Genomic DNA, 72,089 nt, shown 5'->3' with positions numbered 1-72,089 from the left:
TTCAGGTGGGCCAAAGGGGCCAAGTAGATGTTGAAAAACCATGGTGAGAGGATGGAGCGGAGAGAAAGGGACCAAGTTGGTCCTGGGAGGGGCTGTCCAAGAGGAAGGAGGTCAGCCACTCAAGGGCCTGATCCGTGATGTCCAGGTTCTCATGGAGTCGATTGATCAGGATTGATCAGGATGGCGTGGTTGACCGTTTCGAAAGCAGAGGAAAGATCAAGGAGGATAAGGACAGAAGGAATGCTGGAATCAAGGTTAGAGAGCAGATCTTTACAGGTGTTCGGGAGAGCAGTTTCCGTGCCTCTGGCAGCTCTGAAGCTAGATTGAAGGTCATGGAGACAACCAACAGATTCTGTGTGGAGAGTAAGCTGGGAGATGGCCAGCTTTTCCAACTGTTTATCCAGGAAAGGGGTGATGGAGATTGGGCGATAGTTTGCCGGGAAGGCAGTATCAGCAGATGGCTTCTTGAGGAGTGGGTGCATAAGGGAGTGGTTAAGGGGAGAGGGGAACATTCCAGTGGCAAAAGAGTGATTACAGAAATCAGCCAAGGCTAGAATGAGGGTGTCAATATGGTCCTTGATGATTTTGGAGGAGCAGGGGATCACCTGTTTGGATGACACTTTCATAGATCGGACTTGTCTAAAAACCTCTCTCAGGTGTTGTCAGAGAGAAAGAGGAGAAAGGAGGAAGAGAGGTAGAGATGGCCAAAGGGGGGCCGAGAGAGGGAGAGGGAGAGGAAGAAGGAGACGAAGGACAGAGTTTTAGCAGAGAAGTAAGATGACAGAGGGCCTGGGAGGGAACAGGAGAGGTAAAGACCGCAACAGGATTGATCAGTTCCTTGCAGATTTTACAGAGTTTGGCCGTGTTGTTAGAGGCCACAGGCTTGAATGTGTGTTCTCTTCTTGATGAGTGTTAATGCTTCCACTGACATTTTGGTGCAACCAGCCTAGGTATGTCTATTGATCAGGATTGATCAGGATGGCGTGGTTAACCGTTTCGAAAGCAGAGGAAAGATCAAGGAGGATAAGGACAGAAGGAATGCTGGAATCAAGGTTAGAGAGCAGATCTTTACAGGTGTTCAGGAGAGCAGTTTCCGTTCCTCTGGCAGCTCTGAAGCTAGATTGAAGGTCATGGAGACAACCAACAGATTCTGTGTGGAGAGTAAGCTGGGAGATGGCCAGCTTTTCCAACTGTTTATCCAGGAAAGGGGTGATGGAGATTGGGCGATAGTTTGCCGGGAAGGCAGTATCAGCAGATGGCTTCTTGAGGAGTGGGTGCATAAGGGAGTGGTTAAGGGGAGAGGGGATCATTCCAGTGGCAAAAGAGTGATTACAGAAATCAGCCAAGGCTAGAATGAGGGTGTCAATATGGTCCTTGATGGTTTTGGAGGAGCAGGGGATCACCTGTTTGGATGACACTTTCATAGATCGGACTTGTCTAAAAACCTCTCTCAGGTGTTGTCAGAGAGAAAGAGGAGAAAGGAGGAAGAGAGGTAGAGATGGCCAAAGGGGGGCCGAGAGAGGGTGAGGGAGAGGAAGAAGGAGACGAAGGACAGAGTTTTAGCAGAGAAGTGAGATGACAGAGGGCCTGGGAGGGAACAGGAGAGGTAAAGACCGCAACAGGATTGATCAGTTCCTTGCAGATTTTACAGAGTTTGGCCGTGTTGTTAGAGGCCACAGGCTTGAATGTGTGTTCTCTTCTAGATGAGTGTTAATGCTTCCACTGACATTTTGGTGCAACCAGCCTAGGTATGTCTAAATGTGGCCTGGCATGCTTTACTGTAACAATATTATGTGTCTACACTGGTCTACATTGTGTAGTCATTTGGACATGTTTTTATTGTGGCATGGCAATTTTAATAGCAAAGTATTAATGTTCCTGTGCACTGTTGGTGACTTGCATCTATGTGATTGGTGTTACCCTACAAAACAATTGCAAACACTCTGGCTTTTTAGGCAATTTTTCTCAGAAAGTGTGCTGTATACTGCATTAAAACACATATTTATATCTTTCTCCTAGTGCAGCGTGTGGCATATTCCTTCAGCAGCATGTTTGTACGTATTTCGCAAGCGTGATAATCTATGCCAGCCCAGAGTTTGGCGCGACCAGTGATTTGTTGCTGGGTTGGGGGGCCCTCAGCATGGCTTGCAGGAGGGCCCCACATTTTGTGTTACTCCACTGTCTCTACTCTCATATATTCCCGAGCCATTACCCAATGATCTTCCACAACAGGCAACACCAGCAGTAACTATGGGTTTCAGCCATTAAAAAGGCCGACAACCACACAGTGAACACAATTCTGCAAGTTCCCCACATGGCAACTGAACTTTCTCTTTCTCCTGCAACTCTCCCGCGGAATACAAAACTGTAAGCGCTACATGATTTCAATGACTTTCTAAGACACAACAATAACTAGACAGAAACACGAAATACAAGTAAGTGAACTGAGCAAACAAATGTATACATAAAAAGGTGTTTGTACACAAAGGAAACGGATTAGTGTAGAACTCAGACAGTATTCTTTGTTTACACATAAACACACATTTCAAGAGTTTTTAGTATTCACAAACAGGTTGGAACACTTGTATGCACTCCTTTTTGTATAGGTTGGGTTTAAAGCCAAGGTGACATAAAAAATGTAATTCGTCACACCAAGTACAGTAGGACTGATTTGCAGTCAAATGGGATTAGGAATGCAAAAGTACAACTTGTTTTGCTTTCTTGAAATTGTAGGGGTGCCATAAAGGGCAAAGCAACAGGTAAAAGGGCATACAACATCAATTTTGTGGCATGTTCTTACCCTGTTATGAGGAGAAATAAGGGTAACATTGAAAGATGACAAAGGGAACCTAATAAACACACAAAGAGAAAGGGGCAGATTGGGTTAAAAAAAAAAACACTAAAATCAAATACACTTAAACTAAACTCATCCCAACTCAATGAACACTCCTGTAAAGAACACGATCTGGGCCTGTCTTTGACGTACCTGCACTTACAGAGTAACACAACCCACAAACTGATATCAACCCACATAGTTCATCAAATCCTACTGGGAGATGTGGCAGCTTGGTTTGGCATGCTAAACAAAAGCATAAGTGAAGGAGAATGTTTGGGGTCTGCTATGGGCTGTCAACAAGTACCATCGGAACTTGGGGAATATCACCTCCCAACCATCGGAATTTGCGTTCAGCTAGGAGCAAAGATGGGGAGAGGTTGGCCGAAACAAGTTCTTGGGCATCCTCTTACTATTCCTTTTCTAAGACTGTATTAACAGCTATGTTGCGTCACCCGAACCACAAAACCTTTATTGGAGGGCATTCTCAAGATCATGATTAACCTCATTTGATTTTCTGTGAAGGATTTCCATTTGGCAATTATAGGGCAGCTCTGGTGTTTCTTATTTTGATTAATAAAACAATGATGAAGGCAATCCATTTCAGAAAGTGTGGTCTGTTACTCAGAGCCCCTTTTCATCAAACTCAAAGACAAAAGCATAACATACACCTGTACCCTGCTTCACTGTTCAAAAACCATGATAATCATGTTATACTGGCAACCTTGGGTTAGGATCATTTTAAAATATGAGCTATCCCTAGGTTTTGGTTTGGTGCTGGTAGTCTCTCATTACACATTTCGTGCTATCCTGCCGGTAATTCCAGTGGGATATCGGGGAAAAGACTTACCGTTACTGGTGCCTGATAGCCCGGTAATTCTGGGATATTCCAGATGCCGACATCAGTGGTCATTCTCCATGCCAGTGAGTCTCCATAGGACTCCATGGGCGAATTACCTGCTCTTTCTTGCCAGTGGGGTATTTGGGGGGCTGATTTACATCCAGCTCTTGGCAGGAGGTAAATCAGGCAACCCCACAGGCACATTTGTCATTTTGAGGTACGGGAAAAGTGGTGGTCACGTAATAACCGCCACTTTTACAGGCACTTTTCCCACACTGCAAAACTTAAAATGATGGCCTATGCTTCTCTTTGATGCTTTGTGGAGTCAGATAACATCTCTCCAGCACAGGAAGCTCTACACAGGACAGCTCCTTGGATGCAAACTTGAAAGACCAAAAGGACAAGCCTCACACTGGGCTGTTGAATACCAAAGGGTCTTTGAAGCTGTTGACCCGTGGAGGTGACAGAGTTAGAATAGCCATAAGAGCTGAGTGGATTTAGCAAAGTGTTACTGCAACTTGCTTTTTCTTGGAGTTCTTTTTCCTTCCTGACCACTACATTTCATGCAGCACAAAACTCTTTGTGTATGATACAATACGGCAAATACCACTTTGTCCCTTAACAGGGTTGGGCCCATTAGAGCAGGACTAGTATTATCCAAACCCAATATCCTTTGGCATTTAGCCTTAATAAGAAACCTGTCTACCCCTCGTTCTCTCATTCACTTTGGACTATTTTTCACAATTTTAGTCTGGTTTTGAACATTTAAAAAAAATGTGCTTATTTTTATGGCTGGAAAAATCATTCCTGGGAGGGTCAAGTAGAGAGGAGAGGAAATTGGAGGAGGTGTGAGGGGAACATGAGGAAGTGTGAGAGGAACATGAGAACATGAGAACATACGAGCATCATTGAAGATGAGAGAGAATGCAAAGGACTGTAGAGTGTGAGCAGTAGGCATGTTTTTTTTTGTGCAACAAGACTGTTGTTTGATTAGTAGTCAAAGAGTTGGAATTTGAAACGGGGGCATTTGTGCATAGAACCCCGTCCAGTCCAGTGTCAGCACATGGAGGAGTGGCTGAACCCGAGTTGTTTGTAAAGAGTGCATTTGGTGAAGCTTATGAGATTGGTTTGAGGGGAGATGGAGTATGGGGGAACACCAAACAGGAAGATCCAGCAGAAGTCCATTCTGCTGGGCACTAAGTCGGAGATTAGAGACTTGGCGGTGTGGTTCATGAGGTGGGCTGAATCTGCCTAAAAATTAAGTTGATTTTGGAGGCATTGGGCTTTGTAATGATGAACTGATGGTGTTTGTAGCTGCATTCAAAGAGGACCACCAGGTTGCAAGCCTGGTATGATTGAATGTACAGACCACAAGGAAAAGAGATGGAAGATAGGGTGATAAAATCGCCTGGTAAATGGCTGTTGGGTGGCGACAATTCCAAACAAATACACCCTCAATAAAATCAAACACTTTCCCCTAAATGTTCCATGATGGGTGTTTATAACATAACATTTTACAGCTCCTAGGATATTTGGGGAAAGTATTCCAGGGGTCAGGAAAATAAAGTCACGTCCCTGGCGACTTTTTGCAGGCGACATTATCACATGCAACCGAGATAGGTAGGTGACGCTGACATTGGATTCAATGAGGAAGATGACTTCCATCTAAGAGGAGTTTAAGATCAAGCAGAGTAGCACCATTCACTTGTGTATAGGCGCGTTATAAATGCCATATCATATCATACTTGCAGGCCGGGGCTCACCGTGTCCTATTCTCTTCTACTACACATTAGAAGGAAAAGTGAAGAATTATTCTCCATCTATTTCTCACCCTACTGTCTACCGCTCCCTAGCACATGAAGACGGGCAGCTGCTGATAAGTCTCATTTGGGCAGGTCCATTTACCAACCTTCTAAATGGTCATATATGTGTGATAGTTGCAAAGGCAATGGTTTCGGAAAGTGACGTGCACCTCTGCTAAATAATAATATTATTCTGAAGGATCCATATCGAGTTCACCTGTATTGTATGGACTAGGGAATGTGGTATCTGCAGCTGCAGCCCAAGGGCCTTGATCAGCCAAGCATTTGATTCGATCCATTCCCATAACATGCAGTTGAACTGGATTAAAATCTCCACTTTTAGAGCATTTGTTAAACATCACATGTTCAACACACACAATGGGCCTCATTATAATTTTGCCGGTCCGGTAGTAATGGAGCCAGTAAGCGACCAGCGTCGTTACTACCAGACCGGAAAACTACGAGTTTTGCTCGCGGGTGCATTTTTCGCCTGCCAGGTCTGACCTGGCGGGCGTACCGGCACCCGCGAGCAGAGCAGGTCGGATGCACCGGCACTATTCAGGAATGGTGCCGGTGCATCCAGCTTCCTCATTCCCATTGAGCCCTAGTGGGCTCAAATGGGAATGGGGAAGAATATTTTCTGGCTTCCGCGAATGGGCAATTACCGGGTCCAGCAAGGCCATAATGACCCAGTGATTCCCCATTTGTGGGTGCTGGAAAAAAATTGATACCGGCAGCAGCCGTGCCGGTTTTACTGGCATGGCTACCGCCAGTATCATAATGAGGCCCAATTTCTTTATAACAGAAGCACAGCTCTTCCTTACTCACAAGAATACTTCCAACCCTTACCCAACAGGGGTTTACACACAGGCAGCAGTGAACATGTTATGTACCTTGCCTTAATTCTCACAACTTGAATCCCTATGTCCTCTACTTGTAGTGAAAATGAAGATTCAATACACATAGGGCCTCATTACACGGTAGGCGCTAAGGGATTACCGATAAGGTCACTGGTGCCGGTAATCCCTTAGCGCCCTACTACGAGGTCCCTCAGCGGGTCCCGTCCTTAACGCCTGGTCTGACCAGGTGTTAAGGACGGGACCCGCTAAGGGACTTCAGAACTAATAACGGTACCGCAAATTGCGGTACCATTATTAGCTCCTTCCCCATTCCCATTGAGCCCTATGGGGGCTCGAATGGGAATGGGGAATGGTATTTGGCATGGGGACTTACCGGGTCCTCCAGGGTCAGAATGACCCGGTAAGTGCCCATACCGCCTACCCGGACCCGGTATGCGGTAAGGGAGTAGCCATGCCGCTAATAGCGGCATGGTTACCTCCTACCGTGTTATGAGGCCCCTAGTCACTGGTGGTGGCCAAGGGTACTCAACAATGTTCTTCTTGTGTCCTTTCTTGTATGCATTCAACATATCCCAAGTTGGCATGTCTATATTGACATTATGTTTTCTTTTCTCACTTTCTCAGATCTTCATAAAATGAAGGTGTGTTTAACTTTTTCATACTTTGAAGGCACTTCACTCAGTTATACGGATGGGTATACATCTAGGCACAGAGTCAAATGTGGAAAGAGTAAGGTGCAATGTATTGTAATGGGGTGAAGAACATTCCATTCGAAGCATTGTGTTGCAGGAGAATACTGTATCACAAACATGTGCATTGCATTGTAATACAAAACACAATTGCAAAACATGTTCAGCTTCACCAACTCGCTGGAAGAGACTGGGCCTCAATACGAGTTTGGAGGTAGCCATGGCGCTTTCAGAGACATGGCTACCCCCAAACTGGGTACCGGGTCCGGGTTCCAGGAATAGGGAATTACTGGGCCATTCTGACCTTGGAGGGCCCAGTAATTCCCTTTCCCGGGACCCGGAATGGGTACATCCCCATTCCCATTTGAGCCCCGATAGGGCTCAATGGGAATGGAGAGGATGCTAGCAGATCCCGCTAAGGACGCCTGGGATGACCAGACGTCCTCAGCGGGACCCGCTGCAGACCTCATAATGAGGCAGCCCGGAATGAACGGTGCCGGTCCCTTACCGGCACCGTTCATTCCGTGACTGCACTCGTCGTAATGAGCCCCACTATCTGGAAACCACCCCTCTTCCTCGAATTGATGCAAAACGAAACCTAAAGTAGTATAGAGATGATAAAAATCAAGAAAACACATTACAATGTGTGTTTTTTGTTCGTTTTACATCTTCAAACCTGAATGCCATCTCATCGCTATGCATCTGTTTAAAAACGATCATGTGGCTCACCAAGGACACTGGGGTGAAGTATGCTTACTCACTGTGCATGTCTATTCTTGCCACCTCATACATGACTGTCACGTGCTGATCTCACAATCCAGATAATCTTTGGAGACCACAAGCTGACTCACAACGTGCATTGCACAAGGTGCAAACTGCATTCAAATTATTTGAAGTACAAAGGCAGAGTCACGTGCTTGCTTCTCAGATGTTGCAGATGCAGTCCTTCACATAGTCGCCTAATTCATGTCCAACAATATCCGAAGTCCATTCGGGGAAGCAAGGGTAGAGCATAACAACACATTTCCTTTACTTGTGCGCACATAAGTCTCTCCAACTGCTGGCCCACAGGTGACCATTGTGTTCTTTAGAAGTCAGTTAAATCCTTGGACTATTACTTTTTGACACCGGTTATAAGTTGTTCAGAAGAGCAGACCAGTCCCACCCTCCAGTAAGTGTGGATGCAATGGTTTGTAATTTTTTCCGAATTGCACTTTGTAGCCCAAAAAGCTGTCCCACAAGGGAAGTATTGCCAGAGAATTGACCTACCAGAAAGCACTGCAGGGTGGGAAGTGAGTCATTATGACCATACTAGAAGACTCAGAAAATGAGGTTAGACCAAGGTCCTCATGTCCAATCTCTAACCCCAGTTTCTACAAGCTATCGCGGAAAGGTGATCTCATCTGCATACATATTAGGAAGATAGGCAACAGTTGTGGTTTAAGAGATCTGACAATCTCCTTAGGCATATGGTTCGTTATGTGTGAAGTCACTGGAATTTCAGAAGATGCGCTCGCTGATTTCCTAGTTGTGATGAAAAAACACCAATGGAATAAGCTACAAGAAAGGAGCAAGTCTTACGGATTCTGTGTGCCAAAGGAAATGACTGCAGAGACAGGAACGACCAGCAAGAGGCAGAAGCGCAGGAATGAAGAGCAACATAAGTTGCATGCTGCCGCAGGGTCCAACCGGTACCCGACAGTTGCAAGGGAATATCCAATCGGCAATGAGAGCCAGAGGGAGAACCGTGAAGCAGGGAACCCCTCAAAAATGGGGAGCTCTGCCCTCGAAGCTCATGGGCAGGACAAAAAGGCTGGGTCTTCCGACTGATGCAAAGATGGCTGCCAGGACTTTTGTAAGCTTGGATAGCAGTGGAACAGCAGCATCTAGTGCAAACACGAATATTAAGGAAATGCACTAATCCATAAGGCCCACACAATATCAGTCAAGCAAGAACCAGTGCTAGTTTCTCTTTTCCATGAAATTAATGAACTCAGAATAAGCATTGTTTACTCCAAATCAGACAGCTGCAATAAAAGAGGACCTTCCTCCCTTTGCAACTCAAGAGTTTAGGAATATTATATTTTCTTGACATTGATGGCTCCGATACAATGAATCCTTCCATGTCTCAGTGCTGATGATTCACAGGGTAACTTGCACATTGAACCCCTCCCAGCGCTGACCAATTTACTCCCCATGAAACTCAGGAGAGTTGAATATACTGGGCCTCGTTCCGAGTATGGAGGTAGTCATGGCGCTATTTGCGCCATGACTGCCTCCCATACCGGCACAGACTCCGGTTTGGTGAGATGGGGATTTACTGGTCCATTCCGACCATGGAAGGACTGGTAAATCCCCATTTACCAAACCATTCCCCATTCCCATTGAGCCCCCATAGGGCTCAATGGGAATGGGGAGGGTGCAAATAACGGCCCGGCGTATGCCAAGGCCGTTATTTGCGCCATGGTCCCCTAATGGGACCCGTAAGGTACGATTGGTCCGACCAAACGTACCTTACGGGTCCCGTTGGGGGACCTCGGAATAGGGCGCAAAGTGATTACCGGCACCGGTGTCCTTACTGGTGCCGGTAATCCCTTTGTGCCCACCTCGGTATGAGGCCCACTGTCTGCTAACCTTCACACGGCTACACAGAAATGCATGTCTCCACCACTCAGTCCTTTCTGCTTCCTCATGGAAATAAAAATGATTTCGGGAAAAAACAGACAGGGTCATTTTGTTAGAAATCTAAATTGCATTTAGGAGACCACCAACGTGTGCACTTAGCTGCTGTGCAGTCCCCTGCACACAATTGTAGATACTGACGAGGCGATGTACTCACTTTTGCGCTTTCATTTTCGGCTAGTGGAAGAGTGAACATTGCCTGAAATTGTGCTTTAAAGTCAGCATTTACTAATAATAGATTCTTACGCAAAACACCTGGTTTTGAGTAGGTGCAAAATGGAGGTAGATTCCGTAAAAATCTGTTTTATATCTGCATGGAAATCTCATGCAGGAGTAAAACAAAGTGCTCTCAGAAGGCGGAGGAGATCAGCACAGCACAGATATTATCACTGCTCTGAGCTCCTCCTTCACCCTCTGTCAGCATGAACATGGGGTGGGCAATCTGGCCGTAAAAATACTATGGGGGTCATTACAAGGTTGGAGGTAGCCATGGCGCTTTTAGCGCCATGGCTACCCCCTTACCACATACCGGGTCCGTGTTCCCTGAATGGGGAATTACCGGGCCATTCCAACCTTGGAGGACACAGTATTTCCCCATTCAGGGGACCCATCCCCATTCCCATTCGAGCCCCCATAGGGCTCAATGGGAATGGGGACCATGCTAACAACGGGCCCATTAATAACGGGCCCGTTGTTAACATGCTGGTCCTTTAGCGGCTCCCACTAAGGGCGGCTGGCAGGAGCCGCTAAAGGACCTCGTAATGCGGCAGTAAGGGGTTAATGGCACCAGCACCTTTACCGGCGCCGTTAACCCCTTACCTCCAACTTCGTAATGACCCCCTATGTCTTGGCTTCACACCCTGATGTACCACTTCACCCCATTGAAAACTAGGCTGAAAGTTCGCCTCATATCAGAAAGGAGAACTGCAATAAATACCTGTCAATGCAGCTCATGTTGATCTACATGAAAAAAAGAGCACAGCATAGGATGGTTGCTTGATGAATCTCCACACCTCACGACGCTGATTCCATTTCATGTCTTGTGCTGTGGGGTGCATTTCAGAACGTTTGCATGTTTACATTTCTGTGCTTCATTCATGTGTGTCTGCACTTGCGTGTATGTAAGCACTGCTGACTCCAGGTGCTTGTATACACCTTTGAGTACCCACCAGTACCATACTGGGAGGCTGTGTGGCAGCGAGGATGTAAGAACTTGGCGAACTCACAATGCCCAATCTCCCAATTTACAGAACCCCCCTGAAGCCACACACCCCTTATCCCTGGAAGGTTTTGGTTGTGGGCTGGTGAGCACCTCACGTGAGTGGGGAACTGGGTCCACCCGAGAAGTCCGTACTCTCCATCTGCAGCGTACATCTCATGCATGCATGCAGGCACTGCTAGTAGCTGTCTTCATTGTCATTCATGCAAGGGCTTGACAGTAGTAGCAATATCCTGGATGATGCAGAGTCTAAATCCACGAGACATGCAAGGGATTTGGTGATTATCTCACTCCTACATGTGGAGGGTAATGCTTACTATGCATGACCTACCGACTACTCGAATATTTCAGGAATGTTCGATCATAACTGCCAATAAAATGTATGACTTTGTAACCAAGTGGTCTTTATTTGCTACACCCACCCAATGAAGGCGGGTGTCAAGTATTTCTACGAGGCATGGGAAAAGTTACTGGATTTAGCCTTCACACATAAGGTAAAGTTTACGACAAAAGTTTGCAAAATTCATGAAGTTACAAAATGTTCTGCAGGCAACATTTAATAACACAAATTGGATGTTGTAGGTATTTAAGTGTGCATATGATATATTACTGCAATAAACGGTGGTCTGTATGCAATGCATATGTTTCCTCTTTGTAAACAGCTATATCCAAAGAACCACACCCAGCACTGCTTCATACCCACCACACAATGAAAGAGAGTGCAGAGAACAAATACTACAAAATCCTATTTGGTCAAAACGATGATAGAGAGGACCATGCCATGCACCGCGGCAAGCAAGATAGACCGTATAGCACTTCCACTTCCTGTTTTACACTCATGACAGTCCTTGCTGCATAAATACAAGAACAATGCTGGAGAAAATCCAAACAACTCGCAGGCATCATCAAACCGATAACCCTCCATTCTGCATGCCGTCCTCTCATCACTACACCATAAAACGACTACATAACAACCATTATAGAAACATTCAACAAGAAAAGAGTGGTTTGCCAATCAGTGTAGCACTACATCAACCCTATGCCAACACCTGCAATACCACCATTCAATGACAAATGCAACACCATGAACAAACTCTTCACAGACAAGATAAGCCAAAAGAATGACAACCCCAAACACACCACAGATGACCCACGCATACCAGCCCACCACATATCAATATAGATTAAATTCAGGGCAATTACTGAGAACATCTGACAATACTCTCACAGCCCTCAAACTAGCCATCTATAGAGACAATGTTCTCCCCTCAACCATTCTGAACAACTACACAAGTGAAGCACTCACACCATTTCTCAACATCATCAACACATACCTCACAAAGAGTACCTTCCCAGCACTGAAAATGGGACAGATCCTCCTGCGCTGAAGAAACCTATATGCAACCTGGACAGCCTTGCTAACTGTTGTCCCATCACGCATCTACTCTTCCTTATCAAAATTATTGAAAAGACCAGTGCAATTCAGTTGCATGACAGAATTACACAATCTTCTACAGGGCGTTCAATCTGATTTCTGACCATGATGATGCACGTAGACTGATAACATCTACATTATCAATGGTGTTCTACCAATCCTGGAAAAGGCAGACCCTGCTTACTCGTTCTACTTGATCTACATTTCTCTTTCCATACCATTGGCCATGAGACAAACATCAGCATCTTTGCCATGTGCAATGATAGTAATAGAATAATGGAACAATCCTGCACTCGGTCACTTCTCGCCTCTCCAACAGTGAGCAACTCATCCAGATGGGCCCATAAATGTCTTAGCATTGTTCAGTAACTTGAGATTTACAAGGCTCTATCCTGTTCCTGTAACTTTCAATCTTCACATGGAAAGATGACAGACAGCTTGCACTAAAGATCAATTACATCTACAACATCCAATGACCCTAACACTGTCTCTTCCTTATCCTAACATGGATACTAACTGACTACCTGAAGCTTAAACTGACAAAGACCAAATTAATTCTCCCAAGAAAACCCACCAAACATAGTCAAGTCCAGAGATGCCTGACTAACACGAAGCTTAACAGATTCATACCTAAACTCTAAGGGCCTCATTATAAGTTTGGTGGTGTGGTACAACATGGTAGTAAGGCAGTGGTAACAGAGCTATATATATATATATATATATAAATGCAAATGCTTATTATTATTATTATTATTATTATTATTATTATTATTATTATTATTATTAATATTATTATTATTATTACCACCTTACCAGACCACCAAATTATAGGTTTGTAGTAAGGCAGCTAACACACCTCTAGCAGAATGCTGGAGGTAATTACTCCACCTTACCACCAAAAAAATGGTCAAATAAGTAATATCACTGCCAGTGGTATTATTGCTGGTGGCAATAAAGCCGAAACCCCATGGAGTCCTATGGACTCCAATTAATGGGATATTAATGCTGCCTAACACCACTTGTAATCTGCTGGTAATACCGCCTGTAGTAATATGACCTGTGGTAATACTGCTGGACCAAGTGGTGGTAACGGTAATACCATTTGGTGATATCTGAGTGGTATTATCACTGAGAAACCACCAAACTCCTAATGAGGCTATAAGCCAGTATGACACCTCTCAGCTGTACCATCGACTGTGACCTCTCATCCGAAACACACATTTCCAAGAAGCCACAGACAGAATGGTACTAGCGTGCGATCCTGTCAGGACATTCTCCTTTGCAAAGAGTTTCAGAAGATTTGTTTAAGCCCTCATTATAACCCACTTGGTTTGTGCCAAAACTCAACTCGCAGGAATTACAGTTGTACCTTGACTCTCTTTAAAGATGTCCATTATGCCTCAGCATGTCTCATCAAAGGACTTAGACACTTTGGCATCGTCACCCCCATCCTCTAAGAGCTGAATTTGCTAATCTTGCAAGCATGCATCATGTTCAACGTAACCTGTGTCACCCACAAAAAAGTCACAATGAAAACAACAACCTGGCTGAGAAATTAACCAGCTCTGATGGTCAGCACAGCATCTCAAGTTGCAAAATCACAAGGCAGGAAAAGAAAATGCAAGAGGGAAAAAAAACAAAATAGGCATTTTCCTGCAATGCACCCTCTCTCCTGAACAATTTCTCAATGCAAAAAAGATTGGCCCCCTCCTTCCTAAACTTCAGGAAAGAACTGAAGATCTCACTCTTCAATGAACATCTCACCCATCGCTGATCATCTCACTGAACCCCAATTATTTTCCTATGTCAATCATCTATACATCCTATCTCTACTGCTTGCCCTGCACTGTTAATTGTAACTCCCTGGTTGTGCCCACTATGTACGATGCTCCATTACATCACAGCTGGGGTTGAGCTTTTTAATGCCCATACGTACATACATAAATGCATTTGTGTGTGGACTATCCCTAAATCGTGTGTGTCATGTGCATACTATACAAGTGAAAACATTTTGGCAAATATGATCATTATGCTTTTTGGATTTCTGAAAAATACGATTTAAACCAATTTCTGGCCCCCCAAAAATAATTTTCCCTTTAAAGTTTACCAGAGAATGTCCACTAGATGACAGCACTGACTGTTACTCCTATGCCGTTGATACCATGATCCTGGTCCATCTCGACCAGGCTGGGAACTCGGCCTGGCCTCTCTGAATGTCTTTCCGTCTATGTTATGGTCCTCCTCACTGTGGCCTACCTCTCTGGGTGATCTTCCTGTTCCTGTGATGACGGTCAAGAATCTAGGGGTGGATCTTTCAGCATCACTCTCTATGTCCCCTTAGGTGAGTGCAGTGTGTAAGACAGGTCATTTCAGGTTAAGAGTTCTCTGGAAGGTACTCAATTTTCTTGCACATGATATTAGGCCCCTGGTAGTGGCCTCATTGATTACCAGTCCAATAGACTATTGCAATGCACTGTACCTGGCGCAACCTTTGTGCTCAATCCATCACCTTCTGCAAAATGTTGCAGCTCGTGTTGCAATGCTCCCTATGAAGCTCATATCAGCCCTGTGCTAGGGGCCCTAAACAGGCTTCCTATTGTCTAGAGAATTACATCCAACTCTCTTTGTCTGGTCCACCAGGCCTTGTCAGGATGAGGGGCTGAATATTTGAGGGAAAAATATCATTGTTATGTTTTCGGGCCGATTGCTCCAATCTAGTGAGGCCAATCTCTTGGTCATTCCTAAAATTCATCTGTCTCACATGGGAGGTCGAGCTTTTTCTTTCATGGCTGCTAAACTGTGCAACAGCCTAGCCACAGGGTTGAGGGGGATGGACAACCACATCCTCTTTAGGCAGCCCCTGAAAACTTTTTTGTAAAAGCTGCTGGTCTTGACCTTGAATTCCTTGCACTAAGATGTCCTTGGGTGAATGTGCATGCCATAAATGTCCCTAACATAACATAACATAACATAACATAACATAACATAACATAACATAACATAACATAACAGTGAAATCATCCTATGTCCCACAATCCTTTGTGTTTATTATTTTCATTTTTCTTTAGCAGACTTTGGTTAGGAAAAGCCCTTTCCCTAGTGGTACTGGGCCAAACTTGCTCATTATGAACGAATAGCACTTGGGCACCAAAACCACTGAGTGGAACTTTCTGCCTGTCTGAGGGCACTAGAGCATGGCCATTGAACTGAGGACAATGCATTATGCCAACTCAGACCAGCTCGGAAAATGAGCCCTACATCAGCGATGGAAGTCGTAAAGGAGGGTTGAAGTCAACACTGCCCTCGCCTGAGGGGTAAGAGACCGGAACTGAACTTTACCATCTAAACCCTGATCGATTCATGGAAATAATGTGTGCCGAAAATTCCTGCGCAGAGGTGCCAAAACGTGCGAATCCCAGGAAAAGTGCGAAAATCGCAGTGCAAGTGCGAAAATCGCAGGGAAACCAGCGCACAGCGATTCATGGAAGTCCGTGCGCGAGAAAAACATTGGATGTGCGCTAAATATGTGCGCCGCGCACGCCGGCGCACAGGTCATCCAACAGCGTGCGCCACTGCGAAATCGCACATAGCGCGGCGCACATCACAAAAGTATGCGGAACACGGGGCGTAACACTCGGAATGGGGAACAACGTGTGAAAATATGAGCGTCACGGGGGAAGTACAGGAGGCAAGTGCGCGGAACGCCTACACGCTCGCCTACAACCCATATTCATGGAATCGAATAGGGCAAACCAGCGCACGGTCAAAGACGCGCACAGGGCCTAACAAGTACGCCACAAGAAAGCAGGTGGTAGCGTCCCTGCGCCTGAAAAAAATGTGCGCCAAAATGTGCGATAACAAAAAGCACCCATATACAGCCATGATGAATGGTCCATACAGTGGCCCTCTAGGACAAATGAGATGCAAAGGGGTACCGACAAACACGGACACCCGCTGTGTGGAAAATAGCGTGTGCCTGTGTACCTGGGTGCGCGGGAATTCCCACACGCGATTGGCCTAGGTACGTGTACTTCGGGGTGCGCGGGAAGTTCCACATGCGATTGGCCTGGGTACGTGTACTTCGGGGTGCGCGGGAAGTTCCACACGCAATTGGCCTGGGTACGTGTACTTTGGGATGCGCGGGAAGTTCACACGCGATTGGCCTGGGTACGTGTACTTCGGGGTGCGCAGGAAGTTCCACACGCGATTGGCCTGGGTACGTGTACTTTGGGATGCGCGGGAAGTTCACACGCGATTGGCCTGGGTACGTGTACTTCGGGGTGCGCGGGAAGTTCCACACGCGAATGGCCCGGCTACGTGTGTTTCAGGGTGCGAAGGAAGTTCCACACACGATTGGCCTGGGTACGTGTACTTCGGGGTGCGCGGGAAGTTCCACAGGCGATTGGCCTGGGTACGTTTACTTCGGGGTGCGTGGGAAGTTCCACACGCGATTGGCCTGGGTACGTGTACTTCGGGATGCACGGGAAGTTCCACATGCGATTGGCCTGGGTATGTATACTGCGGGGTGTTCGCGGGAAGTTCCACACGCGATTGGCCTGGGTACGTGTACTTCGGGGTGCGCGGGAAGTTCCACATGCGAATGGCCCGGCTACGTGTGTTTCGGGGTGCGCAGGAAGTTCCACACGTGATTGGCCTGGGTACGTGTACTTCGGGGTGCGCGGGAAGTTCCACACGCGATTGGCCTGGGTACGTGTACTTCGGGATGCACGGGAAGTTCCACACGCGATTGGCCTGGGTACGTGTATTCCGAGGTGCGCGGGAAGATTCACACGCAATTTCAGCAGGGTACGTGTATTTAGGTGGTGCTAGGGAATGCTACACGTGATTTGGCCGTGTGGGTCCTCCCAGGTGTTCCCTCTACACCCTCCACGGCCCCTGCAGGCAGCCCACACCACAGGGGACTACCCTGCACCCCTGCTCATGTCCCACAGGCAACCCATCCACCATGGCCATGCTCCCCAGCCAACCCACATGTCACCTTGCACTATTGATCACCAAAACATGTCTCCCAGCACCCCCACCCCCAGCATCCAGGGGCAGCCTCCACCAGGCCACCACTCATGTCCCCCTGCACCCCCACCCCGCAGCAGTGCAGGGGCAGCCTCCACCAGGCCCCCAATCATGTCTCCCTGCAACCCCACCCCCCAGCCACCAGGGGCAGCCTCCACCAGGCCCCCACTCATGTCTACCACCACAACACCCCCCAGCAGTGCAGGGGCAGCCTCCACCAGGCCCCCACTCATGTCTCCCACCACCCCCACTCCCCAGCAGTGCAGGGGCAGCGTCCACCAGGCCCCCACTCATGTCCCCTATTACCCCAACCCCCCAGCAGTGCAGGGGCAGCCTCCACCAGGCCCCCACTCATGTCTCCCTGCACCCCCACCCCCCAGCCACTAGGGGCAGCATCCACCAGGCCCCCACTCATGTCTACCCCCACCCCCCAGCCACCAGGGGCAGCCTCCACCAAGCCCCCACTCATGACTCCCACCACCCCCACCCCCAGCAGTGCAGGAGCAGCCTCCACCAGGCCCCCACTCATGTCTCCCACCACCCCCACTCCCCAGCAGTGCAGGGGCAGCCTCCACCAGGCCCCCACTCATGTCCCCTATTACCCCCACCCCCCAACAGTGCAGGGGCAGCCTCCACCAGGTTCCCACTCATGTTTACCACCACCCCCACCCCCCAGCCACCAGGGGCAGCCTCCACCAGGCCCCCACTCATGTCTCCCACCACCCCCCACCCCCCAGCAGTGCAGGGGCAGCCTCCACCAGGCCCCCACTCATGTCCCCTATTACCCCCACCCCCCAGCAGTGCAGGGGCAGCCTCCACCAGGCCCCCACTCATGTCTCCCACCACCCCCACCCCCCAGCAGTGCAGGGGCAGCCTCCACCAGGCCCCCAGCCATGTCTACCACCACCCCCACCCCCCAGCCACCAGGGGCAGCCTCCACCAGGCCCCCACTCATGTCCCCTATTACCCCCACCCCCCAGCAGTGCAGGGGCAGCCTCCACCAGGCCCCCACCCATGTCTCCCACCACCCCCACCCCCAGCCACCAGGGGCAGCCTCCACCAAGCCCCACTCATGACTCCCACCACCCCCACCCCCAGCAGTGCAGGGGCAGCCTCCACCAGGCCCCCACTCATGTCTCCCACCACCCCCACTCCCCAGCAGTGCAGGGGCAGCCTCCACCAGGCCCCCACTCATGTCCCCTATTACCCCCACCCCCCAGCAGTGCAGGGGCAGCCTCCACCAGCCCCCCACTCATGTCTCCCTGCACCCCCACCCCCCAGCCACCAGGGGCAGCCTCCACCAGGCCCCCACTCATGTCTACCACCACCCCCAACCCCAGCCACCAGGGGCAGACTCCACCAGGCCCCCACCCATGTCTACCACCACCCCCACCCCCCAGCAGTGCAGGGGCAGCCTCCACCAGGCCCCCAGTCATGTCTACCACCACCCCCACCCCCCAGCCACCAGGGGCAGCCTCCACCAGGCCCCCACTCATGTCCCCTATTACCCCCACCCCCCAGCAGTGCAGGGGCAGCCTCCACCAGGCCCCAACTCATGTCTCCCTGCACCCCCACCCCCCAGCCACCAGGGGCAGCCTCCACCAGGCCCCCACTCATGTCTACCACCACACCACCCCCCAGCAGGGGCAGCCTCCACCAGGCCCCCACTCATGCCTCCCACACCCCCACTCCCCAGCAGTGCAGGGGCAGCCTCCACCAGGCCCCCACTCATGTCCCCTATTACCCCGACCCCCCAGCAGTGCAGGGGCAGCCTCCACCAGGCCCCCACTCATGTCTCCCTGCACCCCCACCCCCCAGCCACTAGGGGCAGCCTCCACCAAGCCCCGACTCATGGCCCCACCCATGTCTACCACCACCCCCACCCCCCAGCAGTGCGAGGGAAGCCTCCACCAGGCCCCCAGTCATGTCTACCACCACCCCCACCCCCCAGCCACCAGGGGCAGCCTCCACCAGGCCCCCACTCATGTCCCCTATTACCCCCACACCCCAGCAGTGCAGGGGCAGCCTCCACCAGGCCCCCACTCATGTCTCCCACCACCCCCACCCCCCAGCAGTGCAGGGGCAGCCTCCACCAGGCCCCCACTCATGTCTCCCACCACCCCCACCCCCCAGCAGTGCAGGGGCAGCCTGCACCAGGCCGCCAGCCATGTCTACCACCACCCCCAGCCACAAGGGGCAGCCTCCACCAGGCCCCCACTCATGTCCCCTATTACCCCCACCCCCCAGCAGTGCAGGGGCAGCCTCCACCAGGCCCCCACCCATGTCTACCACCACCTCCACCCCCCAGCAGTGCAGGGGCAGCCTCCACCAGGCCCCCACTCATGTCTACCACCACCCCCACTCCCCAGCCACCAGGGGCAGCCTCCACCAAGCCCCCACTCATGACTCCCACCACCCCCACCCCCAGCCACCAGGGGCAGCCTCCACCAGGCCCCCACCCATGTCTACCACCACCCCACCCCCCAGCCACCAGGGGCAGCCTCCACCAGGCCCCCACCCATGTCTACCACCACCCCACCCCCCAGCAGTGCAGGGGCAGCCTCCTCCAGGCCCCCACTCATGTCTCCCACCACCCCCACCCCCCAGCCACCAGGGGCAGCCTCCACCAGGCCCCCACTCATGTCTCCCACCACCCCCCAGCCACCAGGGGCAGCCTCCACCAGGCCCCCACCCATGTCTACCACCACCCCCACCCCCCAGCCACCAGGGGCAGCCTCCACCAGGCCCCCACCCAGGTCTACCACCACCCCCAACCCCCAGCCACCAGGGGCAGCCTCCACCAGGCACCCACCCATGTCTACCACCACCCCCACCCCCACCCCCCCAGCAGTGCAGGGGCAGCCTCCACCAGGCCCCCAGTCATGTCTACCACCACCCCACCCCCCAGCCACCAGGGACAGCCTCCACCAGGCCCCCACTCATGTCCCCTATTACCTCCACCCCCAGCAGTGCAGGGGCAGCCTCCACCAGGCCCCCACTCATGTCTCCCACCACCCCCACCCCCCAGCAGTGCAGGGGCAGCATCCACCAGGCCCCCACTCATGTCTCCCACCACCCCCACCCCCCAGCAGTGCAGGGGCAGCCTCCACCAGGCCCCCAGCCATGTCTACCACCACCCCCACCCCCCAGCCACCAGGGGCAGCCTCCACCAGGCCCCCACTCATGTCCCCTATTACCCCCACCCCCCAGCAGTGCAGGGGCAGCCTCCACCAGGCCCCCACCCATGTCTACCACCACCCCCACCCCCAGCAGTGCAGGAGCAGCCTCCACCAGACCCCCACTCATGTCTCCCACCACCCCCAGCCACCAGGGGCAGCCTCCACCAAGCCCCCACTCATGACTCCCACCACCCCCACCCCCCAGCCACCAGGGGCAGCCTCCACCATGCCCCCACCCATGTCTACCACCACCCCCACCCCCCAGCCACCAGGGGCAGCCTCCACCAGGCCCCCACCCATGTCTACCACCACCCCCACCCCCCACCAGTGCAGGGGCAGCCTCCACCAGGCCCCCACTCATTTCTCCCACCACCCCCACCCCTCAGCCACCAGGGGCAGCCTCCACCAGGCCCCCACTCATGTCTCCCACCACCCCCACCCCCCAGCCACCAGGGGCAGCCTCCACCAGGCCCCCACCCATGTCTACCACCACCCCCACCCCCCAGCCACCAGGTGCAACCTCCACCAGGCCCCCACCCATGTCTACCACCATCCCCACCCCCCAGCCACCAGGGGCAGCCTCCACCAGGCCCCCACCCATGTCTACCACCACCCCCACCCCCCAGCAGTGCAGGGGCAGCCTGCACCAGGCCGCCAGCCATGTCTACCACCACCCCCACCCCCAGCCACCAGGGGCAGCCTCCACCAGGCCCCCACCCATGTCTACCACCACCCCCACCCCCCAGCCACCAGGTGCAACCTCCACCAGGCCCCCACCCATGTCTACCACCACCCCCACCCCCCAGCCACCAGGGGCAGCCTCCACCAGGCCCCCACCCATGTCTACCACCACCCCCACCCCCCAGCAGTGCAGGGGCAGCCTGCACCAGGCCGCCAGCCATGTCTACCACCACCCCCAGCCACCAGGGGCAGCCTCCACCAGGCCCCCACTCATGTCCCCTATTACCCCCACCCCCCAGCAGTGCACGGGCAGCCTCCACCAGGCCCCCACCCATGTCTACCACCACCCCGACCCCCCAGCAGTGCAGGGGCAGCCTCCACCAGGCCCCCACTCATGTCTACCACCACCCCCACTCCCCAGCCACCAGGGGCAGCCTCCACCAAGCCCCCACTCATGACTCCCACCACCCCCACCCCCCAGCCACCAGGGGCAGCCTCCACCAGGCCCCCACCCATGTCTACCACCACCCCACCCCCCAGCCACCAGGGGCAGCCTCCGCCAGGCCCCCACCCATGTCTACCACCACCCCACCCCCCAGCAGTGCAGGGGCAGCCTCCTCCAGGCCCCCACTCATGTCTCCCACCACCCCCACCCCCCAGCCACCAGGGGCAGCCTCCACCATGCCCCCACCCATGTCTACCACCACCCCCACCCCCCAGCCACCAGGGGCAGCCTCCACCAGGCCCCCACCCATGTCTACCACCACCCCCACCCCCCACCAGAGCAGGGGCAGCCTCCACCAGGCCCCCACTCATTTCTCCCACCACCCCCACCCCTCAGCCACCAGGGGCAGCCTCCACCAGGCCCCCACTCATGTCTCCCACCACCCCCACCCCCCAGCCACCAGGGGCAGCCTCCACCAGGCCCCCACCCATGTCTACCACCACCCCCACCCCCCAGCCACCAGGGGCAACCTCCACCAGGCCCCCACCCATGTCTACCACCACCCCCACCCCCCAGCCACCAGGGGCAGCCTCCACCAGGCCCCCACCCATGTCTACCACCACCCCCACCCCCCAGCAGTGCAGGGGCAGCCTGCACCAGGCCGCCAGCCATGTCTACCACCACCCCCAGCCAACAGGGGCAGCCTCCACCAGGCCCCCACTCATGTCCCCTATTACCCCCACCCCCCAGCAGTGCAGGGGAAGCCTCCACCAGGCCCCCACCCATGTCTACCACCACCCCCACCCCCCAGCAGTGCAGGGGCAGCCTCCACCAGGCCCCCACTCATGTCTACCACCACCCCCACTCCCCAGCCACCAGGGGCAGCCTCCACCAAGCCCCCACTCATGACTCCCACCACCCCCACCCCCCAGCCACCAGGGGCAGCCTCCACCAGGCCCCCACCCATGTCTACCACCACCCCACCCCCCAGCCACCAGGGGCAGCCTCCACCAGGCCCCCACCCATGTCTACCACCACCCCACCCCCCAGCAGTGCAGGGGCAGCCTGCTCCAGGCCCCCACTCATGTCTCCCACCACCCCCACCCCCCAGCCACCAGGGGCAGCCTCCACCAGGCCCCCACTCATGTCTCCCACCACCCCCCAGCCACCAGGGGCAGCCTCCACCAGGCCCCCACCCATGTCTACCACCACCCCCACCCCCCAGCCACCAGGGGCAGCCTCCACCAGGCCCCCACCCAGGTCTACCACCACCCCCACCCCCCAGCCACCAGGGGCAGCCTCCACCATGCACCCACCCATGTCTACCACCACCCCCACCCCCCCAGCAGTGCAGGGGCAGCCTCCACCAGGCCCCCAGTCATGTCTACCACCACCCCCACCCCCCAGCCACCAGGGACAGCCTCCACCAGGCCCCCACTCATGTCCCCTATTACCTCCACCCCCAGCAGTGCAGGGGCAGCCTCCACCAGGCCCCCACTCATGTCTCCCACCACCCCCACCCCCCAGCAGTGCAGGGGCAGCATCCACCAGGCCCCCACTCATGTCTCCCACCACCCCCACCCCCCAGCAGTGCAGGGGCAGCCTCCACCAGGCCCCCAGCCATGTCTACCACCACCCCCACCCCCCAGCCACCAGGGGCAGCCTCCACCAGGCCCCCACTCATGTCCCCTATTACCCCCACCCCCCAGCAGTGCAGGGGCAGCCTCCACCAGGCCCCCACCCATGTCTACCACCACCCCCACCCCCAGCAGTGCAGGAGCAGCCTCCACCAGACCCCCACTCATGTCTCCCACCACCCCCAGCCACCAGGGGCAGCCTCCACCAAGCCCCCACTCATGACTCCCACCACCCCCACCCCCCAGCCACCAGGGGCAGCCTCCACCATGCCCCCACCCATGTCTACCACCACCCCACCCCCCAGCCACCAGGGGCAGCCTCCACCAGGCCCCCACCCATGTCTACCACCACCCCCACCCCCCACCAGTGCAGGGGCAGCCTCCACCAGGCCCCCACTCATGTCTCCCTGCAACCCCACCCCCCAGCCACCAGGGGCAGCCTCCACCAGGCCCCCACCCATGTCTACCACCACCCCCACCCCCAGCCATCAGGGGCAGCCTCCACCAGGCCCCCACCCATGTCTACCCCCACCCCCACCCCCCAGCAGTGCAGGGGCAGCCTCCACCAGGCCCTCACTCATGTCTCCCACCACCCCCACCCCCCAGCCACCAGGAGCAGCCTCCACCAGGCCCCCACTCATGTCTCCTACCACCCCCACCCCCCAGCCACCAGGGGCAGCCTCCACCAGGCCCCCACCCATGTCTACCACCACCCCCCCCAGCCACCAGGGGCAGCTTCCATCAGGCCCCCACCCATGTCTACCACCACCCCCACCCCCCAGCCACCAGGGGCAGCCTCCACCAGGCCCCCACCCATGTCTACCACCACCCCCACCCCCCAGCCACCAGGGGCAGCCTCCACCAGGCCCCCACCCATGTCTACCACCACCCCCACCCCCCAGCAGTGCAGGGGCAGCCTCCACCAGGCCCCCAGTCATGTCAACCACCACCCCCACCCCCCAGCCACCAGGGGCAGCCTCCACCAGACCCCCACTCATGTCTCCCACCACCCCCAGCCACCAGGGGCAGCCTCCACCAGGCCCCCACTCATTTCTCCCACCACCCCCACCCCTCAGCCACCAGGGGCAGCCTCCACCAGGCCCCCACTCATGTCTCCCACCACCCCCACCCCCCAGCCACCAGGGGCAGCCTCCACCAGGCCCCCCCATGTCTACCACCACCCCCACCCCCCAGCCACCAGGGGCAACCTCCACCAGGCCCCCACCCATGTCTACCACCACCCCCACCCCCCAGCCACCAGGGGCAGCCTCCACCAGGCCCCCACCCATGTCTACCACCACCCCACCCCCCAGCAGTGCAGGGGCAGCCTCCACCAGGCCCCCAGTCATGTCAACCACAACCCCCACCCCCCAGCCACCAGGGGCAGCCTCCACCAGGCCCCCACTCATGTCTCCCACCACCCCCAACCCCCAGCAGTGCAGGGGCAGCCTCCACCAGGCCCCCACTCATGTCCCCCACCACCCCCACCCCCCAGCAGTGCAGGGGCAGCCTCCTCCAGGCCCTCAGCCAAGTCTACCACCACCCCCACCCCCCAGCCACCAGGGGCAGCCTCCACCAGGCCCCCAGTCATGTCCCCTATTACCCCCACCCCCAGCAGTGCAGGGGCAGCCTCCACCAGGCCCCCACCCATGTCTACCACCACCCCCACCCCCCAGCAGTGCAGGGGCAGCCTCCACCAGGCCCCCACTCATGTCTCCCACCACCCCAACCCCCCAGCCACCAGGGGCAGCCTCCACCAAGCCCCCACTCATGACTGACACCACCCCCACCACTCAGCAGTGCAGGGGCAGCCTCCACCAGACCCCCACTCATGTCTCCCACCACCCCCACTCCCCAGCAGTGCAGGGGCAGCCTCCATCAGGCTCCCACTCATGTCCCCTATTACCCCCACCCCAGAGCAGTGCAGGGGCAGCCTCCACCAGGCCCCCACTCAAATCTCCCTGCACCCCCACCCCCCAGCCACCAGGGGCAGCCTCCACCAGGCCCCCACCCATGTCTACCACCACCCCCACCCCCAGCCACCAGGGGCAGCCTCCACCAGGCCCCCACCCATGTCTACCCCCACCCCCACCCCCCAGCAGTGCAGGGGCAGCCTCCACCAGGCCCTCACTCATGTCTCCCACCACCCCCACCCCCCAGCCACCAGGAGCAACCTCCACCAGGCCCCCACTCATGTCTCCTACCACCCCCACCCCCCAGCCACCAGGGGCAGCCTCCACCAGGCCCCCACCCATGTCTACCACCACCCCCCCCAGCCACCAGGGGCAGCTTCCACCAGGCCCCCACCCATGTCTACCACCACCCCCACCCCCCAGCCACCAGGGGCAGCCTCCACCAGGCCCCCACCCATGTCTACCACCACCCCCACCCCCCAGCAGTGCAGGGGCAGCCTCCACCAGGCCCCCACTCATGTCTCCCACCACCCCCACCCCCCAGCCGTGCGATTTGCCTGGGTACGTGTACTTCGGGGTGCGCGTGAACTTCCACACGCAATTTGCCTGGGTACGTGTACTACGGGGTGCGCGTGAACTTCCACACGCGATTTGCCTGGGTACGTGTACTACGGGGTGCGCGGGAAGTTCCACACGCGATTGGGCCTGTGAGAGTGGGTTACATGTATTCCAGGGGTGGGCGGGAATATTTACCCGCGACTGTGCCTGTGAGAGCGTGCTACGTGTATTCCTGGGGTGGGCAGGAAGATTCACACGTTCGCCTACGACGTGCCGAAAAATGGTCCAATCCTGAGACACGTACGCCAGCATGAAGCAGGCGTACGTTGACCCGCGCAGCATAAAAGTGCGCCCAAACAACAAACAAGCTCATACGCCAGGATGAATATACCATTCTTAGCAGCAGTGGCCGTGGGTTACCAAAGGAGGAGGAGGATAGTGAGGGCCCGAATTTTCACTCCCAGAACCAGCCTTTTTGGGATGCCTGATGACCAGGTGTATGGGAGGTACAGGTTTCCTCCACACATAATACTGGACCTGGTCAGTGAGTGGAAGGATGACCTCACATCACCCACCCTCTGCTCCCAAGCACTCAGCCCCCTGGAGAAGGTCCTCAATGTACTGCACTTCTTGGCCACAGGATCATTTCAGCGAACAAGTGCCATAGTGGGTGGGGTGTCACAGGCCACGCAGTCACGCTGCCTACACCAGGTCTTGAACATCATCACTGCACGCCCATCAGTCCGTAGGCACATATACCTGCCCAGGACACCTGGAGAAAGGCAGGCTGCCACCCTCGATTTCTACGGTGTGGCACAATTCCCAAAAGTGCTAGGTGCCATTGACTGCACCCATGTGGCACTACGTCCCCCCAGGGCATCTGAGCACATCTATAGGAACCGCAAGCACTGGCATTCCATCAACGTGCAGGTAGTATGTAATGCTAAGGGAATCATCACCTCAGTATATGCCAACTATCCAGGCTCCACCCATGACAGCTTCATTTACCGAATGTCTACCCTAAGCCGGGACCTAGAAGCTGGGCGGCATGGCGATACATGGTTGGTTGGTGAGTATGAATGCCACTGCACATGCATGCATGTCAGATGCAGAGTTATGTCACTACCCCACTAATGATACCCATCACCTCCTCACCAGGGGACAGTGCCTACCCTCTAAGCACCCACATGATGACGCCAATTCGGAACCCCATCACGCCTCCAGAGGTAAGATACAACACAGCCCATATTGCAACCCGGGGCATAGTGGAGCGCGCATTCGGAGTGCTCAAGTCACGCTTTCACTCCCTTGACCGTTCTGGCGGGCAGCTGTTGTATGCGCCCCCAGTAGTGTGCAGGATCATAGTGGCAGCATGTGTCCTGCACAATGTTGCAACACGCCGGGGCCTGGCCGTGGACATGGTAGTGCCCCCACATCCCCAACCACATGCACGCCCGCTGCGCATGGGAGGGGAGAGGGCACGGGGTGAGGCAGCCCGTACGCAGATGGTGGCTAATTACTTCACATAGAAATCACACCCCAGTGGAGTGCACACAGGCCTGTCACATACTATCTGATAAGCAATGATGACTCGACCTGACAATTAAGATGAACAAAGGGACTGTCAACTGTCAGAACCATAGCAGCCTGAGATTGTTCATGTGGAAGTGTCACAATGTGTGCATCCCTACCTACACAAACACCACCAATACAGTGTCATGAAAATACACTTCCATGCTGCAGAAATGAATACCCACTTGCAAAATACTACATGAAAACAGTGCCATGTCACCCACCCCCTCCCCGGCACGGCCACACAACACACCATGGCATGTCATGCAATGTGAGAGGAAAGAAATTAACCCCCACAACATGCCCCAAGTGTCAGCAGCTACAGTGTCCCTAATGGAAACATGTCCACACATGAAATGCTCACAGTAATGCAGGACCTACAACCCACATTACCAAATACCTACCAAGAATACCAATCACCTACACAACCTCAAACCTACCTTAAATATGACATCACAGACTTAAAAATTCGCTAGCCTCACCACCTGATGATGACAGCCCTCGGAACACTTGCAAGTATACAGTGTTAGCGCCACGCAAGAGTGTAGGTGCACTGCTTACAACATGGACTCCAGTTCCAAGGTAGACCGCATTGTGAAGACATGAGGAATGGACCTGCAAATATGGAGGATGAGATGGATGCAGAGGCACATATCAATACACCACGCAGTGTACAATAGAACAACAATATGCACTATCAATGTATACACAGTATTGACTACAGACTGCCCACACAGCTCATGGGAGTCCAATGTCACCATGTACGTCAATGTCACTTGGGCACACCCTTTGCAAGCCCATGGAAACGGGAAGCAGGAGGGGTGTGTGTGACAAAAACCCAAGCATCTGAACCAAATCCATGACAAGCCTGCATGTGCCCAGCCACAATGCAGCGTATGCCCACGGGAGCCACACAAGGCAACACACTGTCCCAAAAAAAAATAAATGGCCATTAATGGGCCCGGGGGGGTAGGGAGGCCACCCAGGAGGTCCGAGGACAGGGTGCACACCAAAACCCACCTGTGTGGATCTTGCGGAAAAAAAAACACCTCCATGGGCTCATGGCCTACATGGCTACCCTATTGTGGGAGTATCACTGCTGTCGCTATCCTCACCCTCTGCAGCTGCATCTGGAGGTGGTGGCACTATGGGAGGCAGCCCACGCAAAGCCCTAGTCTGTTCCTCCATGGCTGCAAGCATGCGGGTGTGGTAGGTCTCGTTCTGGAGGATGAGTGTGCGGAGGTCCCCATGCAACAACTCACGGGATGCCCGGACCTCCGCCCTAGTTGCCTGCATCTCAGCTGAGAGCGTACGGGTGAGACGCTCCAGCTTCTGTTCTGTCCTTCGGTTTGTTGAAGCCTCAAGCTCAACAAGAGTCGTCCTGAGGTGAAGGAGTTCCAGCCTCAGGGCTTCCCTGTGGCCCTGGGACTCTATGGAGATGGCTTCCTGCAGAGTCGCCAGTGCCGCCCGCCTGTCCCTGTCGGACGCCAACATGTCCTCCCTGTGTGACTGGCAGATGGAGTCGGTTGCCTGCTGTAGTCGCTCCATCAGCCTTTCGGGGGGGACAATGGAAGTGGCCACCCTATCCATGGCCTGAGCCATCATCTCTGATGATGCTGCCTGTTGGGTTGCCATACCGTAAATGGATTGCTCCCATGCGGTATTTCCAGGTGGCGTACGGCCACCACGTCGGCGGGCACCACACCTGTCTGGGGCAAGGCGAACTGCTTTGCCGGCACTGCCTGAGGCTGCAGGACTGCATTCCCCCTCTGATCTGCTGGCCCAGGAACAGGATCAGATGTCACAGAGTGTGACTCTGCATCCGTAACCACCAAAGGCGTACCTGCCAACACTGACATCCCCATTGAGGGTTCTAACACTGGTGCAGGTGGGTCGGACAGAACAGAATCCCTCCCAGGAACACTCACCTGCGATGGCACGTAGGTCTCATCATCCGAATCAACACCTGAGTACAGCTCGGGGGAGGTGCAGCCAGAGACACCCCTTGAGAGCACGACCTGCAGCAGTTGTGGGTTCTCACCCACCACCACACCACGTCCCTCACTGGTGGTCGGTCGGCCCTCAGACACCTCCTGGGTCTGCACCATCTCCACAGCCCCAGCAGTATCAGGTGCGTCTTCCCCTGCAAAGACATAAAAGAAAACAAATGGCAACAGGCATTAGCACTATGGCACACAATGAGGGCTGAGAGGCTACAGAAACAGTACTTGATTGACACATGTCCCACATGACTAAAACACTCCGATGCATGCACCGTCACTGCGTGTGATGGGGAGGCAGATGGCACACATTGATGACACCAAGATGGAAGATGAACACATTTGCTGCATGCTGCCTAGCAGTGGCATCACACATTGGCCAGTGATTGGCAGGTCAAATACACATGCCATCACACAGATGGCATGTACCCTAGCCATGAAGTGAAGAGGGAGAGGAGGTCACCAATTGTTCATTCAGTCCAGTTTGTTCATATGATTGATTATTTTCATTGTAATGGTTCAAATGTTTAACATGCAGCTGCCAGTCAAAAATGGTCCTATAGCACAGGGACATGTCCAAACTAATCATGTCCACGAAAATGAGCCAGTCCACTGTACCATAGCCATGTCAGACATGTGACAATAGGACTGAGAAATCCTGAGTAAAAGTGGTGGTATGCAAACAATCTGCCTGAATAAACAGAGGTAAATAAGCAACAGTGTAGTGCCAAGATGACACTCCAAGGGCAACTGGCGTGGTGTTGGGCTGGATGTCTAATGTTGGCCCAAGGGATGCTGCTATACCCAAATGCTGTTGCCAAGAATGTTTAGGAAGAGGCATATGGGTGAGCCGAACCACTCAGGCACACACACCCTCCCCTGGCACCCAAACAGAAGCCCTCCCACACACACCATGCACATGGATGACAAACACATGCATGTGCACTCACCGGACAATGCCTCGTAATCTGCCACTTCTCCCATGCCTTGGATCTGTTCCTCCGTGACGTAGGTCCCAGCAACCTGCTCATGTGGAGTGAGTTCTATGTCGCCCGCTGGAGACCCACCTCCAGTCACTAGAGTTGCGGCATGACTTGAGGCCAGCTTATTCTTTGCCCTGCGCTTCAGGTCATTCCAGCGCTTGTAGCATTCATTAGCTGTGCGCCTCATGATTCCAAGGGCACTAATGATGTCTGCAATGGTCTGCCAGTGTGCCTGACGTTGTGCAGGTGTGGTCTTGGATCCTGCAACAATCACCATTTCGCGGTCATGTGCAGACACATACTCTACAAGTGCATTCAGTTCGGCCTCATTGAAGCTGGGCTTCCTTGACGGGCCGGACTGTGTAGCCGTGTCTGGGGCATCAGCCTCTACTGGACGAGCACTCTTCCTCTTCCGCTTGGAAGGTGGTGGTGATCCGGAGTGTCCTGCGCCGCTCTGGACACTAGGGGCAGGAGCGTGGGATTGCACACTCAGCATGGGAGTTGGTGCAGGCATTATCTAAAGTGTGATGGTGTCAGGGGGAATGTCAGCATGATGGACTTGGACCGACACTGTCCTGGATGGGTGTGTGAGAGGTGGGGTGGATGGAGCCGCAGCTGCCCCTGCAGCCTCCCCAACCTGCCTACGCGGGCAGCAGATGACCTAGCTGCCCCTGATCCACGTGGCCTGATGACACCAACGTTCACCGGCGCACGTGGCCTAGACCTGCTGACCTGGAAGTCAGCCATGGAGTCACCCTGTGCCAGGTCTGGTTCCACAGTGGGCTGGTCCAACAAGGGCTGAGCATGGATGGTGTCAGCCACGGTAACCTCAAACAGGGGGGGGGGCATGGGTGTCCCTGACTGCTCCTCCACACATGGGGGGCTAGGGGCACCCTGCAAGTCACGGCCACGTCCCCTACCGGATCCACCACAGCCACCACTTGGGGCTCGGCCACCTTTGCCACCCTTACGGCTTGTTTGCCTCCCAGCCATGGCACTGATGTAATTGTGCGTATGGGAGTCGATGTGAACTATTGTCCTGGGCAATTGGGGGTCAAAGGGGTTGGGTACCAGATGGTAATCATACCCTAGTGCTCTAGCAAGGCTGTATGTCACCCCTGGGGAAAGATGACGGGTCACGCAACGCACAGGCACCCCAAAAAAGCGAAGTAAGGTGCACGCAACCCCTCCTAGACCACGTGCGTGGAAAAATAAACCTGCACTACGATGTGGCACCTAGAAACACAAGAATGAACGTATGCGTGTCACACGCAGCCTAGAATGACCTCTGAAGGGGTGCGCGACTCACCGTCCGCCAGGAACAAAAGCGTGAAAAATATGCGCGTGTGCGCGTTGGCATCACCCCCGCCAAAAGAAGAATTGTACGCTGTCTGAGGAGACAGGACAACAGTAGTAGGGAAGCTGTTTGAGGAAACAGGCCCAGGAAAAAGAGGTAAAGAGAAAAAGCTGTCGGAGGTAACAGGGAGTACGAACTGGAAACGCTGTGAAGTAAATCGCGTGTGAACCGACAAGAAGTACAGATTTCACCCACTCGCTCTCCACGAAAAGCACGTACAAGGAAATGGCGTTCTACACATACCTTTTATACATACGTCACAGTCGCGCATACACAATGAGGCCATTTCCACCAATTACGCGCTTTGACACTCGGACGTGTATCTCTTCAGTTTTACACGCGCCATTCTCTACGGCCATGCGCGTGACGTCACAGCTGCGCATGGTGGCCTTTGGGCCAATGAAATCGCATATGCGAGCACATGTGGTAAAACTGCACGTCCGAGTGTCATCGCGTGTAATCGAAGGGAAGTGAGCGTACACCCGATTGGCCTGGGTACGTGTATTTCTGGGGTGCGCAGGAAGTTCCACACGCGATTGGTGGAAATCCACATGTGCTCTGTCATCGCGTGTAATGAGGGAAACACCCGCGCGTCTCACATCACAGACGCGCTTACGCGCTAAGGGCCTTTGGTCCAAGGAAATCGCATATGCGTGCTGACGTGCATACGCGCTAAGGGCCTTTCCTCGATTTACACGCAGACGTGCAGGATTTTCACGTGCCAAATCACTCCGTATCAAGCTGGCCACGCGTAAGCACACGGAAGACCACGCTCCTGCCCAGAAGGCCGAACTACTGCCCCCCAGAGCCCGAGCACGCTCCCACCTGCCATCTGCTGCTGCCTGACTGCCTGCTGCCCACGTGCCCTGCCATTTGCTGCCTGCACATCAGCCAGGGGTGCTGTTGCTGTGACCACCCCTGCTGGAACTGAAGACTCCCGACTGGGATTCCATCGCTCCACAGCCCAGCCCCAGGACCCAGTTGCCCACCCACTCCTGCCTCTGGGGTTGTCATGTCGGGGCAAACACCATCTGAGACCACTGACAACCCCCGGCCAGAGAGGCAGAGGGGCACCAGCTTCAGTGCCACCGAAGTTGGTGTCCTGGTGGAGCAAGTCCTGGGGCAGTATGATGCCCTCTTCGGAAGTTCCCGCGCCGACAAGGAAGGATGGACTCGGATCTGGACTGACATCGTGACTGCCATCAACGCGGAGGGGGTGGCAGTCCGTGACTACCAACATGTCAAGAAGCGCTGGGAGGACTTCAGGTCCAGGACCCTGAACAAGGCCCGGCGCCTCTTGAAGGCAGCGGATGCCAAGGGGCGCCGGGGCCACTTGTCGGAAGAACAGATGAGGGTCCTGGAACGCATATCCCCAGCGCTCCACGTCCAGGTCCTTGAGAGGCAGACCCGTCTGGAGTCGAGCGGTAAGTGTACATGCATCCTGATTGTGAGCTGTGCGTGTGGTGATTTTTCAGTAGTGTGCAGGTTGCACATCTGTTTTTATGGGGTCGAGTATGGGTGGGGGTCTACAAGGCTGTGGGGCTAACACATGCGAGGGCTGGAATGTGTGAGACATGGATGGTGCTTGTGTGTGTAGGCTTGCATGCCAAATGCAGTTGTGTGGGCACACATGTTTGGATGAATGTGTATGTAAGTACACATGTCCGTGATGTCACGCATGTATGTTGTTTTCAGCTGCATGTATCAGCACTGTGTACATGTGCATGTGTGTGTATTTGACAAGGGTGCAACAGTGATGCAACATGGATGCATGTGACAGCGTTATGTGGAATCCTGATGGGCAGATGTGACATGGATGCCCATCTGAACACTGCGACACTTGGCAGAGGTGTACACATGCATGCAAGTGTGGTGGTGTGTGTACATGTGTGATGCACTTCCTGTGTTGCATGTGATGTCTGGCTCACCTTTGCCTGCTCATGCTGTTGTATGTGTATGGATGGTGCTGGCAGTTGTGATATGGCTGTGTTATGGCTCATGTGTGCGAGTTGAAATGACATGTGTGTTGGGTATTGTGATGACATGTCTGAGGTTTGCCAATGCCACTCATGTACAACTGTCATGTGTGTATGTGTCCATTGTACAGTGCCCTGATGCCTGTGTTTCATTTCTCCCTGTCTGCAGCGTCAACTGATGAAGAGGGCGGAGAAGGTGCTGTGGAGCACAGCGGCAGGGATCACACCGCCAGCCGGAGACGCAAGGCCCGGCTCCCCTCCCATGTTGTCATCTAGTCGGGGAGTGAGGAGTCCGGTGCCGCGTCCCAGGCCGCAGCTGCCGGGGGGAGTTCCAAGAGGCGGAGGTTGGAGTTGGACTCCTCGGCAGCAGAAGGGGCAGCTGGGACCCCACAGGGCCCAACAGGGGAAGATGGCACGGAGTCATCCAGGTTGGTGGGGGGTTTGGTGGAGGAGGAGGCCATGCAAGCAACAGAGACGGGGTCTGGAGGTGGGGATCCCACTGGTGCTAGTGGTGCAGTGCAGGACCAGGGACAAGAGGCAGCACAGGCCACCGCGGATGTGCCTGTGTGCAATCCTGTCCCTGATCCTGTCCCTGCATCATCTTCCACCAGCAGGGATGCCTACGTCCAGACCCGTTTTCAGGCAGGGGATGAGCTCACGACAACTGGCCTTCCTCTGCCTGCGGACGTGGCTATCCGGGTCCGGGTTGAGCCTGTTCTGAGTGGCGTGGCGTTGCGTCAACGGGCCATGCGAGGTGACCTGCAGTCTTTTCATGAGGAGACTGCACGTCATCTCGAATGGCTCGTTGACCACGTCAGCCTGTTGGGACAGGTCACCCAGGCCGGATTCCTCCGTATGATGGGGCTTGCTCCGACCCCCTCCTCAACTGAACCCCCTACGCGCCAGTCGTCCTCCGTGCCATCATCCCACCCATCAGTCACCTGGGTGCCCTGTGGAGCTGCCTCTGATGGTGCGGCCAGGCTGGTGGAGGAGGCATCCCTGCCACAGTCGGGAGTCGGACGTCCAGCAGGGGGGGCCACATCATCGACTGCACCCCAGCCGGCGGAGGATGTGCAGGCAGCAGGAGGCAGTGCACGGGCAGAGGCACAGCAGCAGCAGCAACGTGGTGGGAGCCATGAAGGCTCGGGGCCTTCAACATCGGAGGGGCAGGCATCGGCCGGAGGGCAGGAGGACCCAGGACAGAGAGTGTCTTCCGTGTGGCAGCGGTTGGGCCACGCCATAGATGCGGAGCGGCAGCGGGCGGAAGAGGCACGGCTCACAATGGTCAGGGCGGAGAACTCCATGCGGAGGGCCCTGAGGTGGGCCGAGTGCCTCGAGGCAATCCGCAGGGGTTTGGAGGTGGACACGTCGACGGCCCTGCGGACCCTCGGGAACATGGAGGAGGACCGCCTCCGGGACATTGAGCAGGAGTTCAATGATGCCCTGGCCCGGGACATCCACAAGTGAGCCGTCAAACTAGCCCGCTGCCCTTGTACATAGTTATGTAGGTAGTGTTAGCTTTAATTTTTTTTGGATTTATTTTGGACCTTTCGGACATTGGCCACATTTTTGTATATAGTTTATTTTATTAGTTAGTGTAGTTAGATAGGTTTCCTTTCTTTTGTTGGGATAATGGACCCTGGCTTGTTCGTATGTACATAGTTCACTGTTGTATTGTATTTTTCTTTCACATTTTAACCATGGAGCAATGGCTTTCTATTTTATTTCCCATTGGATTTTGTTTTCTGGACAGTTACTTTGGACACCATTACTTTTGATTTTGATTTTTGGTTTTGCTTTTTTTCACGGACATGCTTGTTTTCATTTTTGTACATTCCCATTGCTGTTTCTTTATTTTTGATTCTATTTGTGTTTCCTTCAATACATATTTTTTTATCAAACTTCAATGTGTAGTATCATTTCATTGGTTTAATGCATATCATGATATGGCTTTTGAGATTCACTGACACCCATTGGGTGTATGTGAGGGAAATGTGTTTGTTTCGGAACTTGCAATTGGTGTTCTGTCATGTAATTGACAATTATGAGTGGGTGGATGCAATACTCGGGTGGGTGTTTTGCATTTGGAGGCTGACCATAGGGACCAAGGGTCTAGATTGTGATGACATGTTGGCTGGGGAACATGAGTTGGACATGGGTGGGGGCCTGCTGGCAGGTGCCCCGCAGTGCTGGGGGGTGGGGGTAATAGGGGACATGAGTGGGGGCCTGGTGGAGGGTGCCCCTGACTGCTGGGGGGTAGGGGGTGGTGGGAGACATGGGTGGGGGCCTGGTGGAGGCTGCCCCTGACTGCTGGGGGGTAGGGGGTGGTGGGAGACATGGGTGGGGGCCTGGTGGAGGCTGCCCCTGCACTGCTGGGGGGTGGGGGTAATAGGGGACATGAGTGGGGGCCTGGTGGAGGCTGCCCCTGGTGGCTGGGGTGGGGGTGGTGGAAGACATGAGGGGGGGCCTGGTGGAGGGTGCCCCTGACTGCTGGGGGGTAGGGGGTGGTGGGAGACATGGGTGGGGGCCTGGTGGAGGCTGCCCCTGGTGGCTGGGGGGTGGGGGTGGTGGGAGACATGAGTGGGGGCCTGGTGGAGGCTGCCCCTGCACTGCTGGGGGGTGGGGGTAATAGGGGACATGAGTGGGGGCCTGGTGGAGGCTGCCCCTGGTGGCTGGGGGGTGGGGGATGTGGTAGACATGAGTGGGGGCCTGGTGGAGGCTGCCCCTGCACTGCTGGGGGGTAGGGGTGCAGGTGGACATGAGTGGGGGCCTGGTGGAGGCTGCCTCTGGTGGCTGGGGGGTGGGGGTGGTGGTAGACATGAGGGGGGGCCTGGTGGAGGGTGCCCCTTGTTAGGCGGAAACCTGTGCAGTTCCCTCTGGGACCACTGCAAAAGATTTAGGACTACAGGTGTTTGGCGGTGAACCCACTTGGTAGCAGTCTGTACCACACAGATTCACTTGGTAGCTGTGGCTGAGCAGTCAGACTTCCCTCAAGAAGAGTTGAGCAGTATGTGGAGTATACACAATAGGGCAATTCTTCACATTAAGACAAGCAAACACGCAACGAGGCTTAGTGTAAAGATATTAAGGTATTTATTTATAACAAAACATCTATGAAAAACACTATGGCACTATCACGGCAAACAAATCAAACACAATTACTCTACGAAGAAGAAACGATCAATCCCCCTAGCAATATTTCGACAAGTCTAGGTTCTACCGGTACCACTTATTTACAGACAGAGGTGTATACCTCAACCTAGATGACACTCGAATATTAGTTAGGACGGGAGAGAAAAAGATAGGCAGGTTATGAAATCAACACAGTTCAATCCTTCACGGATAAAATGCAAGGCAGGAAGGCAAGAATCACAAAAGATCATAAAGTTCAGAGGCCAGGCCCACACGGAGAGAGGCAAGGCGCGATGTCCCAAAAAGTCTCTAGTGGAGATGCATTCAAGTCTTTGTAGCAAATTGTTATTGTCAGATTGAACCAGTTCAGAACAATAAATGAGAAAAGCTTGGAGGCGACCCAATGGAACGGAGAGGATTAAGACACCTCACTCGAACCGATTGAAAGGGAAGCCAGGCGGACACGGTACCTTGTTGTGGAGGGCAGCTCCGGCGGGGGCAGTTGTTCCTGGTGGTGGATGCACGTCGGGTCTTTGCCAAGAGTATAGATGTTCTCGTCGTCGAAGAAAAGTGAAGTCCGGTGCACCACCAGGGAAGAGACCAGCCGCGGAGTGCTCCGTCACAAGGCACTACCTTTTGGTCGCGGTACAGGGGTAGTGGCTATCCGGTTGCCGAGGTGCTCTGCACGGGCAATTCGACCACTGCGTCCTGATGCAAATAAAAAGCAAAGGGGACTAGTTGTTCCTACCAGCCAGGGGAAGAGACTCTCCGGCAGGGAGATCTCCTCTGTCGTCGGGAAGTGGTGGGTCGGTTCCGCAGGGCTCCACCGGAGGTGTCGTCGTTGCGGGTCGGCTCAGCGTTACCCTCGTCGGATTCTTAGGTCCTGTGGCGACTTCTGAAGATCCAGTCCCAAAAGCCCTGCTTTTATGCAGAAAACCCCCATTCATTCAGCCTAGCTGTCAATCAACACATGCTAAGTGGTGAGCGGGAAGGCTCACCACTTGGGCCAATCACTCCAGAGTGCGACCGGAGTTGGCAAGGCAACTCGGTCCAGGGTGCCTAAACCCCCTCCCACACCCCTGTGGTAACCCAGACAGAATGGCACCACTTTGGAGGGTCTCTGTACAGAGCCCGCCAAAAGTGGAACAAAGGGCTCGACCTTTGGTTTAGGAGTCACAGAGACGAACACAGACGCCATTTTACAAACCGAGTTCTGGCAGAAAATACCATCCGATAAACTTATTTAAGATAAGTAGATTGGTGGTACGTTAGAGATTAACGAAGAAAAGTATCAATCTCCAACAATGGGACGAATCCCATAGGGTTGTGTTCGGGGTCGAACATAACAAGTAGTTTCCACTGCCACCAGCCAAAACTCGATGAGGGGGGACGGGACAGTGCCCCCTCGAGTAACAGATCCAGGAGTAATTGAATTACCCCTACTAGTACGTCCACAATAAGATGGTTTGTACTAGTTCTGTTAGTAAATTTAGGTCTAGTAAAGCCAAAGGTGACTTTACATGCCCGGGGAGACAGTAGTCAGTCCCCGGGTATGGAGTCTATGGTGGGGTCCGCTAGGACGCCCCAGTGTTACGGCACGTAGGGTGCGGTGTAACACACATAGAAAAACATATGAGACCCTATGGAGTAAAAGACCCCATAGCCCATAGAACACATTGGCATTCAAAGGAATTACACACATACAGGTCCAAGAGTGGGAGAAAAAGAGTCTCACTCTTGGCAGGATGGAAAAAAACAAACTCCAGAAATCCAGCAAAGCTGCTGGGGACTCACTAGGTTAGGAAATTCAGCCTAAACAGAGAATTCTCCCTAACACTCGCCCCCCCCCCCAGACTAAGGGACAGGAGGATTTAATCCACTCCTGGATGAATCTCATACCTCTAGTCGATGACATACATCCTAGAGAGACCATCAGCATTTTGGTGGTGACACCGTGACCTATGATCTATGGTTAAATCAAAGGTTTTCCTTTGTAAGCTATATGACCTACAAACCCTTTGAGAGACATCAGTCTTTTTAAAGCTGTAGGGGATCTGGTTGACCAGTCCCTCAGAAGATGTTACAACTTTTGAACCTGTGTTAGGCTTTTTCAAGGGGTCCTTATAAAGGATTCCCTTAGATCTAGAGGGGCCTCCAAGGTTCCTCGCCACCTCTCTTGTGGGAGCAGGTTGGGTCTTAGGCCTCTTGGTTGGAGGGGATGGAGATAAGCAAGGTACATGCTTCTCCTTCCTCTGAGATCTTACCTTACCTATGTTAGGAGTTTCCCCCTTAAGTCTAGGAATTGGGTTGGAGTCTTCTGTGGAAGGTCCAACAGTCTGAAGGTTTTTGGCCTTAGACTTTTCTTTTCTGGTTTTCCACCAGCACCGAGAATTACCAGTTCTCTTAGGCTTAGTTAGGGTTCCAGTAGGTCTATCCACCTCTTCCTTAGAAGCAGGGGGAGTCACAGACTCTATAGCTGGGGGAACAATGATGGAACTTGGTTGGGGCTCCCATTTCCCTAACATGTTAGCCTGAAATTTGCCTGGGTCAGAGGTCAACTTACCAACACCAGGGCTTGGAGTGGGGTTCTCAGTAGAGGTTCCCACAGGCTTAGAGTGGCTCCTTAAGGTGGCCTCTCTAGCCAATTTGGTTTGGTTCTGGGTCTCCATACTGGGAGGCCTGGGGGTACTGGATACTACTCCTAGAGTTTTTAGATCATTCCCCAACAGGACTCTCCCAGGCACCTCAGTCTGAACACTGACAGGAATCAACACTGTCATGTCATTACACTGAATGAGGGCTGGTAGAATTGGAACCATTTGGACAGGGCCTCCAGACATCTTAGCGGGACCTTTGGGTGCCTTAGCAACATCCTAAGGCCTGAAAAAGCTTTCGTCCACTACTGTTCTGCTGGCCCCAGAGTCTCGCCTGGCAGGAGTATCCTGGCCATTGACAAGAACATTGTCCACATAATACCATTTAGAGTTTTCTGGTATAGAGTCGTACACACTCCTATTCTGATTACTAACCAGGTCCATCGACTCTACTGATACACTTGCTTGAAGAGCCCAAGGTTCGTCAGCAAATACTTCAAAGTGGGCACTAGTCATTTGGACTTCCTCCTCAGGAGTGAAGGCTAAGGAGACTGTGCTGATCCCAGTAGGTTTACCCTTACATTTTGGATCTCCTTTGATATGGTCAGTTGCCCCACAGAGGTAGCATGTTCCAAATGCTCTCTGGAATGGTGGCTTGTTCTGACCTCCTTCTGGTTTGTGGCCGGAAGGTACACTATTCAGTTGTGGTTTTCCCTGGGTTTTACCCTGGTTATTTTGTTTGGGGCCCTCTGGGGAATGTGAGTTATTGGAATTCTCTTTTGAGTCTTTTTTAAGCTGTTTTCCCTCATCCTTTTTCTGAGTTGCCCCAGAATCCTTATGGTTAGCCCTGTTGGCAACCCACAAGTCAGCAGCCTTAGCTAGTGCCCGGGAATCCAATTCCTTCGAATCAGCCAAGTGCTGTCTGAGCTCAGGAGAACAGGCATCATAAATAGACTCCAACATAAAAAGATTCCTCATACCCTCATACGTGTTCACTTTGTAACCCTTAATCCATCCCTCTAAGTTCTTCAACCCTTCACTCACCCAGATAGCCCAAGGGGTACCATCATGCTTTTTGAGGGTTCTAAACCTCTTAAGATACTGGGAAGGGGTCTTCCCGAATCTAGCTATTAACGCTAGTTTCACACTTTCGTAATCCGTCTTATCCGCCTCCCCCAACTCCATTACCACATCAGTCGCAACAGGAGGGAGCCTAGAGAACAACAAGGGAAGTAAGGCATTCCCGGTGATGTCCTGGAGCCCATGATTGTATTCAAACAGTTTCAACCAATCCAACACATCCAATCTCGGTTCATACATACCCACTAATTCCTTCGGCATCCGGGGTCTTTTGGGACTGGAGCTCCTAGAGGAACCAGAGGAGAGAGAAGCATTTTCCATAGACAACTTTTTCATCTCTAACTCGTGATTAAGTTCTATTTCCCTGAGTCTTAACTCAGCTTGCTTCTGCTCAGCCTGGGCATTCATCCGTCTGAACTTGAGCTCTTGGTTTCGTTCAGATTGAGCCAAGAACCGTTTATATTCTAATTCGAGCTTCATTTTTTCTAGTTCAAAATAAGTAGGGTTACTCGTGGGACCGGGTATGGGCCCCGTAGGTAAAGCTGGTAAGGCGGGTAGAGGAGTAGGGGAGAAAGTTTTGTTAGCCTCGCCATCCTCGTCAGCCTCTTCATCGCTATCATCAGAATTATGACTTAGACCAACACCATTACTGTTATCTACCTTTGCTGGAGAAATTGGTTCCTCTGAACCAGTACCCAGACTTTGGTTCGCCAGCAATCTCTCTATTAGTTCTAACTTCTTGCCTCTTACAGGAAGATTCTCTTGCCTACAGAGAGCTCCCAGACTCTCAGTATTTTCACCTGACAAGGACTCTTGACTGTAAGTTTCCATCGTAGACATGTTTTTTGAAAGTTGCTTTTTGTGCAAAGTTTTGTGGTTAGTTATCCTACAGTGTCGAAAAGCACTCTAAACTGTATACTCGATACAAATCCCACCACTGTACACCAGTGTTAGGCGGAAACCTGTGCAGTTCCCTCTGGGACCACTGCAAAAGATTTAGGACTACAGGTGTTTGGCGGTGAACCCACTTGGTAGCAGTCTGTACCACACAGATTCACTTGGTAGCTGTGGCTGAGCAGTCAGACTTCCCTCAAGAAGAGTTGAGCAGTATGTGGAGTATACACAATAGGGCAATTCTTCACAGCAAGACAAGCAAAAATGCAACAAGGCTTAGTGTAAAGATATTAAGGTATTTATTTATAACAAAATGTCTATGAAAAACACTATGGCACTATCACGGCAAAGAAATCAAACACAATTACTCTACGAAGAAGAAACGATCAATCCCCCTAGCAATATTTCAACAAGTCTAGGTTCTACCGGTACCACTTATTTACAGACAGAGGTGTATACCTCAACCTAGATGACACTCGAATATTAGTTAGGACGGGAGAGAAAAAGATAGGCAGGTTATGAAATCAACACAGTTCAATCTTTCGCGGATAAAATGCAAGGCAGGAAGGCAAGAATCACAATAGATCATAAAGTTCAGAGGCCAGGCCCACTCGGAGAGAGGCAAGGCACAATGTCCCAAAAAGTCTCTAGTGGAGATGCATTCAAGTCTTTGTAGAAAATTGTTATTGGCAGATTGAACCAGTTCAGAACAATAAATGAGAAAAGCTTGGAGGCGACCCAATGGAACGGAGAGGATTAAGACACCTCACTCGAACCGATTGAAAGGGAAGCCAGGCGGACACGGTACCTTGTTGTGGAGGGCAGCTCTGGCGGGGGCAGTTGTTCCTGGTGGTGGATGCACGTCGGGTCTTTGCCAAGAGTAGAGATGTTCTCGTCGTCGAAGAAAAGTGAAGTCTGGTGCAACACCAGGGAAGAGACCAGCCGCGGAGTGCTCCGTCACAAGGCACTACCTTTTGGTCGCGGTACAGGGGTAGTGGCTATCCGGTTGCCGAGATGCTCTGCACGGGCAATTCGACCACTGCGTCCTGAGGCGAATAAAAAGCAAAGGGGACTGGTTGTTCCCACCAGCCAGGGGAAGAGACTCTCCGGCAGGGAGATCTCCTCTGTCGTCGGGAAGTGGTGGGTCGGTTCCGCAGGGGTCCACCGGAGGTGTCGCCGTTGCGGGTCGGCTCAGCGTTACCCTCGTCGGATTCTTAGGTCCTGTGGTGACTTCTGAAGATCCAGTCCGAAAAGCCCTGCTTTTATGCAGAACACCCCCATTCATTCAGCCTAGCTGTCAATCAACACATGCTAAGTGGTGAGCGGGAAGGCTCACCACTTGGGCCAATCACTCCAGAGTGCGACCGGAGTTGGCAAGGCAACTCGGTTCAGGGTGCCTAAACCCCCTCCCAAACCCCTGTGGTAACCCAGACAGAATGGCACCACTTTGGAGGGTCTCTGTACAGAGCCCGCCAAAAGTGGAACAAAGGGCTCGACCTTTGGTTTAGGAGTCACAGAGACGAACACAGACGCCATTTTACAAACCGAGTTCTGGCAGAAAATACCATCCGATAAACTTATTTAAGATAAGTAGATCGGTGGTACGTTAGAGATTAACGAAGAAAAGTATCAATCTCCAACAATGGGACGAATCCCATAGGGTTATGTTCGGGGTCGAACATAACAAGTAGTTTCCACTGCCACCAGCCAAAACTCGACGAGGGGGGACGGGACAGTGCCCCCTCGAGTAACAGATCCAGGAGTAATCGAATTACCCCTACTAGTACGTCCACAATAAGATGGTTTGTACTAGTTCTGTTAGTACATTTAGGTCTAGTAAAGCCAATGGTGACTTTACATGCCCGGGGAGACAGTAGTCAGTCCCCGGGTATGGAGTCTATGGTGGGGTCCGCTAGGACGCCCCAGTGTTACGGCACGTAGGGTGCGGTGTAACACACATAGAAAAACATATGAGACCCTATGGAGTAAAAGACCCCATAGCCCATAGAACACATTGGCATTCAAAGGAATTACACACATACAGGTCCAAGAGTGGGAGAAAAATTCAGCCTAAACAGAGAATTCTCCTTAACACCCCTGACTGCTGGGGGCTAGGGGGTGGTGGGAGACATGGGTGGGGGCCTGGTGGAGGCTGTCCCTGGTGGCTGGGGTGTGGGGGTGGTGGGAGACATGAGTGGGGGCCTGGTGGAATCTGCCCCTGGTGGCTGGGGGATGGGGGTGGTGGTAGACATGAGTGGGGGCCTGGTGGAGGGTGACCCTGCACTGCTGGGGGGTGGGGGTGGTGGGAGACATGGGTGGGGGCCTGGTGGAGGCTGCCCCTGCACTGCTGCGGGTGGTGGGAGACATGAGTGGGGGCCTGGTGGAGGCTGCCCCTGGTGGCTGGGGGGTGGGGGTGGTGGTAGACATGGGTGGGGGCCTGGTGGAGCCTGCCCCTGCACTGCTGGGGGGTGGGGGTGCAGGGGTACATGAGTGGGGGCCTGGTGGAGGCTGCCCCTGGTGGCTGGGGGGTGGGGGTGGTGGTAGACATGAGTGGGGGCCTGGTGGAGGCTGCCCCTGACTGCTGGCTGGTAGGGGGTGGTGGGAGACATGTGTGGGGGCCTGGTGGAGGCTGCCCCTGCACTGCTGGGGGGTGGGGGTAATAGGGGACATGAGTGGGGGCCTTGTGGAGTCTGCCCCTGGTGGCTGGGGGGTGGGGGTTGTGGTAGACATGAGTGGGGGCCTGGTGGAGGGTGCCCATGACTGCTGGGGGGTAGGGGGTGGTGGGAGACATGGGTGGGGGACTGGTGGAGGCTGCCAATTCACGTGTAGTACTCCCCAGAACCCCTGAAATACACGTACCCTGCTGAAATCGCATGTGGAAATTCCCGCGCACCCCTACAATACACGTACCCCGCCGAAATTGCGTGTGGAACTTCCTGCGCACCCCTGGAATACACGTACCCTGCTCGCACGGGGACAATCGCGTGTGGAACTTCCCGCGCACCCCTGCAATACACGTACCCTGATGGAATCGCGTGTGGAACTTCCCGCGCACCCCTGAAATACACGTACCCTGCTGAAATTGCGTGTGGAACTTCCCGCGCACCCCTGAAATACACGTACCCTGCTGATTTTGCATGTGATACTTCCCGCGCACCCCTGATGCACACGTACACAGGGCAACCGCGTGTGGAACTTCCCGCGAACCACTGAAATTCACGTTCCCCGCTTGGCATTTGCTGTTTGCCAGCCCTGCGAACTGGTCCAGGGTTAGCGCAGCCCTTTGCAATTATTTGGGGATTTTGAAGGCTTTTCCTTGCGCGAGGGCATTCTTGGGGGCGTAACCGGCGCTGCTGCAGGGTCGCTGCACCACGCTGCGCCACGGCTGGTTTTGGATGCGAAAATCCATGAATACGCTGTGCGCGGAAATCGATTTTAGCACACGCGGCTGGCGCAGACATTCGCACGGGCACGCTGTGCGCCAGTCGCGTGCGCCACTTTTGTGCGAATTTCTATGAATTACTCTGTGAAGTACATCATCAGCTGGTTTTCGTTCTGCATTAACAGAGAAAATTGACTTTCCTTTGGGATTAATAACCCCCTTCTTCTAGGCATGGGTTGGAACTAGTCTGCAGAAGACCTGGTGTAAGCGTTCTAGAATGATTGGCGTTCATATGGCTGTTGCGATCATTACGTTATAAAAGTGGTGGGTCTGGAGGGTGGCGTTGGGTTAGTCAGGACAGAATGATTTAAGGGCTAGAATGCTTTCTGTTTGCCCTGAAGAATACAAGTACATCTCTTTTGGCCTAAACATCACCAAAATGGAGAAGACAAGTCTAAATGACTTGCAAATCGCATGTGAGGAATAAATGTCAACCATCACAACTTTGCCTAGTTAGAATATGAAGTCAGGAACTGTACAGAATCACACAGATGGAAGAAATATGTCCACTCCCCTAAATTCTATACAAACATTTGGAAATGTCAACAGAAAGTTAGGATTTGAAGAGATACGTCCTACTTTTAAATCATGTATTGCCAATCATACTTATATAATTAATGTATTTCTATTAATATTGAAAGGTTCCTTCCATAGTTGTGTGTTTGTGAATTCTTTTGTAGAGGAAACAATCAGACAAGTGGATTGATGATGGTCCCAGGTGAAACTCCAACAATAACATAACTGTTAAGGGCTACTAATAACAACTTTGACATTGTATCAGCTGCATGGGCTACAGAATATTCTATTGATCTACTATGTTTAAAGTGTTCGTACAACATCATTCATTGGCAGTCATACTTAGGGAATTGAAGCATTCAACATGGCATCTGAACATTCCCTTTGCTGCTTGTGTTAGTTTATCTTAAACGGCATATACAGGCATCACGTGGCTATCTCGTGCTGCCAGCTGAACCTCCAAGCATAGGTGGATGGGATGTCTGTAACAAGTTTAAAATTACAATAGCAGGTTAGTCTTTAATGAAGATGCCTGCCATTCCACTACTTTTATAATCATGAAATCTGAGTGACCCCCGTATATGTGTGCTGTTGTGTTAGGTGGTATTAAAGAAGACAGAGATGATATGAGTGCATTATTGGTGCTGCCAGGTGAACCTTCAAAGACAGCATACGTGGAAAGGCTTCTTTTAAAACATTTAAAATTGCAACAGCAGGTTAGTCTCCGATCAAGAGGCCTGTACATCTACTACTTTTATAATAATGAAATCTGAACAATCCCCTGTATATTTGTGTCTTTGTTTTAGGAAATATTATGGAAGACAGAGATAATGTAAGTGAAATGTTGGTGCTCCCAGCTAAACCTTCATGCACACAGATAATATGTGCAATAAGATAAAAGAAGAGCTTTGAGAAGGCAGTGGATATCAATATGGGAACAGGTCAATTTACTGCAAAGAAGATTATATGTTTATTAGCATCTCATTTAAAAATCAGGGATCACGGTAGAGATGACAGACAGATACACCCTCAAACAGTAAGTAGGTGCATGGGAGAAGGGACACTGAATGGTAATTGCAGACGATTGTTCCAAAACCATTAAATAATCATTCTTAGCTCTGATGAGGTGTGGCAGTGCATTTTGATAGTATGGCAGCTGAAAAACTGGGATATTAAAACAATCTGAACAACAAAATAATCACTGCACCTCTTTGCAAGGGAAAACAAGGTTTATTACATGCAAAAAGGTCTGAGACGGTCCAATAGAAGCAAAATGAGATGGAGCTCTCTAATTTTCCAGAGGGTTAAAGGTTATATAGTGGCCAGACTGCAAATTAACAATACTATGCATACTAATGAGTACATCATAATACTGCCACCCTTATTGGCTACCACCTATACAACATGTTAATCCCCCCTATAGTTCCCTGACCAATTGACCTCATCTACGCTACCCTCATATTCCCCTAGATATGTGGTAACCTACATCATCACAGTCAAACCCAGGTTTGTAAAGTTGGGACCATCACACAATGTTCACCCTCCTGTTCCAGACACGATCAAAGTAACTTGGTGATACCAACTCTGATTTGATTAGAAAATGGGCTTCCTCATCAACCGAGATGCCATGGCAAACAGAAGCTGCACCCGAAACCTTGTACTGAATTTATTGGCATCACCTCTGCTCCTTCTTTCCCAAATCACAAGATGTTCCAGCAACTCCGCACCTTACCTCCTCCCAACCCCGCATGCGAGGCATGACGTGGACAGGGCACCACTCTCGAGTCTGAATTTAGAGGATTTGTTTGTTTAAGTTGTGGGTCTAGGTTTAATTCATATCGGGTGTCCGCCCCAGGGAAAGGCAGTAGTTTTCTAAATCTTTGCCTGGTTCTTTGGCATCACAAATCCTCATGTCCTATTCTCATGAATTTGCCCTTCAAATGGTGCATTGCTTCCTGCTCTTCTACCAACTAACATTCAAGTCCCCCCACATTCTGGCCCCGCAGCCGGATACCATTAGTGCTTATCTGCGCACCATGGGTGCCTCTGTCCTCGACTTCTTCTATCATGGGGAACGGAAAACATTTCTTTTTGGAGCTGAACTACTAGAGCCACAGTTCCACAACAATGTCTGTCTTAATTCTGTTCATTGTGTAATAGTCCTTATCATAACCTTTCTATCAAGTTAATAAACCAACCTTGGTTCTTCCACACTTCCTTGCTGACTCAGTTTTCTGCTTATTTCAATCCTTCTCACACTTTACGCTATCCAACATCACTACAATACATCAACTAAACACTGGGCCTATAATGCTGCCCTATATGTGACCTCTGCAACCACAACATTAATACATTTGTTGCTCTTTCTGTGTTGCTATATGTACGTATCTACTATGCATCAGACCTAACAAAGACAATGTATGCGCTGTCCACAGCAAAACCTTAACCCTGCTCCCAAGATGTTGCACTCTAATAGCTTTTCCTCAACCTGAACATGTTTGCCTGGCTGGGACACTGTACGTGCATCCCAACAATTTCACCAAGATGCAGCCTGAACCGAAAAAAAGAAAATGTGCCACAAACTCTGTTTTCTGAACTTCAAAACAAAAATAAAAAGCATGTATAAAGAACAAGGGTTTGGCAATGAGAATAATCGAGAATAATCGAAGGAACTTCCTAAATATTAATGAGGGGGGCTGCTCATTGAAAGTAGAATACACACTTCAAAGAGACTTACATGTATATCCATTCACTCAGCTATGAAACAATTAAATGAGCAGGAGATAGGGGAAATTGGGTGGCACGGATCCAGCTTCAGAAAAATGCATGCCATTTTGAAATGTGTGGAGGCCCAATTAAAGTGGGTTTGCATAATCAGTGGGAACTATTAGGACAGGGGAGACTAATACTTCTGAATACATGTATGTGTTTTGCCTCTGCTATCTGAGGTGCGAGAGATCTAGGGAGACATTTTCTAAAACGTTCTAATTGCGTGCATGGAACCTCCAACGGGTTCACTTACATGCTGCTGGTCCACTGCATGCAATTGCCAACACTCACAAAGCAGAGTGCAATTATGAAGAGTAAATCAAGGCAAATGTGCTTTTATTCTTCACTTTTACTCTCCTCTTTCTGAGAAATAAAATTCTTGCTGCAAGGTACACTTTGCAGTTCATAGGCGGTTCATAATGAAGTCCTATAGAATGCACTAGCTATTTACCAGGTGCAAATATGTGTCATGTTCCATAGTTTGCATCGTCACAATCTTTTGCATGCGTAACACCAGGTGCTCTTCCAAGACAGAGGAGGAAAGCAAAGTGGCGATGCAACCTCCACATTGCAGCCCTCTTGCCTTAGTACAGCATAACAATGGGACAGAACGTTAAATAGAGGTGGAAATGCCCATTGTGGCAACAATGCAAGGCAGTTTGTCTGGGACACGACCTTTAATCAAGTCCCTGGCATCTCCAAGATACCCAATATGCTCAATGGACATGCCTATGGCCATGCTCAGAAGAAACTTTGGGCGTACCTCTGGCATAACATTCAGCCATGGCTTCAGAGCCTCACCGATCCTAAATGTGGCAACTGGGAAAGGCTTTTGGACACTGCTAATGTAAAGTCTGCATAGGCCATGGCCATCAGACATGCCCTGGGCACCACATAGATAATTAATGGCTGCAGCCATGCCTACTGATGAACCCAGAACACCTGATGTGGTTACTGGGAATGGCCTGTGGCACTTTCCCATTGCCACTTTGCCTGAAGCATAGCCATTGGCCATAGGCTTGGCATTCTACCCCCACTCACTGTGGCCTCTCTGTAAAACACACTTAGCTCAGTGCATGCCCTGCAACCCTATTCCTGTCCCCCAATCCACTTGTTGTGGCTACTGAGCATGGCCTGCAACCATACCCAATGACCACTATGACTGATGAATGGTCTTAAGGCATGGCCTGAGCACCCGTAAAACACCTGATGTGGCAAAGTCCAGCCACCAGTTTTCAATGTTCATGGCCTTTGGCCTTGACCAAGGCATCCCCCAGTGGATATGCCAGAACTTTGGATTACCACTGACCTCACTGACTCAGTAATTTCCCAAAGTGACTAGTGGGCATGACATGGAACCATGCTCCAGGCAGCCCTAGGAGTCCCATCCTTCCTGCAGTGTACCCCTGGAGTCACAGATCCAGCCACCAATCCGAAGTGACCATGTGCTAGACACACACAGTCGTCAAAGCAGATTTAGACTCCAACTTGCCATGCTGACGTCCTCCAGACAGCTACTACACAGCAAATATGCCCACTAAAAATAGGCATAGCCCATACCCAGTGGTCATGTTACCTCTGACCTGTCCTTGGGGTCCTTTCCCCTTCACCTATTTGCCACCAAACTAATCCTTAGGAAAATATTGGTGAACTGACAAGGGAATGAAAATGCATTCAGAAACATGGTGAAGTTGGACACCTTAATGGTTTTCGGTTTCCTCGGTTTGCTATCGGTCATTCAAATAAACCAGACACCAAATACAGGTGATGCATAACGTACAGACAAAAGAAAAGAGTGTTGTAAAATACACAGCATCATAGTTTGCCAATTCATTTATTTATTTGCATTTTTAAAGCACTCACACAGCTCACGGGCATCGAGGTGCTGTTACAGGAATTGTTTTTTTTTTTTGTTGTGTAATTGTTTTTTTTTTTCTGTCTTAGTTGCATATTTATAACGCGCCTAAATACCCAGAGGTTTCTAAGCGCAGACCCGGGGATCGAACCTGTGTTGCTTCGTGTCGTCTTGCTTCCAAGGTGAACACGTAATCTAAGTAACGATTACAAAAAAGCATAATTACTGCTCCAGTGTGCCGTTACCCCTTTCATTCTGCCCGTTTGATTGCAGATTACATGCAAAACAAATGATACATGTCTCAGTGCATTACAAACAGCCTGCCAAAACATCAATACATATATATTGGAAACACCCATTAAAAACAATAATTTAGGGTACGCCTTAGAGACAAAAATGTTCGTCCAAAACAGTTTACGCCGCAAAATAGCAGTATCTTGCATAGTGTTACACAACATCCCTGTCGCCGGAAATTGAAACACCCACTTACATATACTTTGAATACAACCCCCAAATAGAACACTCCTTGTTGCAGGGAATACCATATTATATGTGTTACTTGTTTTTTTAGGGCGTCACCCGCCACCTACAACACTGCTTGCTGCTGGAAACTCACGCCATCACGAATACATATGACTTCCCATGACCTTGTTGGCGGATCGCCAATAATGCCTTTTACTGTACTCCCACTGCAGGCACAACACACCTCCTGCAATTCAAATCTCATGCATCAGTTTGCGAATAGCTTTGCATTAGCTCACACTGAACACAGTAAATGTACACACGCTATGCGATAACTAGAAAACCTGCTACTGCAACCTTGCAGCAAACGAAGAACAACGTGTGGTTACGGAGACATAGTTTAGTATGATAATTGTTGCTTGCCGGTTTGTACCCTAGTCCAACTCTAGACACACAACGAAATATTGTGGAATACACACATTTAGTAAAGAACAAGATTAGAGCGGCAAAGTTATAGCTAGTAGCTGCTGGTGTACACAGACTGCGTCAAAAAAAACCTCAAGCACAACTTAAACTACACAGCACAGTGGCAATTAATCTTGTTTATGCTGTGCTCCCCCTAGAGTAAAAATACTGTTATCAAATCACCCCCACCCCCGCAACCCTCCTTGAGTACACATAATGCCCCCGCCAGATGACAGATCTGCCTATATTTTCAATTGGAATTAGTCACTGTACTCCCGTCTTGAAGAGCATTGCCATGTTACTTTCGAGCCCACGCATCCCAAAGTGTTGAAGACCCTGGATTAGCGTATGAATAACGCTTTGCTTTCAATAGCACTTAGTCAATGTTCCTGCACATTTCTGCTGCCTACAATGTGGCTTTACCAATTCCTTTTTATGATTCAATCACATGATCCTTTTACTGCCCAATATTGTGCAACCTTCAGCCTTTGGCTGAGCCGGAAGCTGAAGTGATGGCACTTTAAATTCGGAAACTTGGTTTTGATCTCTGCGCCTTGTTCCTAAGTAACATTCTTGTGAGCACTGTGCTTAACCTCGCCGGCCATTTTAACTCTGCTCGTCGACCTTGCTGACGTGTTCCTGAAATGCTGCTCACATTTTGAAGGTAAGAGCCTCACATTTCTTAATTTCTTAGCACTGTTCTCATCTCGACAACATTTGAATGGGCCCAACGCCCCAAAACTATAGCAGAATTGTCATGGCTTCATTTGGATAACTCTGCTAGTAGTCATTAAAAACCGCTCATCCACCCATCCCACTCCTCTGCAGATAACAAACAATACATGGTGCACTACTAGTAGAAAGAAATACCACTGGATTGCCTCCGGCGTTAAATACCACCAGTGGAATATTTCACAAATGGCAAAAATACCACTTGAAGAACCCTTTTTTTCCCATAAGGCCACACATTTTGCCAGCGATGAAACACCATCAAACGAAGATGGTAGTTTCTGGATATATGGTGTGACCCCTTCAGAAAAGCACATTTTTACTTGACAACAAGTGTGTTATCCAACAGCACATTAAACACAATTTAGATTGCTGGGACAGCTGGCGAATATGACCGTTATTAAGCTAAGTTCAGAGCGTGTTCTATTTTCAGTGTTAATTACCAACATTATGAGACATTTTATTCTGTTGTGAGTTGGAGTTCTGGTGGCACTACCTTACCAATAGGGGTAATTGTACAATGGGTAGTAATGTGTTAGTAAACCAACTACGACTATTGACCCATTTTGAATCGAGATGCTCTTAACTCCATCAGCATACATCAATTATCTATCACCTGCAGCAGAATTACACCTCTTCCTGGAAAATGGCCTTTGGTGATCTGATTTGTTAATAAAAAGTGTTGCATGGCCGTATGTGTGTGTGTGTGTGTGTACGTTTGTTTGCTCATCTAAATTGCACTGCTAAACAGATCTGGGAGTGTGTTGCAGAAATTGCACAGGGACAAGTGCAATTAGCACTAAGGCAAAGAATGGCGCAGTGGAAAGAAAGCATAGATAGGGCCTGATTTACAGAAGGTTTTGAGTGGCGCAAAAGCACTTTGCACCAAAACAATGCAACATGTGACTGCATAACACTGTATCCACTGATTTACAGATCGGCCTCTACGCAGGTTCCCAGCTCCATGCGCCATGCCCGCGCGCCCTGCCAAAGCTTGAGGGAATGGCCTATGCAGAGGCCAAGAAGGGGGCGGAATATGCAAACATCCTCATTGAAGTAGAGACATAAAGGATAACATGGGTGTGGTGAGGGAGGCACTGTGCAAATGTACAAACACACCCCAAGAAGCGGAAATACACTCGTAATTACAGATTCACTTGTGCATCTTTGCAAAGTATATAAAGGATTCAAATTTTACCACCACCTGTGACCAGCCACAAAGTGAGACTGTGCCATGCAAACCCAGGTTTAAAAAATTCCATGCAATCGTGGAAAAACGTTGCGACCATGCCCGTTCCTGCAATGCTTGCATACCTACTGCTTTATGGAAGGAGAAGGATGAGGAGGGCCAGAATATACCATACACTCACAACAATACTCAGCATGCCTGATGAGAAAGTGTATGGTACATGCAGCTTCCCCCTACATGTCATCCTTGAATTGGTCAGGGAGTGAGCGAATGACCTGACGTCCCCAACCATGTGCTCACATCTAATACCACCCTTGGTGAATATACTAATGACCCTTCACTTTCTGGGGACTTGCACATTGCAATGGACCACAGCCTACACAATCAACCTACCTCAAACAGGTCCTAAACTGCATCAGAGCATGTATGCACAGCCACATAGACAAGTCAAGCAACGTGCATGCAACACAAAGAGTAGCTCAAGAATTCTATGCAGTTGCCCAGTTCCCACAGGTACTTGGGTAATTGATTGGACACATGTTGCACTTCAAATCCCACGAGCTGCAGAACATATATATCAGAATAAAAAAAAATGGCATTCACTCAACGTGCAGGTCATCTGTGATGCAAAGGGTCACATCATGCATGCAAACACAAACTATCCTGGATGCACCCATGATAGCTACATATTACGCCATTCCCCCATCCACCAGGCATTGGCATCACAAACATTTGGCAGCAAGTGGATCATTGGTGAGTATCAAACCACCACACACTCCAAAACACACTGATTGGGGGTCACATCCAATACAAACCACTATAAAATCACATACCACAACAAATTGTGCATTTCATCAAGGGACAGTGCTTACCCGCCTTCATCATTCATGATGATGCCTATCCAAAATCCCACCACACCAGCAGAGGCTTGCTACAATGCAGACCACATTGCCATAGAGGCATAGTCGAGCACACATTTGTATTGCTGAAATCACAGTTCCACTGCCTGGACCATTCAAGGGGAGTATTTTTGTATGAACCAGGTGTTGCATGTAAAATCATATTGGCATGTTGCATTTTGCATGATATAGCCACATGTTGTGGCAATCCAATAGAGGTGCACGAGGGTTGCGTCCGTAGCCACAGGCAGTACCCATACCTTCAGCAGGTCCAAGGGTGAAGGGGCAGCACATACGCTGACCCTTGGGAGGTTAGCTCAGAGGCAACGCGCTCGTCTTGGAAGCAAGACGACGCAGCATAACACATGTTTGATCTCCTCGCCCATGCTTAGAAACCTCTGGGTGTTAAGCATGTTATAAATAACCAATTACAATTACTATCCAGACATACTTCACATGAATTACATCCAGTGTGAAAGTCACACAATAGCCACATTCCTGATGCCCTTCAATGATGAAACATGGCAAGTACAGTTGGGTTATAAACAACAACCAGTGCTTTGTGCCAAATATTCAAACAAATCACACATATCCTCCATCTACATTCTTTAAATAAAAATCTGAAAACATGGGCAGACTCATTGGTATTACACATTGCATTTCCCAAGTCACTCTCACAAGCATTCAAATACAGATAACAGGGTCACTAGGCTTCAGAGATCAACTAAGAAAGTCTCATGGACATGACTCATTCAACAATGTCAAACCAAGAGCATGCCACACCATCCCATACTGAGCTACATCCATCACACATTACCAACGCATGAACCCTCAATATGTAATTTGTAATTGACTGATTGTCTCCCTAATAATAAGCATGTTCCATTTAAATGGAAAGCAGACCCCCTGCCCAGGTGGAGGGGCCACAAGGTAGGGATGGGCGGGGCAGGAGGTGCCAGGACAGGGGGAGAACTGGTGGCTGCAGTTAGCAGTTGCCCAAGGCAGGCTAGCAGCGGTGTGAAGCCTGTGCAAGCATAACAATGCAGGCCCGGTAGGTGGGGGTGGCACAGCTCCCCATCATAGTGGGTGGCGGGGGCTTCATCAGCATGATTTTATGACTACCGATGCCTCCAAGGCACACTCTCAGGGGCCACTCATAGGGCAGCTGGGCCCTGGGGCCATGGTGCCGGGGGGGAGCAATACAGTATCAGGGCAGTGGGCTGCAGGGCCAGGAAGCATTGCCACAGTAGGAAGTCTGCATGGCACAGGGCAGGGAATTAGCACACAGGGTGGACTTGGCCCTGCAATGCACAGTCAACCAGTCCCCTTTGGGATATGGGGTGCATCAGGGGTTAGGGTCCCCCTAGGGGTGGGGCATAATAATACCCCAGCGGGAGCAGGTGTAGCAGGTCTGAGTCAGCCTAGCGTAGCAGCAGCAGCACTGGGAACAGGTTCAGTAGGGGTGCAAGGATGTGGGGTGCTTACTCCGGCATGAACCTCGGTAGGGGATGTGCGGGTGCTCCCAGCCCCCATCACCAATCCATCATGTATGCTCACATGGCACACATTGCCAAAGTAGAAGGAAGATATTTTGAAAGATACATTTTTGGACACATTTCCTCTGCTGAATTAAACAGTATCAGAGTAGGATAAGGATGTGAAGGGGAAGGCAAGGGAAAAGAAGGTGAAATGTGTCACATATGCAGATGCACTAGATATCAATGTATTTACCAGAATAGGGTTCCTGAACATCATCCTCATGTCCCTGCACCCTCACCCATTGCAAGCCTGTACACTATTTCCAATCCAGCAGCATTTTCTACAAGGAAGTCAGTCTAATGGATCCACTACATACATTGCATGCCAGTATGCCCATCACAGACCAGAATTGTACAATATCAGCAGAACACTGCTATGCTGGACCATGAATGTGGAAGGAAGTAGACAGACCTTGGCTGGTTATGCCGCATTGTCTCTGTCTATCATAGCCCCAACAAGACACGGTACAGTTATGGTCACAGTCTGTACAACAGCAACTGAGCCTCACCTGTGGACCAGATATTACACATTTCACCAGGCTCCATACACCTTTCACTCACAACCCTACCTGAGACAGTGTGAGCTGCTTTCCTCAGTAACCTCCCCTGGTTGCCAGTGCATACCTTGGTGATAATACACTGGCCACCCCTCCCCTGCAACATCACCCCCCATGTGTGCTCCTGGTATGCTAAACATGTACAACTACCTATGATCATCATGTGCTCCATAGCTCCCAGTAAGCAATGTAGACACACATTGAACATCAAAATACATCAACCTGATGAAAGTACACACACCATCAGAAATTAAGTAAGTTCTCACAAAAAGCCACACAGCTATCACAGTGCACATTGCAAGAGACACTCACACTTTGTCCACTTACATCGGCAATTCTCCATCAATACACAGTATAACTCACTCATCATGCAAGCATGTGAAAAGTCATAATATGTCTGCTGCATGTTACAGAACATTCCCTTGTGTGGAAGGTGCGTGATGGAGTGGCTAATTGATAACAATCATGGCAGTTTATGGCATGTAAGGGATCACATAACATGACAGCTAAAAAACTAGCAGCAAACAAATAAGTCAGTGGATGTCCTGGCACCAGAAACAGGTGCACATAAGCACCTTCAGTGGACAGACTACGACCAGCATGCTGTATAGGTGAAAACTTCATCCACTATCATGGATATGGGACTACTCCCATGTCCATAGACTGTGACAATCACCCACACATCACCAGATTGACACTTGCATGCACAACCCAACTTGTGCCACATCAAGACACTACTGGAATGCATAGGTCAACAAACATGCAAATGCATGACAATGTATTCCCTTACCTCGTGTCACTGCTGTTGTGCTATGTATCCCTCACCACCTCCACCTAATACTCTGCCTCTTCATTTGAGTTAGGAGGGTCAGTATCCAGAAGAATGAATGGGGAATTGGATAGAAGGAGAGGGATCTGGGTGCTTTCACAGGGTGGGTTGGAGCCGACAGTGTAAAGTGGCCTGAAATGACAATGGAAACATGATCAATAGAGTGCAAGGACCGTGTCACACATACTTCACTTATAATGCAAGTCAGGGGTCAACATAATGTTTACCTGAATGTCCGATTGTGTTCCTCAGTAAATCAGCATGTCAGTGATCCTCACTGAACATGTCAGTCTGTACATGCCAACAGAGGTGTCACTGGCAAAGTCCCATTTGAAGTGAACCAACTGCACATAGTGCATCATGGCAATATATGTTGAACAAAGCAAATGAGTCCATCTTGGACAGCAAAAAGAAAATATTCAAAAATCCATCACTGTGCTCATAGACAGTGGGGGGCATGAGGAAGGGATGTGGTAAATTGAGTTGCAACATAACATTGATGGTCAGGGAATTTTAAATTAACATCACTTGCAAAATGCCTTGCTAAGACCCACCCTGCGGAGGAGCCTGCGATGGGGGCCCTGGTCATGAAAGGCCAATGTCTGGTCCTCATTTGCTCCTGCCACATGTTACATTGAAGCATGCAGCAGTGTACCAATAGCACCTAGGTCCTGATGACTCTCCTTGTGCCTCTCCTTCATGTCCATTTGCATGGAAAACCCTTCTTGGTCTTTGCATAGGCAACATATTGTAGGTGTGGTATATGGTGGTAATGCGAAATGTCAAATGTCATATTCAAAGGAACATACAAGTAGGTAAAGGATGCAGGTAGGAGTAGGAAATTGGGTCACAGGGCATTGTTGTAAATGCAAGGTCTGTGGGCCAAGGTGACAAGAGGCTGGCCATGTTTGTTTCAAACCTTGCAACCCGTTCAATCCAAAGGCAAGCCTCTGTATGCAGATGTGGCTATGTTTAGTCATTGCCCCAGACAATCCCCCTACCATCCATGTGAAGAAAAGCAGTGCCAATGTTACAGTCTACCCTGCAATGATTACAGTCAATTGTGTCCATATGCAGGGCCCATCAGAGCTGGGAATGGAATGCAACTTCTGGGGAGGGCCAGTAGGTGTGTGCCATTGAAGGTAACAATACATGAGAACAGGGCATGTTTTCCGTCAATGCCACGGTGCCTTGTAGAGAATTAGAGCACCACTGCCTTCAAACAAAGAATTGTGAGCACATCTGCACAGCAGGTGGCAGCACCCTAGGGACAAATAAACAGATATGATGTAAATGCCATAGTGTTGGCGCAATCATGTCATACATGGTGACATGGGTTCACAGCGAGATAAGGGAGTTGATGTGTCTGCAATGTCCCATCATCATGGATGAAAGGAGCAGAGGTGATGGATGTGAAATCGATCACAAGGCTGAGGGAGCTACTTGTGTACGCCTTGGTGTCTTGTATCATGAGAAGTCACATTCTATGAATGAGCAGGGCTGTCATCACAATATTGTACTCAAAGAGGTCCTGTTGTGGTGTTGCACATCAAATGGCATTAAAGATCAATCATGGAAACAACATACCCAGTAAGGTAACAATCCCAATGTACTATTTGTGATGATGTGGCATGGAACATGCAAAGTGGAATGGGATCAGATAATGTTTGACCAATAGGACAATGACCAACAGGGGACAGTTAGGATTGTCAATAGGTGGTAGTCAATGATGGTGTTGGGATTAAGTTGCAACATACGCAATGATAAGCATGTGGTTCGTCTCTTGTGCTTGGTTCTATGGGACAGTCTCACACTTGTGTATGTAAAAGAACTTTGTATGCCTTGCAAATCTGTGCATTGCTAATTAGGCCCATGTATCATTCTGGACAGATAGTACTGATCTTGGCTCATTGTACCTGCACATTCGATATCAGTCCCTTTAGCTTCTGTGAGAATGTGTGTGGTATAGCGAGCATTATCCACTCACATCCTGGAGTCACCTCATGAGGATATCTCAGAGGCAATGCGTTCACCTTGAAGCAGGATGACGCAGAGCAACACAGGTTCGATCCCTAGGTTCGCTCTTAGAAACCTCTGGGTGTTAAGCAGGTTACAAATAACCAATTATAATTAAAAATGATTGTGTACCTACAACACCAATAGGTCATGGTGCACACTGCCTTCATACTGTTGTTGGTATGTGCAATCAACATGGGGGAGTCGGTCTACTGAGCCCACCGAAAGGGCAGCAATGTCTTGGTACACATCAGAATGCAAGCACTGCACAGACAGGAAGGAGTGTTTGTAACACAAATGCGACAATGCATAATAACACATTTTGGTTGTGTGTGTGATACACCTGCAGTTTGAGAAAACACACACCAATGCCATCCTGCAGATGTAGAAGGCACGCATTAATAACAGGCAAAAATGTGTTACAGCACCAAGTCTGTGATTGTAGTAGTATATGACCATGCACACACATCTGAGAAAGGAACATTTTTAAAGTGACAGCAGGAGTTTCCTGAGGAAGGGGGTGGGGGTAGAAATAGGGCAGTAGTTAGCAGGACAGATAGGGTCAGCTGAAGGTTTTTTCAGGAGGGGGCTTGCAAGGGGGTGATTGTGAGAGGAGATGTTGTGGGAGTTCCTGTGGCCCCTTTCCTTATAACGCTGCTGCCCATCTTTGGTAGTGGTGCATCCCCACCACGTGGTGGTGGTGTTGTCTTCCTGGCACGTTTGGCTGGTGGTCCCCTCATCTTCCCTGGTCTCCCAACCATGCTAGTTCCCCTACCATCCATGACAATGGTGATGCAGAAGATTGTTTTCAAATCATGCAAGTTTGCATTTGCGCCTCGTACACACACGTTCCCCTCGCCTCGCCAAATTCCAATTCGCACTGCGTCCTTCATCCCTTAGGTTTATGTTGCACAGATGCATCCTGCTCACGTGGCCCCATCAGTAGTATGCCACACATAGTTTGCTCAGTGTGATGCATGTAACTCACGTGATACGGACTTGCATGATTTCACAGCTGGTGCTGGCACATGCTGATATTGCTTTGACCTGCCAACTTCCTCTGCCTGCTTCCTGCCTTCCGGTCTTAATCCAGCTCTGTATTGCTGTCACACTACTGCAAATCCATCAGTGAGCTGTCCTGGGATTTCATGCTGTCCACTGCCTCATCGGGACACCAACACCTCATCGCTGCATCTAAGTACAGTTTAGTGGGGGAAGTGGACAGCAGTAACTAGTGGTTCTTTGGCTGCATCCAAGAAGGTGGGAGTGGGATGGTGGGACAGTTGGGGGAGAGGGAAGTGTTATGGGAGGCACAGTGCATGGCAGGTCGATGATGTTATATGGTCTGCAGTGTTAATGTGGCATGGTAACTAGTTCTTTGTGAAGTATTTCACTTTCAATTGTTCCATCATGCATATACAAGCCTCTACTGCAGATGAAAGATAATTGTTTGCAAGGTGTTTAAGGTGGTAAGGATCCAGAGTGATGGGTGGTGTGTGTGTGTGGGAGTGTGTGTGTGTGTTTGTGTCTGTCCATGCCTGGGTATGACTTTTGACATTGGCCCAGCTGAATCAATGTTTGGTTTGGGATGACAAGAAACATCCTGGAAGCTTTCTTGAGCCTTTAATCTAAGGTACACTCTGTAGAGTGCAAACAAAGTAGTGGTACGGTGTATCATTGATGGATTTTACACTTCCATCTCTGTTACAGGTGCATTCCAGACCCTGTTCCAGGCCACCGGCATCAGCTGCACCATGTCTGCCACCCATACTAGCAGTTCCAAGGTTGCAACGATGGAGACTGAACATTTCTTGGGTGCAGAAGTTGGCATCCTTGGGGAACAGGTGCTGTTACACTACAAATCCCTCATCCATCCAAAGAAGCAGCTTGGGCCATCAGACATTGGAGGATCTAGCATAAGATAGCCGCTGCCATCAATGTGGAGGGGGTGGCTGTCCATTCCCCAGAGAATATTGCATATCAACACTACATGTTCAAAACCTACAGAGAAAGAACCTAGCACTTCATGCACAGGTCTTCGAACTGCAGGCCCAGATCCAAGCTGCAGGTAAGTCTACAAAGTCAGTTCAATGGAGCTGAAAGGGAATGCCATGTTAAGAGGATGCATTTTGTGAGGACGATAGTCGATGGACACTGCAATGTAGTGTAACATAATGTGGAATGTCACTTCATAATCGTGCCATTGGCATGGCTTCAAAATGCTGTGTCCATATTGCTTGCAGGTTTCTACACTGTTTTGGTGCTAGGAGTGTTAGATTAAAATATATCGAGGCTTAATACCACATAATAGAAATACGCCAGTCATGAGTCCAAAGTTACAATGTACTATTTATTAACAGGCAGCTGTCTGGCTCTCAACACCCCACAATGTGTGCAAGCAGACACCGTGAGATGAGAGAGTGCTGGACATTTCAAAAACACTAAGTATTTCTACAAGTTTTCCACAATCCCGGACACATAGTCCAGCTCCTCTTCATGTAATACATTTACCTAGGGTTCATAGCCTTCACACATAACTAATTCATGTTTAAACATCTTTGCATAGTTTGTTGTTTTCCCTTAAATATTTCACATGTTTTCCAAACATAAGACACAAAGGTAACATTCCTTATTTTGCTCGCTTATATTTGTGTATCATTTGTTCTTGAGTTTTAAGTCAGCTTAGTTTCAAAGAGCAAAAACAAATATTTCTGCAAGAAGGACACGTTCAACTATTCATCATTCTACTTTCCTGTTTGAACGGAGAAGTTACTATTGGAACAGATGGTATCTAAATTACTGATTAGTATGGCTTTTGTTTAACTACAAGGTTTCTCAGTGTAGGACAAACAATCCACTTTAGCAGCTTCAACATTCTTATCTACATTGACATCATGGTAACAGTACAAAGTAAATTTTACTCTGCCGGAGCCAAAAACACAATTCCTAACATGGGGCAGAAAGCAAGAGGTGATCAAAATGGCTGATAACGCAAAATGGCGGCGTAGTCAGCCTGTTTCAGGTTCATTCAATGTGATTCGCAGTGCGATGCGAATGTGCTTAGGCCTGAGGAGGACGGGCAAAGAGGGCCCTTGTATTCCGCTATGGGCTTGAGGAGTTACATGCTGGTGTTAATGGTGTTAATGGTGATGGGTCATCAGTTCCAAATCAAGCATTCTTTTCGCTTCTGGATCACTACCCAGTTGTCTTTTGACTGATGGACATATGTAGTTCAATTCAGAGGAGAGGGGTCAGGCCGCCTTCTTCGTTCAAGGAATTGGGTTTACTTTTGGGAGATTAGAGGGCTGGGTGACACATATGGTATAGGTGCCTTGTTTTTTGATGTGATATGTGTTAGGGTGTTGAGTGCCTTGGATAGACATTGATTGAGACGGGTGATGGATAGCTGGCTCGCCTGGAGCATGTGGCAGTCTATGGGGGAAAGCAGGGAGTCTGCCAGGTCCAGTGTTCCTCTGACCATGTTCCATGGTGGAAAGTGGGAGGAGGGTCATTGGTCAGTCAACAGTGAAGGATAGTTCTGCTGACAGTGCCATGATGATGGATGCATGCCTTGCCAATGTAAGTGGCCGAGGACTGAGTGTGAATATCAGTTTAGGTGTAATTTGGTTTGTGTATAGGGTGTGGCTTGTGACATGTGTGGGGCCTAATACTAGTTGCCTAAGGTGGATTAGGTCCACAATCATCATGATTCTGATTTTCTGCTCCATCTCAGCTCATGGGGATCACTCCTCACACACACACACACAGTCCACAGAACACATCCTTGAAATTGCCTCTGCAATAATTTTGCTGTAGCCTTCTGTGGTCTTTCAGACTTCCCACTCAAACTTTGCTCCTCACACGTGTGACCCACACCGGTTCAATCAGACACAGTCACTGGAATGTCCCACACCCTCACAGAATAGGCCTCTTACCTTGTCCAACGGATGCACATCATTGATGTCTTGTGACGACTTCGGCCAAATGCTTGCAAAATGTGTAGATAATGGGCGGGACAAATTGTAGGAGTAAGGCTTTCTCAGGTGCAGATGGCGAGTGTAGGTGGAATTACGTTGTGAATGGAGGGTGCGCTGATGGCTGTGAGGGGAATAATATTTGACTGTCAATTAGATGAGTGTACTTGTTACGCTATTTTGATGTTGGAAGTGGGTATGTTTCCATTGTTCAATGTTCCAGATGCAAGCTGAAACATTACTGCATTGTACCATTGTGTGGGTGGGTGGGGCAAATGATCCTCTGTTGACATACACACACATGGGGGATTGTTTGCAACTGGTGGACATAGTTGCAGACTCATGCACACATATGTTTCACACATAAACCATTGAATGAACTAGAAGGGGTGTGCCAATGCCATTTCATCACTTAAGGTTCTGTACACCCCTATGCCCTTCATGGCCATACACTACCACTGGACTATGATGTTGTGTTTCTGAACATGTCTACAGGATATCCAACATGCAACATTACTCATCTATGCACCATCCATGAACAGAGTTGGTCGTGGTAACCATTGTGGCCATGAAGTGGTGTTTGCTCATTCTATGCAAATCCATGCATGCAAATGATGGCAATGCCATCGTGTATTACGAGCTTTCATGTCTGTGTGTTCAGGATGATTCATTGAAGACATGATGTGTTGAGGCCTTGACATTGATGTTCATAACACCAGCTGCCACGTGATATGGTATGATATGGCATTTATAACACACCTATACACAAGTGGTTCAAGGCACGAAACAGCAAGGGAGAGGGAATACAGAGACAACTATCCTGCTAGGCCAGGTGTCATTTATATCACGCAAGTGCAGGGGAAGGGGAAGGGGGAAAGTGCAGGGGGAAATGGGTGGGGACTTTGCACTACATGGGATAAATAGAATACATAAAACAGTGAGTAAAAGTATGGCCAGCTGGTGGCAAGTGCAAGTGCAGACATCAGGTTTCTATTGCTGGTAGGGGACTGCAGGGATACAAAAAACATTCCCCACATGCGGGGGTTGCCAGAGAGCAAGGTAGTTGTGCAACATGTGGGGAGGGGTCTTGGGCCTGAGATCAGAGGGTGGCCAGGTTACCAGTGCAGTTTCAGTTTCAGCCAGGAGTTCAGCAGGGGAGAGAGGAGAGAAAACAGAAGCAAACAGGAAGGTTTTGAGGTGCTTCTGGAACTGGAGATGGTTCTCCTCAAGCTTCAGGCAGGCAGGGAGGCTGTTCCAGAGGGAGGCCCCATCCGAGGATAGAGATCTACCACCAACGTGTTGCTTGGAGAAGCGACTGACCTTGAGCGAGTATGAGGCAGATGAGCGAATGAGCAAAGAGCTTGAGAAGGAAGATATTTAGGAAGAGAGAGTTGAACATATTGAGGCCCCAAGACCCAGAAGGTCTTGTGGACAATGCAGAGGGTGTTGTACTTAATCCTTGCAGCCACTGGGAGCCAGTGCTGAGATTTCAGTCCTGGAGAGATATGATCCCTGGGCTTGAGGCCAAGTACAAGTCTCGCAGTCCTGTTCTGGATGAGTTGCAGAGGGCGGAGAGTAGAAGCAGGCAGATTTAAAAAGAGGCTGTTGCAATAGTCCAGCCTAGAGAGAACCAGAGCGCTGGAGAAAGTGAGCTTCTGGGAGAAGGAAAGGAAAGGAAGAATACCGTTAGATGAGGGAGCAGGTGTGCCGATGAGGAGAATCTCAGTCTTCCAGGCATTAAGGCAGAGATCATTGGTGGAACACCACTCCTGAATAGCAGACAGGCAGTCCGAGATGAGAGAAGGAGAAGAGGTGGTTGAAGGTGCCTGAAAATGAGCTCAGTGTCATCTGCATAGCACTGAAAGTTGGGGCAGAGAACGGCAATGCAGTGGGCAAGAAGTGCCAGGTATTGGTTGAACAGCCAGGGAGATAGGTTAGACCCCTGGGGAACACCACAGGTAGAGATAGAGATAGAGGAGAGAAAGACCCAAGTTGAACCTGGGAGGGTGGACCAGAGGAAAGAAGTCAGCCATGCCAGGGCCTGATCGGTGATACCCAGGTTATCACGGAGATGGTTGAGCAGGATGGCATGGCTGACCGTGTTAAAGGCAGAAGAGAGATCAAGTAAGATGAGGACACAGGGGGTGTTGGAATCAAGGTTGGAGAGCAGGTATTCATGGATGTTCAGGGGAGCAGTTGCCATGCTTCTGGCAGCTCTAAAGCCAGACTAGTGGTCATGAAGACAGATCCACTGTGAAGATTAAGCTGGGAGATGTCCAGCTTTTCCAGGAGTTTTCCTAGTAAAGGGGTGATGGAGATCAGGCGATAGTTAGTCTGGCAAGACGGGTCGGCAGAGGGTTTGTTAAGAAGATGGTGCACAATGGAGGGCTTCAGGAGGGATGGGAAGACTCAAGTGGTGAAGGAGTGGTTGCAGAAGTCAGCCAGAGCATGAACTAGGGAGTCAATGTGGGCCTTGATGGTTTTGAAGGAACAGAGATGAACCCTGTAATTTTATTGTTATTTCTTATATTATAGATCGGACTTGTCTAGAAATCTCATCTGGGGAGAACAGGGGAAAGGCATAGAATGAGGGAGGAGAGGTGGCAGAAGAAGGGCAAGAGGATGGGCAGGGAGTAGAGGGAGGAAGGGTGAGAAAGAGAGAGAGGACAGGATGTCCTGAGTTCACGTCACAGGGCCTGCACATTTGTCTTATGCCATGTCATCTTTGGAATATGTGTCTGTAAGTTGTACTTGTCATGGTCATGTTGTCACAGGTGGGGTGTGCATTTGCAGATGTGTAGTTCTGATCATTGCTACATGTCATTTGCTATGGACTTCTTGCACAGACATGACACAGATGTGGCAATGTTTTGTGACTGTGTGTGAGGCCATGGCATTTGTATGTGAGATGTCAGCATGCTACTTTGGAAATGTTCGAACATGCACATGTGTACACACCTATGCTGAACTTCCTTTCCTCTCCCTTTTCATCCATTGTTGCATGCAGATGAAGAGAGTAGTACTGAGGATGAGCTACATTCCAGGCAAAGGCCTTCCAGAAGGCTATGCAAACGCCAAACACGTCTACCATCTTACACCTCATGTGAGGGACATGTGGCTGGCAAAGGCACTTCTTCAGAATGTGCTATTGTTGAGATACAGGATGTTGCCAAGAACATGGAGGATAAGTGCTCAGAGGCAGAGGGACATGGTCATTCTGCCATCCCCAACGACAATCCAATCAGCACAGAGGTTCCATTTGGGTTGTCAGGGTTAGGTGTGGTGGAGGGGGTTCGGGCCATTTTGGGTCTGTCCATGGTGTCTGGTGGGGGATCAATGTTGGATGTGCAGGCTGCAGATATGGACCTGGGACAGGAGGTTGTGCAGGACATGGTGGAGAACTTGCCTCTTCTCCCTCTCCCAGACCCATCAGTTGCAGAACTATACACCTTCAGTGACGCCTCCATGCAGACAAGCCCCGCAGTGAGGGCCGATGAGGCCATCTCTGATGCAGTGTTGTCCCTGATGTTGTCGGGATGTGGGTGGAAGGAGGCTGCCTTTGAAGCCCTTGATATAATCTGTGGGCAGTTTGTGAGCCATCACGGGCAGGTGTGGAACATATTATCCCAAATGGCAAGTGCACTGCTGAGCATGGTCCTATTGGTACAGGCAACACCAATACCACCCCTCTCCTCCTCTGCATCTGTTCCCTAGGCACCCACAATTGTGGCCTCCATGCTGACCACAACCTCAGGCTCCTCTGCCCCTGTCACCCTGTCAGCATGTCTGGTGGTTCCTTCACGCTCCGTGGAAGTGCAAATGGCCACAGAGGCCGTTTAGGTGGTCCCACAGTCCATCATGGCTTTTAAGGAGGAACAAGCTGTACAGGTCAACATTGCACTGCAGGCGAGTGGTGGTGCAGGACTCTCCTCCTGGAGTCAGGCATCTTACCAGCGGGAGTAACAGCAGCAGAGGCGGGCTGCCAGAACGAGGAGCTGCTGCAGTAGCAGAGGCAGGCACACAGGAGACTTATGGCTAGGAGTAGCAGCAGGCATACAATGTCAGGCAGGAGAGGCGTTGGCAAGGCAGAGGATCCATGTAGCCTCCACATGCCAGCTACAACACATGAGGCAGCAGGATGAGCAGAGTCTGCAGGCAATGGAGGAGGCAGCTGCCAGGGCCAGGGCTGCAGCACTTCAAAGAATGGAGGTCTGCGTGCTAGCATACTGGGGGAGAGTCAGAGGGCTGCACAGCAAATAGAATGTATGTTTAGGGAGGCCCTGCAGGCCCTCTCGGATGCCACCAAATCCTGCCTGCAGTAGGTGGACATGGTGACATAGGCAGTCTTGGGCCAGGCATTATCAGACATTTGACAGAAGTAGTGACTGTTCATAGTTTGTTTTTGTATATATATGTATCATTTCATTTTGGAAAGGGGGCTTCCTGTAATTTTGTTTTATGCTAATGTTTTCCTAATTCACGTTCTAAATTTGTTAAAATACAGTTATGTCTTTGGATCAAACGATTTGATGTAATTTTGTTTATGCTGTGTACATCACTTTTTTCAATGCACATGTCTGTGCATTCATCTTTTTGTGTGCATTTCACACTGGGCTGTTTTTATGGATGCATCCAGCGTACACATGTGGTATGCTCGCCGGGATTTGTGAGACCTCACTCAGCATCTCATTGTTTTTAGTTGACAAGATTCTGTGTAGCATATGTCCATACATCTGGTCACCATGCAGGTTCTGTGTTACATGTGCACATTGCCAACTAGCACCGTGTGTGCTGAATGTAGGTGTCAGGCTCACAGCCATTCACTTCTAGATCAGCATATGCAAATGTAATCATTGTGAACTCCTCAATCTATACAAGTCGTTGATGCATGTGCATAGGATTGGTACATATATGTGTGTTGTATGCAGACTGTCATGAGCATCTCTAACTGTATGCATGTAAGGGGTTGGTGTCTAATTGTGGTTCATCATTGTGGTAGTGATGGTTGTCCTACATTGCATTCTTTGCACAGATGGTCATGTAGTCATGTAGGTTGGCTGTACAGATCTATGATTACCTATGTAGTACAATGATGACTGTACCTTACAGTACCCATGGATGTTGCACTGTACACACATGTGATCCTAAAATGTGATTGCTCTATATGACCCCACTACTCATACAGAGTTGTCATTGTGTTGTGGATGTAGGTGTGACATTTCAATCAGAAATGCTTTATCAATGTCCTGTGTGCGTCATGTTGGGTGTGGTGATGTTGCCAGTGATGCTGTTTGTTGCTCTGTGATTTTGGTAATCCCAGTGATGGTCACTGTCATGCTCAGTGTATGTTGTGTGAATGTCTGTGTTGTCTGACTGGCCCTTTTGTGCAGAGTTGCATTCATTACACGCACCGTGGCTGCACATGCATGTTTTACACGCCAAACATCACTCCAACACCTCTAGAGCAGATGAGTGTGTGCCAAAGGGTGTTTGTGGCTGTGTATGTGCATCCTGTGAATGCGTGGCAATGGCACCACAAGTGCCTCCAATTAGTATAGACATTGATTTCTCTGTGGTGTACATCATGGGAGACACATCTGTGTAGGATTGGAATCTGAATGATTGGTGTACAATGGTGAGTGGTGATGTGATGGGCCACTCAACGTTCAGACTTCTAGGAACAGTGACGCAACACATTCAAGTTTGTAAAAAGGTACATTCAGGTGATATTCCTCCACCTTACTTGGTGTGGCCGGCCAAGTGACGCCAAATTCCTCAAGAGGGGTGTAAAAGTGAACCGGTAGTTACACAGAACATTCAGTGTCACTGTCGGAAATGGAGAAATGCCCAATCTGGGTTTCGTCAACAAATGTGGTCACTCATTTTCAACACGCCACTGACACTTTTTAGTTTAAATGATGAGTGCACAATATCCCTTCACAAGATACAGTAGGTTGTTGTGGCTACACACTGGAGGTAGTGACACTTCTAGTGTATTTTAATGGGGTATTGGGCCAAGTTCTGACATGCAGAGGTTTGGGAATCAAACACATTTAGATCATGTCCTAAACATTATCTGTGCATAAATGGGCCAGGGTGGTCAGTTCACTGTCACTGTACCTGCCTTTGTTTTTCAGTGGTCTGACACAGCTTTGTCCGGTTGATAAATCAATTTGTACAGAACTGGTACAGTTGGGCACATAGGTTTATGTACGCCTTGGCAGCATGCAGATTTTGAGCATGGGCAAATGCATGTGCTCTGTGCAATCATGAGTCAGCAGCTCATGGGATGCACGTTGTGTCACTCCAAAGTGGTCTTCAATCTTGAGCAGGCCAAGATGGCCTTTCCACACTGGAAGCAGACATGAAGTGTTGCTGAAGGGTGCATGGAGGTGCAAGCAATCAGCTGCAGCTCTGCCAGCTGTGTATGGCTGTGGTAGTGGTCTCCTGTACGAGGCAACACCTGACCCTCCATGTATGTGTTTGGGACCAGTGTTGAACACACTCTTCAGAACTGGCCAGTGATATGCTTTGCCAGGACACATTTCAGTATCAGGCTGGATAGGGTTCAGTGGGATGATTCAGCTGCTTAGATTGAAGAAGATGCCAGCACCTGCACCTTCCCTTCAGGATGCATTGTGAATGGTGCAACCACTTTGGTCAGGTGGACAGGGTGCTTTGGCAGTTCTTGACTTCCAGGCTGTGTGCAATGCACTCCTGGACAGGATGATCCACTTCAGGGTCTGGGCTTCCAACACAAGAGTAATGTTTGTGATTACTTAGTCCTGGTCCACAGCACTAGTCACTTCTGATGTTCCTTGGTAGTGGTTGTGGGACAGTTATTTATTCTGTCATGGACGGTACTTTCCTCACATCTGGTGGAGGGCTTTGAACACTGCTACTGTCCCTAGAGATGCCCATGTAGGTATCCTTGAACCATCCATTTGGCCTTGAAGGTTGTTAGAGGAATTGGGGTGCTCTCTGTTAAGAGGGTTCAGGCTGGTTATCTTCAGGGTTCATGTTTCTCAGATGATTGGTGTATAGCTAGCCTGCTTTAGGGGACGAATCCCAGCTCCGGGATGGTAAACAGCGATGTGCTGAGCTGGATGCCCCTTTGGAGACATAATCACCAACTACATTTGGCATTTGTGGACTCAATTTTGAGCATGAAGGAAGCCCCTCACAACAACACAGGTGACGACTGTTTCAATACAGTATGCTATCAGTTGTAGTTTGGCACATGGGATAGCATGGCACATCACCACTATGTATCCTTGCACTTGCTGTCATCATTGCAATTACATCTCTATACTCGGGGGCGGGGGGGTATTTACACCTATCAACAGCCATGGTGAGGAATGGTTTTCTGGACAGTCTAGTCACCTGGGAGTGCAGAAACCCTTACATGCTTATGTTCATAGTACAAGATGGCAGCCCATGATGCATCACTGCTTGTCCCTTTTGTCACCTGCTGAATTAGGGGCCCCTCCCTATGCATGGGATGCTACTGGCCAAGGGCCATGATTCTAGACTTGGAGCTGTGGTACTTTTCACTCCAGTGTGTGTTGGGGCACCTGAGGACCAGTGCTGGGTAAAGGGTGTGTTGCCACCCTGCATCGTAGAATGGTGCCGACAGGGCTGAGTGCTTGTGGGGTACAGACCTGGTAGGGCCCTTCCTGCCTTGTGGAGCCCTATCCAGGCCCCAGGTCCCACCCTCACTGCCTTCTCCATGCCTGTGTGTCTTGCTGCTGGGCTTCGTTGGAACTTGCATTCCACTCTGGCCATTTGGTTCACCTTGGTGGATGCCCAGTGGTCGGGACTGATTGCCCCATGTGTCATAGTACACCTCAGGGAGCCCTGCCAGCTCTTCCCCTGGCACCCCTGTCAGAAGCAAGGTCCCACATGGCACATAGCTTCCAGTGTAACTTAAGTGACACTCTGGCCTCAGGGCAATTGGGGGACGCTTGAACTGGGGTCACCCTGGTCAGCTCTGGGTGGTTGGCTTGCTGCCTTCCTTTTGCACACTTTCAGGAGCAGGGTGGATGTCCACCAGCTGCACCACACCACCGCTACCTGAGGCGGACAGTTCTCATCCACCATTGTGCCCCCACAGTGTGGGTGCTAAATGAGACAGGCCAGAGACAAATGTATGAGTTCGCCATACATCTTGCTTTTTTCAATTCCAGGGGAATGCATGGGGGATCAGTTGTGAGGATTTGAGTGGCACTGTATATGTTAGTGCTTTGAGGGATATATGTGGGTGCAGAGTCCTAGGGATTTCAGATGCACCTTTTGTATGCTAGTGCTTTGAGGGGGATGCGTGCATACAGAGTCCTGGGGATTTCAGATGCACCTTGTGTGTGCTAGTACTTGAGGGGGATGCATGGGTGCAGAGTCCTGGAGATTTCAGTTGCACCTTGTGGGGATAGTATTTTGAGGGGGATGCATGGGTTTGGGGTTATGTGTGTGGTGTGGTAATTGGCGGTTGTAGAGATGTGAAACCTGATATTATGGAGAAGCCTGGTTTGTTATCATTACAGAATCATTACCCATTGTTAGAGAATCATTACCCATTTAGGGTTCAAGTTATCCATCATTGCATCCTATTTAGTTATCCATCATACATTCTGCTTAGTACTGATTAGTAGTGACATGAACTACATCATTAGACTATCCACATGTATATAGCCATTTCTATATTCTGTAGAATGAGGTCTGTTATATTTGAAGTGCCATTTAGAGACACATGTTATATTTGTAGAGACGCACGTAGAGATATGTTGTTATGTATTATGTATGCATTTAGAGAGACATGCATTGAGTGTGCACTTAGGATAAGCATTGAGCTTTGAGTATAGTGCTTGGTATGGATGAATGTGTTAGGCACTACATTCGAGAATAGAGAAAGCATGAAGCCATTCCATTCAGAAACACAGAAGTGCTGCAGAGTGCGGAGAAGATGTTATGAATTACATTGTGAAGAAAGTATGCGTAAACAGTTGCTTGGCAGAGAGATAACATGACCTTTGTCCGAGAGGGAGGAGGCAAGAGAGGCTTTATCAGCCTGGTAGGTGCTTCGCAGACAGAGGAAGGTGGTGTTAGGCAGCGCCATCCATAGAGAGGGAGAGCTCTGTAGGCAGAGACATGCAGCAGGAGGCTAGAGGGAGTGAATGGAGAAATATGGGGAGATGGGGCAGGCAGACAGAAGATAGATATGGTATAGATATGTAGAAAATGCCATGATAACCAGAAAATGCAGCGATTGAACAAGTAAAGTACATGCATCACAGACATTTAGGCACTGCTCATATTTAGAATTGCTGACAGACAGAAAGAGAGGGATTTTAGCTTAGAGAGAACGGGTGTAACCATGGATATGTATACGTAATTGAACAGTATAATGAGAGGTGAGGCTCTGAGATTTGAGGTATTCGCTGCTCTCGGATGGTCTGTTCT

This window comes from Ambystoma mexicanum, chromosome 6q, assembly GCF_040938575.1.
Source record: "Ambystoma mexicanum isolate Mex_15411 chromosome 6q, UKY_AmexF1_1, whole genome shotgun sequence".
NCBI lineage: Eukaryota > Metazoa > Chordata > Amphibia > Caudata > Ambystomatidae > Ambystoma > Ambystoma mexicanum.
Note: the sequence above shows the minus strand (reverse complement) of the source record.